Below are 72,089 nucleotides of genomic sequence, written 5' to 3'. Positions count from 1 at the left end.
TTGTGATCAATGACAGTGACAAGGAGCATGCGAATCCTCTTGGGAATTTGCGGACTGAAGTTAATGATATTGAAGTTGTTAATGGTTTTGGCAATATTGATGGGGAACCCAGTGGTTAAGATGTCGTGCTGGGTAATTGGAAAGACGCTTCATCTCTTGGCTAGCTGGAGAGGAGTCTTGGTGGTTTATTTTGTTGTCATTTTTGTTGTCCGGGTTATTTTCAGGGTTGTAATCCGGATATTGTCTTGTGTCAAACCCTCTTATCCTTCCATTTTTGTCATAATGGTTTGTTTAGTATTGTCTAGGTTCGTTTTAGGTTTGTTCCTAGGTTGTACCCCAGTTGTTTTGTTTGTTTTGTTATTCAAACCATTTCACCGTTAGTCTAATGCAAAATCCGGTCTTTTATTATTTCGAGTCATCTTTTTGTTTAGTTCTTTTATCATTTTGTTCATAACCGATTCTAGTGACATGACATGCGCACACAGTTTTGGCCTAATCTTAAAAGTTAATCATAAAACCACTGAGAGGTGATCATAATATTTAAAGGAAATAAGGACGGTTTGAGATTATTCGGAGCTCGAGTCATGTGGAACTGGGGCAAATAAAACACAAAGAAAAACCATAAAATCAAGTGAGAGTATTGCCCAACGGTGCTTTAAAAATGACAAATGAAAAGGCAAATGTATGTATATGGTTATCAAGTCCGGCACAATCAGAAGATGTGGCGAATATTTAATGGTGTTGTTTGTGCTTGGCGTGTTTTGAAGATTGGAATGACGAAGACATTTTATTCTGCTATCTAAACACTTTCTCCTTCGTTAACCCTTTGAGCCTTATTTGTTTTCTTTCATACCCCTCTTTCGGAATCAGTAGCAAAGAGTAGAAATACAAACATAAAAAAAAAGAAAAAGAAAAAGAAAAAAACAAAAACAACAAAAAAAAAAGAGATAAAGAAAAGGAAAAAATGACAACAAAAACAAAAGAAAGTCACAACAAGGAATTGGGAACTACGTTTGACCTGATTCCTCAACAAGGATACATAGGCGCCTCACGGCTCGGTCATAGTGTAACAAAAAATTAAAAAAAAATCCCCAAGCAAGAAACTAGGGCAAGGGTTGCGCTTGTTGTAAACGAATATGGTTCCGAAGGTTGTAATTTTGAACCCCAAATTGATTTGTTTTTTAGCCTTTAATACCCTTTCTTTCTAGCCTATCCAAAACCCCACATTACGGTCCAAAGAAAGACCTTCTGATCAGTCTTCAAAAGATGCCAAGTCAGACAAATGAGAGTCTTACCGGTGAACATAACACTCTGATCCACAGTAGAAATGACTCTAATCCCCAACAGAAAAGAAATAAAAAGAGATTCTTATGGGTAACACCTCAATCCCCAGTTGGAAAGTAATACAAATGAGAGAGTCTTATCGGTGAAGATCTTCGCGGGCACCATAAGGCGATGAAAACTGAGAGAAAAACCAAAATGAGAGAGGCTTATAATGAAAACCCTTCGGGCACTACAAGTCGAATAAGATTGAGAATCAGATGGGGAATCGCCAAATGAAGATCTTGAAAGACGATTGACAGCAGAGGATAGGCCACATGTACATGTCATGACCATTAGAGTCGGTATCTGCATTTGATAGGTTTTTATTTATAGTTTCTCTTGTTAAAAGAGTCATCTTTTTCCTTTGTCTTTTATTCGATTCCTTTTTTGTTTATCTTTCTCCTTTCATAGAAAAATTCCCCAGTAGAGTCTGTTTGGTCAGAACAAGTGAGAAATACTTCAAAATCTGCCATCAGCTATCCAATTATGCAAGACCAGATCCGATTAGAACATCCAAATGGTCTAAGTCAGGAAGGAACAAGCGCGAGGCCAGTGTCAAGAAAGATATCCCCAGTAAAAGGAGATTGACAAAAGGATAGACGAGTGTCAAGAGGGATATCCCCGCCGAAATCAAAGGTTATATACCTCAAGGCCAAGGCCCATGGACAAATCAAGAAAGAACAACGCGGAGAGCAATGGGCATGATTTGGGAAATTCATATGAGACTAAAAGGTAGTGGAAATGCCAGTTTCCGAGCTATGCCACAAAAGAAGAGGGATATCCCCAACAGAAAAGGTTGTTTTCAGTGGCACGAATGAACAAAGAATGTGGTTTACCAGCAAAACATTGTAAAATCCTCAATGGGAATCAACTATCATGGAAAAGATACATGGTCAGATGGAAAACAACGTTGAGAGGTTGGTGAATAAGGAATCGACAATAAGGTCAGAAGTTATCGCCCAAGTTTCAAGATAGCCGAACGACGCAAAGCAAGGCAAGTCGTTCTAAGACCAGCAGGAATATCATCCCCAGCAAATAATATCATCCCAAACAAGTTTTGATAGTGTAATGGAACGTAGAGCAGGGAAGGAGAAAGGGAAAAGCCATCCCCAGTAGGAGTATCACAACCAACCACCACGCTTTAAACTAACAAATTTTGTTTGATTTGAAACAGGTAAAGGAAATGGCATTGATGACGAAAATGCATGCCACAAGGGAGATTATCAAACTGGGGCAGAAAATTTTCCTTTCATTTAGAAAATTTTCTGGAAGTCAGGTACCCATTTGGGGAAGAATAAAGATAGCACCAGTCTCAAAGGAAGTGGTCTTTGAACCAGTGTTACCCCCAGCATAAAAAGTTTTAATGAAGGAAGTTGTTCCCCAGCGGACAGAACAAAAGGAGGAAACTTGTGCTCGGAAAAAGCAAAAGGCCAGTGTCATTCCCAACAGCCTTTAGAAGAGTGAAGCACTAGTTTTGAAAGAATCAAAATCCCCCAGCAGTGTTATCCTCGACAGCGTTATCCCCAGCAATGTTGAGAGAGAAAAGTTTTGAAGGAAGTAGTTTTGGAAAAAAAGGGAAGAAAGGAGATTCCCCCAGTAGTATTATCCCCCAACAGGTAAGTAAATAATTCCCCAGCAGTGTTATCCCCAGCAGTTTCGAGGGAAGACAACACAAGTTTTTAAGGAAAACAGTTCTGTAAGAAGGTAATTCAGGAAGAAGGAAATGGTTCATGCATAGGAGACGCACTCCCTAAATTAAGATTTCATGCATAGGAGACACACTTCCTAGTTTAAAATCATTAAAGTTTTACCCATAGGAGACGCACTTCCTAAGTTATTTTTACCCCTAGGACACGCACTTCCTAAGTTTATTTTTACCCCTAGGAGACGCACTTCCTAAGTTTATTTTCATGCATAGGAGACGCACTTCCTAAATTAAGATATCATTAATAGGAGACGCACTTCCTAGTTTAAAATCATTAAAGTTTTACCCATAGGAGACGCACTTCCTAAGTTATTTTTACCCCTAGGAGACGCACTTCCTAAGTTTATTTTCATGCATAGGAGACGCACTTCTTAAATTAAGATTTCCTTCATATACGCACTTCCTAAGTTTGAATCATTGAAGTTTCACTCATAGGAGACGCATTTCCTCCTAAGTTTATTTTCACCATAAGAGACGCACTTCCTCCTAAGTTTATTTTCACCATAGGAGACGCGCTTCCTAAATCAATAGTTCAGTCATAGGAGACACACTTCCAGGTTGAGTCATTAAAGTTTGAAGTTTTGCAAAAGGTTGTTGTTGAGGTCAGGAGCCCGTCTGGAGAATGGAGGTGTTAATACTTAAGAAAGTTGTTGAGGTCAAGAGCCCCCCTGAAGAACAGAATGGTGATTTATTTTTCGAAGTTGTTGAAATCTCGTCCGCCTGAAGAAAGGAATGGCGATTTATTTTTCAAAGTTGTTGTTGAGGTCAGGTGCCCCCCTGAAGAACAGAATGACGCTTTATTTTCAAAGTTGTTTTGAAGTTGGGAGCCCGCCCATATAACAGAGGAATACATTTCAGTCTTTAAATTTCAAAGTTTTGAAGTTGGGAGCACGCCCATATAACAGAGGAGTACATTTCAGTCTTTAAATTTCAAGTTTTGAAGTTGGGAGCCCGCCCATATAACAGAGGAATACATTTCAGTCTTTACATTTTAAGTTGAAGAAGTTGGGAGCCCGCCCATATAACAGAGGAATACATTCCAGTCGTTACATCTCAAGTTTTGAAGTTGGGAGACCACCCATATAATAGAGGAATACATTTCAAGTCAGTAAAGCAGAAGAATACAGCCGAAATCCCCAGCAGGAAACAACAAGAATCCCCAGCAGAGGAAGGAAGTCCAACACTCGATGGAAAAAATAATGCAAAGCTCCCGAAAAGGAAATAAGCAGTTCGAGGTCGACAGTCAAGGGAGAATACAAGACAAGTCAGAAGTAAAGAAATGCCAGAGGAGTCACCGGGACATCAAACCAACACGAGACACAAGAGCATGGCTGAAGATCTAGATAAGATTTTGTAATTCATAGACTATAGTTTAGTCTAGCTTCTTGTTTTCTTTCAGCATGGTATAATAAGGTGGTCGGCAAGCAGTAATAACAACATGCAACAACAGTAACCTTGCAGTCCCATGGTAGTCCCAGCTACAAAAACTTCCCGAACTACATTAACCTGATTCCCTTCTAGCCAGGGATATGTAGGAAACCTTTGAAGCAAAGGTTCGGTTAAATCTTTTTCAAAAGATACTTCACACGAAGTACTCATATGGGCAAAAATCGCTCACTTTATCTTTGCACGAAAACTCTTCGTGTTTTCGGACAAAGAGGGGCAGGTGTAAGCACGTGATTTTTGCCCTATATGAGAATTACTCCCAAAAAATTCCATAAAATAAAACAATTTTTTGATTGTTTGCAATTGTTGTGAATTTTGTGGTATTTTTCTTGTATTGTTTGCATTTTGTCTGTGCATGTTTATTTGTTAAATTAATAAAAAATACAAAAAATATGTCGAATTTGCATTTAGGATTTTGATTCTACAATTATGAGCAATTAAGTTTGTTTTACAAAAATGAAAAATCACAAAAAATAATGTATGTTTGCATTTTTAGCATTTAATGTCCAAATTGTGTGATTTTTTTCGTAATTGCTATTTAATTGTGTGTTAATTAATATTGAGAATTAATTTGCACTTTTATAAATTAATTTAATTAAGTTCAATCAGATAATTTTGGATTTTTAGAATTTAGTTTTAGTTTAAGAAAAAATAAAAGAAGAAAAAAAAGCAATAAAAGAAGAAGAAAATCGGATTGGGCCTCTTCTTCAATTTTAAACCATAGGCCCAAAGGGCCAAATAACCCCACCGGGTCGACCCGACCCGGTCTGCCCCATAACCAAACCACCCGCCCAACCCCTTTTCTTCATTTTCATTTTTCATTCCCCCCCAAACCCTAAACCTAAAAACTACCCGCCCTGCTCCCGCTTCATCCTCTCCAAACACCCCAAGCTCCCCTCCCCCGTCATCCCCTTCACTTCCCTTCTCGTCGACACACACACATGCATGCACAGTATGAACACCCTCCTCCATCTCCCAACAGCCAAACCATCCATGGTTGCCCCTCAAGCTCGTTCATGGCTCAAGCTCGTCCACAGCGCTGCAGCCCACGACCAGCAGCTCCAGCGACAACCATCAACAGTCCGTCGAGCTCCAGCCATCGACGAACCGGATCCGTGTCCAGCTCCGACACCCAGTCCATCGATCTCCAGCAGCCCCACGACCTGAAACAGTCATCCCCCAGCTTCGTCTCCAAACACTAGCCATCCGAGAATCAGTGTCAAGGTCGTCGAGGTTCCGTTCGAATCCGTGTCTGTTAGTCGAACGTCGAAACAATGTTGTGAACGAAGTTGTGTTTCGCCGGAGGTTCAACATTGTTCGACGTCGGATCGTTAGCATAAAGGTCAGCCATAGCTGGTTCACGAATTTTTGTTGCTTTTTCTTTGGTTTTGATAAAATTTAGCATGATAAAATTTAGCATAGATCGTTAGCATGATATGTGTTTTCCTTTTTTTTTTTGATAAAATTTTCGCAAATATGTGTTTTCATTTTTTGATATGTGTTTTCAAGCAGAGTTCAACAAATGTGTGTGTTTACATTTTTTGATAAAATTTCTGCATGATATCCCTACTGCATATTCGTTGAAATTATGTGTGTGTGTGCGTTTTGACGGCTTTCCTACTGTTTTGAGTTCGATTGGTGATCAAGTTTAGTGATTGAAATCTGCTTGCTTGTTCCATTAAGTTTGTTCTAATATGAATCTGACTCTGTTGTTAATTCATGAATGTTGTCGATTAGGACTTTGTTTAGTGAGTTCGTTCATTCAGAGTTTGATTATTAGTGTGGTTAGAATTGATTAGGTGAATTGGTTATAGCTGATGGGGTGGAATGGTAAATTGCAGTATTTTCAGGGGTAGAATGGTAATTTCAGTAAGTTCGGAGGGGTATTTTTGGAATTGAAAATCTGAACAATTATTTATTTTGAGTGCTCTGTCCACTAAGTATTAAATAATATTAAAATAATACGTAGTGGGGGACAAGATATAATGGTGGGGAATTAATACATTGTTTAATATAGTGGGGGACAAAACATGCGGTTGTGGGGCAATAAGTAATTTAAATAAGGGAAAGATATGTGTTAGTGAGAATTAATACATTGTTTAACATAGTGGGGGACAAAACATTAGGTAGTGGGAAGTTAAAGGGGGATGGGTAGAAGATAGTTGGATGAAATTTAAGTGTTTGAAGTTTGTAAATAAAGAGGGGGGTCTGGATATTGGAAAAGGGATTCCGAAAATATAGAAGGGGAATTAGCTGAAAATAGGGAAAAGGAACTTTGAGAAAAAAACATTCTGGAAATAAAAGGAGAGAGTAGTATACACCCGATATACACTCTGAATACACTGTACATACAGAGTCAGAATTTAAGGGTTAAACATTAACTGGTCTTTCAATCTAAAAAAGATTTACTTTGTTTTTGCCCGTTGATTGTTGTTGGTGTTTCTGGATTTTCATTTGAATTGTTCTTTGAGTTTGGTTGGTTATTTGCTACTCCTTCACTGGTTATTGCTGGATTGTTGTTTGATCTTAAAATCTGTCACTGGTTTCTCGTTGCTGGTTGTTACTGGTTGCGGGGTGTTGTTGTTGTTATATGCTACTGCATTTCTGCTGATCTTCCCCTTCTTTTGCTTCCAATATCAGGTACACAACTGACACTCTGGTTACTGTAAGCTGAAACATGAAGCATGAATATGAAATGAAGAGTTGAAGTTCTGAATTTATTTTAGTTATATTCTGAATTTTAGTTGTATATATACATTATTTAGCTTCCTCTAATCAGAATCATGTAGTTGTTTAATATATATAATGGAACATCTGACCGCAGCTTAGTGGACAAACTGTCTATGTATTGCTAAAAAATAAATAAATGGTGTAGTAGCTCTGTTCAGTTAGTTCGTTATTGTTTGATGATTATCATGTCTCAAAAAGCATGTTAGCTGATTTAGACTATTCTTAAACATTCAACAGTTAGCTCATTAAACGAATAGACCATTTCAGAACTTGTAGGAATATGGTTTAGCTAGATACTATTGATTAATTTCAGCATATAAATGGTTTAGGATTAAAATTAGATTGCCAAGTTTTTTTTTAATTTGACAAACTGTGAGCATGCCTAGTATAATGTAACTAGGTAGTAACATGTGAATGAGATGGCCTAGGTCTAGTTTTGTGCCATACATGTTGGGCCTGGGTCCACGTTGGCTAATGGGCTGTCCATATTATGTTTACATTCTGATTTAACAAATTGCGTTCGGAACCCGACTATAACAACTCGTAAGCATGTACATAAATTAGGACCTTTTCTCTTTCATTTTTTAGAGAAAAATTTAATAAAAAAAATGTAGGCACTTTAGGATTATCCTTTTAAAATAAATGAGATGAGCCTCGCCCAATAAAACGCACAAATTGCGGGGCCCTCGATAAATGTTTAATTGAATACTTAGACTTCGGGATGGGCCGTTTAGCCAATTTCACGGCCTTCCCCAAAAATAATAAAGTGTTAGACTCTTTAGGCACGATTTTAATAATATTACATCCCTAAACTCGGGTGCGCATTTATGCGACCCAAATCCAAATCTCAACGGAGTCAAAATGTGTCAACAACCACGGGTGCATTGATTGCGACGTGGTTCGAAACGCATTTTCACGACGTTGCAATTCTGTTAAAAATAATAATAAAAACCGGTTAAAAGTTAAAATTGCACTATAGTTTTTGAACATGTATTAAAATCAGATATTTTAGCCATTACAACAGTTTAAGCGACCGTGCTAGAACCACGGGATTCGGGGGTGCCTAACACCTTCCCTCGGGTCAACAGAATTCCTTACTTAGAATTTCTGGTTCGCAGACTTCATTTGGAAAGTCGAATATTTTCCTCGATTCGGGATTCAACCGGTGACTTGGGACACCATAAATCTCTCAAGTGGCGACTCTGAAATAAATAAATAAATCACGTTTCGATTGTCCTTTAATTGGAAAAAACTCTCTTCCGTGCCCCTTTGCGGGCGGCGCGGGCGAAAAAGGAGGTGTGACACCAGGAATGGGTAAAAGGGCATCCACCACCATCCTACCCCGCCAACCCTACTTTCGTCCCACTGTTGGCTCAATCCCAGAAACCTCCCACTGTTGATTCATCTCCAGGCTTTCTCATTTACCACCACTACCAAGGCACCACTTCCCAAACACCACAAGCTCCACTACCCAAACTAGTTTCATACCCTCATCCACCAGCCACCCCTGTTTTCGTGGCACCCCTACCCGCTACACTCCACCGATCCTCAAGTGAGCCTTTATTCCAGACCCAATATAACCAATACTATCCCCCGAAGCCTACTTTCAAGGCCCCAGAACCTTACTCCTACACTCCCCGTTTCGACATCCCTGTTGAGACTGAGAAACCACCTAAAAATCCAGAACATGAGGAGATGTTTAGGAAGGTTAAAAGCCTGGAACTGTCATTCAGAAACATGCAGGTATTGGGAGGCCAGTTGAGCGTGGCCTACAAAGATTTGTGTCTACTTCCCGATGTTCAACTGCTAGTGGGATTCAAGATGCCCAAATTCGATCTATATGACGGGCAAGGAGACCCGGTGGCCCATTTGAGGGGATTCTGCAGTAAAATAAGAGGAGCCGGTAGGAAAGAAGAGTTGTTGATGGCATACTTTAGCCTGAGTCTGAGCGGCGCGACATTGGGGCGGTACACTCGTCAGGATCAGAGTAGATGGTATACGTGGGATGATTTGGCCCAAGCATTCGCCTGCCATTTCCAATACAACCTTGAGATTATTCCAGATCGTTTGACTCTGACTAAGATTGAGAAGAAGCCTAGTGAAAGTGTCAGGGAGTACAGTTTTTGTTGGAGAGAACAAGCGGTAAGGGTTGACCTTTCGATGAAAGAGAGTGAAATGGTGGATTATTTGTTGCAGGCCCTAGAGCCCACTTACTACGGCCATCTGGTATCGGCCATAGTCAAGTCCTTTAATGAGGTAGTGAAGATGGGTGGCATGGTGGAAGAAGGGCTTAAATCAAACAAAATCATGAGTTACTCGGCTATTAAGGCAACTACCCAAGCCATCCATAACGGTACTTGGGGAGTAATCGGAAAGAAGAAGAAAGAAGATGTAGCAACAATTGATTCAGGATCATGGTTTGGACCCAGGGGCCCGTCACACCATTATACTCAGCCTCGACCCCACCACCAAACCTACACTCAAATACCGTATAATCCACCCTAGCATTACTTCTTATCACCAGACCCTCATTTTTCCGTCCACCACGCCCAAACATACACTCAACCTCCTGCCCACGCATAATGGCGTGCGCCAGCCCTACAAAACACCTACCCAGCTCCACAAAATGCTTACCCACCCCCATAAGCCTACCAAAACCCTGCCGGCCCAGGTTTCCGGCCCAATCAAGCCTTTAAAAATGAGAGGTTGCAGCGGAAGAAAACCTTCACCCCGTTGGGAGAGTCCTATACTAGTTTGTTCCGGAGATTGAGGCAATTAGATATGCTGAGGCTGATTGAGTCGAAATTGCCAAACCCTCCTCCAAAGAATCTTAATTACTTTGTAAGCTGTGAATATTGTTCTGGTACTCTAGGGCATGATACGGAGAAGTGCTGGCACTTAAGAAATGCCATCCAGGAGCTCATCAACACAAACCGGATTGAAGTCCAAACTCCAGAGGCACCCAACATGAACCAGAACCCGCTGCCAACCTATCAGGAAATGAACATGATTGAGATAGTACATAAGGGAGGGGAGCCCAAGAAGCCTTCACAGACTGTCATGATGATTCGGTCTAGTGAGGTCAAGCCAGTAAAAAAAACCACGATTGAAGGATTAGTGAACAAGTTGAGTGGGACAAAAGGTGAACCATCTGCGGTAGTCAAGAAAGGGTCCCCAACTGATGTTGCAGAAAAATAAGAAAAGTCAAAAGTGGTTGTGCTAGGAGTGGCAAGCAGGCCTATCATAATTGTAGAGGGTTCCCGTACGGATCCTGTCATCATCAAGCTTGTAACCCACCTGTCGATAGTCAACAACAAGGCTATCCTATGGAACTATGAACGGGTGATAGTGACATACAAGGAAAAGGAAGTGAAAGAAGAAGTGAATGAGGCCCATGGATTAACTCGTTCGGGAAGATGCTTTGCCTCGGAAGAGTTAAGGAAAGCTAAAACGTCCAGAGATAACCCAGTTCTAGTAAAGAAAGCAATGACTGAAGAAGAGGCGGAGGAGTTTCTGAGAAAAATGAAGGTACAAGACTATTCCATCGCGGAGCAATTAAGAAAGATGCCTGCTCAGATTTCACTATTATCATTGTTAATCAACTCAGACGAGCATCGTCGGGCCATGATGAAAATTCTGAACGAGGCTCATGTTCCCGACAAGATTTCAGTAAACCATTTGGAAAAGAACGCCAACAAAATATTTGAGGTGAACAGGGTCACCTTCTCTAATGATGAGTTGCCCGTGGAAGGTACTGAACATAACAGAGCTCTCTATCTTACAGTAAAATGTGAAGATTCTGTGGTTACCAGGGTATTGGTTGACAATGGTTCCAGTGCAAACATTTGCTCTCTCTCTACTCTAAACAAGTTGAAGGTGGATGATGAGAGGATTCACAAGAACAGTATCTGTGTTCGGGGATTTGATGGTGGAGGGAAAGATTCAGTTGGTGATATAGTGCTTGAGTTAACAATAGGACCGGTGGAATTCACTATAGAGTTCTAGGTGCTGGACGTAGCCATCTCCTACAATTTGTTGTTAGGACGACCTTGGATTCATGCCGCCAAAGCAGTCTCGTCTACTCTACACCAGATGGTCAAGTTCGAATGGGATAGACAGGAGATCGTCGTGCATGGCGAGGATAATTTGTGTTCTCACAGTGGTGTCGTTGTCCCGTTCATTGAGGTTGAAGATGACAAAGGACCCTGGGTCTATCAGGTTTTTGAAACAGTGTCGGTCGAGAAAATTCCAGAAGGGAAATGCATTCCAATTCCAAAGGTAACTGCTGCATCAGTCATGGTGGCCTTCGAAATGCTGAAAAATGGCTTTGTGCCTGGTAAGGGTTTGGGTACGTCCCTGTAGGGTATCATACAGTCGGTGTCCCTCCCTAAAAACTTGGGTACATTTGGTCTAGGATTCCATCCCACAGACGCAAACGTGAAAAGAGCTATAAAGTTGAAACAGAGGGCGTGGGCCCTTCCAAAGCCTCTCCCACATCTCTCCAGGTCGTTTGTCAAGCCCGGTGCCGGGAAATCCCCAGTGACAATAGTTCCCAGTTCTGTGGCTGACATCGATGAAGAGTTAATTGAAAGGTTCTAGAGGTTGTTCGATGAGGTGAATATGGTGGAAGTTGGAGAAGGTTCTAGCAAAGCAGATGTACAGTTTGTTGGGCCGAATGCAAAGCTTAAAAATTGGAAGGCTACTCCTCTCCCTACCCGGAAGGAGTTTTGGTAGTTTGCTTTGATTTTCTTTCAGTTTATCTGGATTATTCCAGGATTGTAATTCAGATTCTATGTTTCGTTCATTTGGATGTATAAACCATGTTATCTTTTAATTTCAATGAAATGTAATTTCCTTTTTTTTTCATCATTCCCGATAGGTTTATTTTTGTTTTTCTTTTCTTCCATGTACAGTTCTTTTTATGCTGGTTTCAATGACATGATATGCATGAGGAATCTTTGGCCCAGTCTTAAAAGTCAATCTAATTCTAAAATAATAATTCAAGAAATAACGTGTGATGATGAATCAAAATATTATGAGGATGAGGCCTTTGAAGAGATTAGTAAAGAACTAAGTCATTTTGAGGAAAAATCCAAGCCTAACCTGAATGATATAAAAACAATCAATTTAAGGGACCCAGATAATGTCAGGGAAACTAAGATAAGTGTCCATCTTGAACTGCAAATCAGGGAAGAGATAATTAAAGCATTGTTTGAATACAAAGATATTTTCTCATGGTCATATGACAATATGCCGGGTCTAAGTACTGACTTGGTGGTTCACAAATTGCCCACTAACCCGACATTTCCTCCCGTCAAGCAGAAGTTGAGAAAGTTCAAAACCGACATGAGTGTGAAGATCAAAGAAGAGGTCACAAAGTAGTTTGATGCAAAGGTCACGCAGTATCCCACTTAGTTAGCTAATGTTGTGCATGTGCCAAAGAAGGATGGCAAGACCAGAGTGTGTGTTGATTACCGTGATCTCAACAAGGCTAGTCCAAAAGACAACTTCCCACTGCCAAATATCCACATTTTGATTGATAATTGTGCCAAGCATGAGATTGAGTCTTTTGTGGATTGATATGCGAGTTTTCATCAGATCTTAATGGATGAGGAAGATGCGGAAAAGACGGCATTCATCACGCCATGGGGAACATATTGTTACGGGGTCATGCCTTTTGGTTTGAAAAATGCTGGGGCAACTTACATGAGGGCAATGACAACCATATTCCATGACATGATACACAAGGAGATCGGGGTCTACGTGGATGATGTGATCATAAAGTCCAGGAAGCGGTCTGACCACGTCAGAGATTTGAGGAAATTTTTTCAGAGGCTCCGCAGGTACAATCTTAAGCTCAATCCTGCAAAGTGCACATTTAATGTTCCATATGGGAAATTGTTAGGATTCATAGTCAGTCGGCGGGGCATTGAATTGGATCTGTCAAAGATCAAGGCTATCTAGGAATTACCGCCGCCAAGGAACAAGACCGAAGTGATGAGTCTGTTAGGGAGGCTAAACTACATCAGCAGGTTTATTGCTCAGCTCACGACAACTTGTGAGCCTATCTTTAGGTTGCTGAAGAAGGATGTTGCGGTCAAGTGGACTGATGAGTGTTAGGAAGCATTCGATAAGATAAAGGGTTACTTGTCAAACCCACTTGTGTTGGTCCCGCCGGAACCCGGAAGACCTTTGATTCTGTATTTGACGGTCTTGGGTAATTCATTTGGTTATGTGTTGGATCAGCATGACATCACCAGCAGGAAGGAGCAATCCATCTATTATCTTAGCAAGAAGTTCACATCTTATAAGGTTAAGTACACTCACCTTGAAAGGACATGTTGCGCCCTAACTTGGGTAGCACAGAAGTTGAAGCATTATTTGTCATCTTACACTACTTACCTTATCTCTCACTTAGATCCGTTAAAGTATATCTTTCAGAAGCCTATGCCCACAGGGAGACTTGCGAAGTGGTAGATTTTACTCACGGAGTGTGACATTATCTATGTGACTCGGACTGCGATGAAAGCCGAAGCATTGGCTGATCATTTGGCCAAGAACCTGGTTGATGAAGAATATGAATCGTTGAGAACTTATTTTCCCGATGAAGAGGTGATGCATATTGACGAGCTAGAGCAGACTGAAAAACCAGGTTGGAAACTTTTCTTTGATGGGGCTGCTAACATGAAAGGAGTCAGAATAGAGGCTGTGCTTATTTCTGAAACAGGGCATCACTACCCTGTTACGGCTCAGCTTCGTTTCTATTGTACCAACAACATGGCTGAGTACGAGGTATGAATTTTGGGTTTGAGGTTAGCTGTAGACATGGGTGTCCAGGAAGTCTTGATCTTGGGATACTCGGACCTTCTGGTGCACCAGATTCAAGGAGAATGGGAAACACAGGATCTAAAGCTCATACCGTAGCGACAATGTTTACATGATCTTTGTCAACGGTTTCGATCAGTAGAGTTCAAGCATATTCCAAGGATCCATAATGAGGTTGCCGATGCTTTAGCTACCTTGGCATCAATGTTGCACCATCCGAACAAAGCTTATGTTGACCCTCTGCATATTCAAGTTCGCGATCAGCATGCTTACTATAACATGGTGGAAAAAGAACTTGATGGTGAGTCGTGGTTCCATGACATCAGGGAGTACATCAGAATGAGGGTATATCCGGTGCAAGCCACGGGGATCAAAAGAGAAAAATTCGACGGTTGGCAAGTGGATTTTTCTTCAGTGGAGGGATTTTTTACAAAAGAACTCCAGATCTCGAATTCTTAAGATGCATAGATACTAGACAGGTCACGTCGATCATGACCGAAGTACATTCCAGAGTCTGCGGACCGCCTATGAGTGGGTATGTTCTTGCAAAGAAAATTCTTCGAGCTGGTTATTATTGGCTCACCATGGAGTGAGATTGTATCAGTTTTGTGCGCAAGTGTCATCAAAGCCAAGTACATGGAGAGTTGATTCATTCTCCGCCATCCGAATTGCACATAATGTCTGCACCATGGCCCTTCGTTGCCTGGGGTATGGATGTCATTGGACCAATTGAGCCAGCAGCATCCAATGGGCACAGGTTCATTCTGGTAGCCATTGATTATTTCACCAAGTGGGTTGAAGCTAAAACTTTTATGTCTGTGACCAAGAAAGTAGTGGGCGATTTTGTTCACTCAAATATCATTTGTCGGTTTGGGATCCCAAAGGTGATCATCACATATAATGGTGCTAATCTCAACAATCATTTGATGAAAGAGGTATGTCAACATTTTAAGATTACACATCGTAATTCCACCCCATACCGCCCCAAGGCAAATGGAGAAGTCGAGGCAGCCAATAAGAACATAAAAAAGATACTTCGGAAAATAGTGGAAGGTTCCAGACAATGGCATGAAAAGTTGCCCTTTGTGTTGTTGGGTTATCGCACTACTGTTCTCACTTCAGTATGTGTGACTCCTTATTTGTTGGTATATGGCACAGAAGCAGTGATACCCGCGAAAGTTGAAATTTCATCCCTTCGGATTGTTGCTGAGGCCGAAATTGATGATGATGAATGGGTCAAAACCCGCCTGGAGCAATTGAGTTTGATCGATAAGAAGAGATTGGCAGCGGTGTGTCATGGCCAATTGTATTAAAAGAGAATGGCAAGAGCATACAACAAGAAGGTGCGTCCCCGGAAATTTGAAGTGGGTCAGCAAGTATTAAAACGCATCCTTCCATATCAGGCCGAAGCAAAAGGCAAGTTTGCCCCAAATTAACAGGGTCGTTCATTGTAACAAGAGTGTTGTCCAATGGTGCATTGTATTTAACAGATATAAAAGGCAAATGTGTAGATATGGCTATCAATTCTGATGCAATCAAAAGATATTATGTATGATTTCTATTATTTAAATTGTGTTTGTTTGTACTTGGCATGTTTTGAAGATTGGAATGACGAAGGCATTTTGTTCTATTATCTAAACACTTTATCCGTTGTTACCCCTTTGAGCCTTATTTATTTATTTCCTTTTATACCCATCCTTTGGAATCAGTATGCAAAATTCAGAAATGCGAGCGCAAAAGATAAGTAAAGGGAAAGAGAGAAAAAATGAAAAGAAAGAAAAAAGAAAAAGATAGAAAAAAACAAAAAGAAAAAAAGAAAAATGAGAAAGAAAAAGAAAAGGAAAATCAAAGTAATTTCTTTGACATGAACTACGTTCGACCTGATTCCTTTTAAGAATACGTAGGAAGCCTCACGGTTCGGTCCCATCAAAATAAAATTCAAAAGTCCCCCAGGCAAAGAAACTGGGGCAGAAAGTTGTGGTTGTTGTAAGAAATCTGATTCCAAAAGTTGTATTTTGAACCCTTTCAAATTGTTTTGAGCCTTTTGATATCCTTTCTTTCTAAACCCTATCCAAAAGCTCACATTACGGTTCAAAGAAAGACCTTCCGATCAGTCTTCAAGAGATGCCAAGTCAAGCAAGTAAAGGTGATTCATATCAGGGGCAACACTCCGCTTTTAGCAAGAAAAATTAAAAATGAGAGAGTCTTATTGGTGAAAACCCTCATGAGCACCGTAAGGCGACGAAAGCTGAGAGAAATCAAAATAAGAGCGTCTTATTGGTGAAAACCTTCACGGGCACTGTAAGACAAAAGTGAGTTGAGAGATGAACAAATGAGAGAGGTTTGTTGGTGAAAACCCTTCAGGGCACTGCAAGCCGAACAAGGTCTGTGACTTGGCAAAAAAAATTGGGTTATGGAGATCCTGGGGCACAAAGTATGATAATTGAAAGTTGATTGGTGGAATAGACTGGACTGATTAATCCGAAACACATGTCATGATCATTGGTACCAGCTGCTCCACTCAAATAAGTTTTTTTTCCTTTTCTCCCTCAAACAGTCATCCAGTTTCGGATTTTCTTCTTTATTCTTAACTCTCAAAGTCATTGCATTTCATTTCTTTTGGTTTTATTTATCTAAGGCTTTTTCAAATACCATCCTTGTTTAACAAGTAAGAAGGAATTTCAAAGCTTACTACCAACTTCCAAATTTCACAAAGCAAAGAGCGGCTAGAACATGCCAGAGATAGTATGATGTAAAGTGGGACATAAAGCGTCCATGAAAATTTCGTTGGTCGAAGGGTTTATTAATTTCATGGGAGATGCAGAGGTTTAGATAGAAGGGCCAGAAATGTAAAACAACAGTTTGGGTATAAAGCACTCGGGTCATCCAGGGTCCTGCGGTTGAGGATCAGTCAGAAAGTCAAACAATTCTTGGCTAGTTCAAGGCAGCCAGTCAAAGAAAAGCACGACAGCAAAGAGGCCACCCTCAACAAGAATGCCACAAACTAACCACCACATTTTAAACTGACAAGAGTTTTCTTTGATTTGAAACAGGGGCAGAAAATTTTGTTTATTTCGGAGAAACCCTCCGTAAGGAAAAACAATCAACAAACAGGTTTGACCATAAATTCTCAGGACCCTCCTGGATAATGGGACCTAGTTTAAAATTCAAAACATTCATGTGTAAGAAGATCCAGCATAAGCTTTACCTTGAGGAAATAGAAGTCGGCTGCGAAGTTTTCATTCTTAGGATAGGATTTAATTTTTAATTTTTAGGACCCTCCCGAATAATGGGATCTAGATTTAAGACCTCCATTAGATAACAGGGTTTAGTGTAAGTTTTGCCGTAGGGAAATATAATTTAGCCTTAAAGCTGTCACTCTTAAGATGAGGTTTGATTTTTAATTTTCAGGACCCTTATAGATAATGGAATTTAGTTTTAAGACCTTCATAGATAACGAGATTTAGCGAAAGTCATACCTTTAGGGAACATAATTCACCTTTAGAACTGTCATTTAACTAGGAGTTTTCAGGACTCTCCTGGATAATAGGATTTAGCTTTCAAATTCTTAGAGATATTTGGTAACATGATTCAACTAACAATCACAAATGTGCCCAACTATCAAACTGGGACAGAAAATTCTCTTTGTTTTGTCTATTTGTTAAAATTAGGCACCCACCTGGAGAGCAAGGGAGAACAACACGAGTTTTAAGGATAGAAAGCAGTTCAGGGTCAAGCAATCAGGCACTTAGGGAAACAAGGAAAGATAATTCAAAGGAAAAGTAGTTGCAAGAGGAAGCAATTCAAGTGTTGGTAATCAAGAGCCCACCTGAAGAACGAAGGGAAGCAGTTCAAGTGTTGGTAATCGGGAGCCTACCTGGAGAATAAAGTGAAGCAACAGTTCAGGAGCCCACCTGAAGAACGAAGGTTAGTAATCAGGAGCCCACCTGGAGAAGGAAGGGAAGCAATTCAAGTATTGGTAATCAGAAGCCCACCTGAAGAACGAAGGGAAGCAGCAATTCAAGTGTTGGTAATCAGGAGCCCGCCTGAAGAACGAAGGGAAGCAGCAATTCAAGTGTTGGTAATCAGGAGCCCGCCTGGAGAACGAATGGAAGCAGCAATTTAAGTGTTGGTAATCAGGAGCCCACCTAGAGAACGAATGGATGCAGTTCAAGTGTTGGTAATCAGGAGCCCGCCTGGAGAACGAAGGGAAGAAGCAGTTCAAGTGTTGGTAATTAGGAGCCCACCTAGAGAACGAAGGGAAGCAATTCAAGTGTTGGTAATCAGGAGCCCACCTAGAGAATGAAAGGGAGCAGCAATTCAAGTGTTGGTAATCAGGAGCCTGCCTGGAGAACGAAGGGAAGCAACAATTTAAATGTTGGTAATCAGGAGCCCACCTAGAGAATGAAAGGGAGCAGCAATTCAAGTGTTGGTAATCAAGAGCCCACCTGAAGAACGAAAGGAAGCAACAATTTAAGTGTTGGTAATCAAGAGCCCACCTGGAGAACAAAGGGAAGCAGTTCAAGTGTTGGTAATCAGGAGCCTACCTGGAAGAACAAAGGGAAAGCAGCAATATTCGAAGGAAGACGATTCAAGTTCAGCAATTAGGTGCCCGCCTGAAAAACAAAGGGAAAGCACTTCAGAATTCAATTCAAGACAGCAACAAAGGAATCTCACCTGGAGAGTACAAGTCAATAGAGCAACGGAAATTGGAAGATCAAGTTTGAAGAAGTATAGATAGGATTCTTGTAATTCATAGATCATAGTTTAGTCTAGCTTCTTTTATTTTGCCTTAGTGTAATAAGGAGTTCAGCAAGCAGTAGCAGCATCAGCAACAGTGAAATCACAGCTTCCTGGTAGTCTCAGCTACCGAAACTTTCCAAACTATACTGACCTGATTCCTTTATAGCCAAGGATATGCAGGCAACCTCGGAAGCAGCGTGTGGTCAAATATTTCAAAAATGCTTCCCACAGAGTATTCAAACGGGCAAAAATCGCTCGTATCCGCTCACTTTATCTTTGCACAAAAACTTTTCATGTTTCCGAGTAAAGAGGGCCAGCTGTGAGCACGTGATTTTTGCCCTATATGAATTACTCCCATAAAATACAAGAAAAATAATTTTTCCCATTTTTTTATAATTTTATAGGATTTTGTGGGAATTTGTGCTAATTATTTGCATTTTTTGTGCATGTTAATTTTCATTAAAAATCATGAAAAAGGCCAAAAATACCATGCATTGAATTTAGGTCATTTTTTATATTTTTTAAGGATAATTAATCAATTATTTGCTTTATTAAAATTGAAAATCAAAAATTGGTTCATTTTTACATTTTTAGCCTTTTTTATTGCTAATTTTTCTTTTAATCTAGGAGTAACTAATTTTTATAAATACTATAGTTAGACAATTAGTTTAATGTTACAATTTAAATTAATTTGGGAACTTAATTTAGGATTTTTAATTAATAAAAAGAAAGGAAACAGAAAAGAAATTGCGGAGGGAAAGGAGCCTATTATTAAAAACGAAATTGGGCCAATTTCATTTTTTCTGAATCCCAAATCCCACAATGCCCCACCCCTCTCTTCACTTAAACCCGCCAGCCCAAATCCCATGCCCCAACCCGCCTGGCTGACCTGACCCATTCCCAAATATACACACGCGAATACAGATTCATAGAGCCCTAATCTCCTAAGACTCAGAAATGGCATACTGTTTATCATCTTCTTCACCTTAGATCCGCGTCCAAACTAGCCAAATCTCATGGCGAGTGAATCCAAACTCACAACCACGCATTCCCTCCTTCCCTCCTCTTGCATTTCTAACGGTTTCTGACACCAAAGATTCCCTCTCCTCTCACTTGCCCGATTTTGAAATATAGCACGTGATTGGAAGGTTCTAGAGAACGATTCATTGGCTGAGTGTGAGGCGTTGTATTGATTTCACTCAATCCAAGCCCCATATTCATCATAGGTTCATTTTCAAAAGGGCCGATTCCGATTTTGTAAGGGAGAGAATTTTTGGGGTAAAAATTGGAGAGGGAAGGTTTAAGGATTTTCGGGAGCTTCTCATTTTCTACTCTCTAAAAATTTCTTTTAAAAGTTTCTCTTAAAGGTTCAGAGTGAGATACATACATATTTTTTATTTCTAAATCTGGCTTTTGAGCCCGAAGAGATAAAAATGAATTGAGGTCATTCGATTGGTGGTGAGATTCAAGTTCGTCGACTTCAATTTTCTACTGTTGTCTTACTGATTTGCTGCTGAACCTCGCTAGGATCTTGGAATCCAAAAGTGTATTTGTTGCTTCTTCTGTAATTATTATAAATGGAACTTGCAATTTCACGTTCGATTTCCTCTCCTATGTGACTTTGTTCTTTAAGTGTTCTTGAGCTATAAGATTCCGTCTAGAATGGTTTGTTTTGTTCTGTGATTGAACTTCATGAAAGAGTCGAGCTTGGGTTTATCATTTAGTCCCGATTCGTCGTCGAAAGTGATTTTTGATGCGTTATTCTTGCTGATGAATCTCTTCTCAATGGTTTGACGCGCTGAGCATATTCAGCCAATAAGAGCTGATTTGAGTGGTCGTCTTCTATTTTCTATATGTTGTGACTATTATTACGGGGTCGAAGTATATTTTGAGTCAAGATTTCATCGCTTTCAAATGAACGATGTGTTCAGTTTCTTTTTTTTGTGATTTTCAAGTGAGCATGAATCTATGACGCTTATTCTCGTGATGTTTTTTTTGAACTCTAAATGATTTGTTCTTGTGAAATCTTCCTCGTCTACTAGAAGCTTTAAACTAGAACCACCCTCTTTGCTTGAACAGTTGGTTTTTCAAAGTGTTGTTGGTCAGAATTTTTGGTCATGTTGTTAAGGAATGATCGCTTCATAAGATGAGCTTTTCTTGTGCTTCTTCTGTTGCATATGACATGTTTGATGCTCAAGGTATTCTGTTCATACCTACTATTCGGTCTCGACATGTTCGACATGAATCATGAATAGTTTCATTTTTCCCTGATTCCATGACCACTTTCGTATGTTCTGCTGGTTTGAAGTTGCTGAAGTTGTCCTTGATAATATTGGCTCTTTCTTTGTGGCTCACCATGTTTGAGAGGATCAGGAAGTGTTCATGTTTCCAGCATGCCTATTCTGTCAATGGACTTCTTGAGCATGATTCAATATGAATCTTGTGTAGTAGCATGATTTTGTTTCTTTCGAAATTAGTTGGTATTTACTAGTCGAGCTATGTGCCTTATTTTCCTAGCAAGTCCCTGTTGTTTGGCTGATTCCAAGCTTAAAATGTGGTTGTAGGGTAACAATAAGTAATATGATCATCTAATGTTGAAAGAGGATCCCATGTAAGTTTTGATGCATCAGCTAGTTAGTCCTAGGTAGAATTTGAACTTAATAGGTCTAACCAACAAATCGAAAGCTGGTTCGCAAAGGGAATTTACCAAGTTCAGATTGTTTTTCTTCTAAGAAGACAAAAGGGAAGTCTTGTGATTATTCATGAAAGTTCAAGGTTTTAACTATTAGAATATAGTCCATGCTCATATTAACAATGTACTGTAATTCTGATTTGTTGGTCTAGAATAAAGTTGTTATTTAGTATTTTATTCCTGGTGTCGTGTTCAGATCATACCATATTGGACATTACAGACTTATAGCTAGACTAACGACTATCTGGGCTGATTATACCAACTGATTATGTGAATTGCAATTAGTCATTTCTATCATTTTAAGATTTCATGTGACCTCTATGTTCATGGATTGTTCTCATGTCGAAGGAATGTCCGTATATTCTCGAGTCATATCATTTTCCTCCTTCTGTTATGATACTAGAACATGAAGATTTGAACTGATGCTTGTTTCTGAATTGAGTTGTTCCTCTGGTTGGTTTATTGCAATGGTTGATATCCTGTTTCGACTTGCTCGTTTTCATTGACAACCAATTAGATGAAGGCTTGATTGAATAAGTGTGAAGATACCATGTGTGGTAATGGAAAGATATTATTCTGTTATGGTGTTTTGAGATTAGAATGGTGGTAAGTTCGAATTTTTCCATCAGTTTTACATCGTCCAAATGAATATCCATAGTTTGCTTCAGGCACGTAATTAAATTATCACAACTACTGGTACGGTTCCCTTGACGTGGTTATGATACTTAGTTTTTTTAATTAGAAATAAGTAGGAGTATTTTTGGTTTGCCTTAGCAAAATACAAATTCTTTTCCTAAAATAGATTGAGGTACGCCATACGCAAATAAAATCCATAATGTATGGTCCTCACATAAATACAAAATCAGTATAGAAAATGCCTTGAACTCTCGTAGTTTGCTTTAGGTGCGTTTAATTAAATAATTATCATAGCTATGGGTACGGTTCCCGTGACGTGGTCGTGACACCTAATTTCTAAAAATCTGGGGATACATTTAAGTACCCGGCCACAATTTAATCTTGTTAATAAAATAAATATGTTGTGGATCGTGGGTAAGATTCCCGTGACATGATTCGCAATGTGTAATCAAATAATAGTTGTATAACAATTGGTTTAATAAAAGCGGTTTAAAAAGGAATAAAATGCACATATGTTTCAAAAATATTTTAAAATCAGATCAAAAAGGTCAATAATAACAGTTGAGCGACCGTGCTAAAACCACAGAATCCGGGAATGCCTAACACCTTCTCCCGGATTAACAGAATTCCTTACTTGGATTTCTGTATTCGTGGACTGTAAAACAGAGTCAATCTTTCCTCTATTCGGGATTTGAACCGGTGACTTGGGACATCATAAATTATCCCAAGTGGCGACTCTGAATTTTAAATAAAATAATCCTGTTTTGATTGTCTCTTAAATTGGAAAAAACTCCCTTATACCCTTGCGGGATGGTAAAAAGGAGGTGTGACAACAAGTCGTACTGTGTTGACGTTCCATGATGGAGATTTTCTTGTTGGTGATGACTCCCCGATGGACCACCGTGATCCAACACGCTAGAACTACGCATATTCCAACTAGGAGTGAGGTCATAACTTATAAAATTCATATCCGGACGGTACCCCCTATGAAAAATATGAGTGTTAATACAAATCAAATTCAAACATAAAATAAACATCGCTAAAGCGTAGAAAAATTGAAGTTTATCAGTCGTCTTGTGGATTATATAAAGTCGAAAAATTATTTTGTGGTTGCTCATTCGCCGGTGGTGACAAGTTTAAATCAAGTCAAGCTCTTTCATCAGGAATCTGTCCGGCAAAAACTGCTCCAGAATAACCACCCGATGACTGGGGGTTATCCCTACTATGCACACCCTCATTATTGGGAACGTCTTCAACCTTGACGTACATTTCCAATAATTTTATTACAATAAATTCCCTGTATTCATCCGGAATCCGCAAAAAATTTCTAAGAGTTTCATCATCTTCGATGTTAAACTCAGAATAATAAGCAAACCCCTGCGGAGTCACAGAATACGAAAATCTATAGGTTACTTTAAGGTTCACCGAACGTTTCCTCACACTCATTTTTTTACATAACAACGATACCAATTTATCGTACTCCATTGTAAGCGGCAATTTAACATGACACTGTGGAGGTGAACTATACCTCACAGAGTTATTCTCCATTACACCCTCACCCCCCCCTCCCAATATAATGAAACCCTTATTTTTGACTCTTCAGACATTATAAAAAAAATGCTCGATAAGAAGAAGAGAAGTAAGAACGGAAGTTTGAAGGAAAGTTTTGAATGGATTTTCATAAAATTCTAACGCCTTTAAATAAGGCAATTCCTAGCTTGGGGTGCAGAATTTTTTTTTTATGTAAAATGCAGTATAATACCACATTTTATGTATTTGAATTATTGTTATGTCAGTTATCCGCATAACACTTATTGGTGGGCCCAAAAATTAGTGTAAAACGCAATATAATACTACGCTTCAGTAAAACGTAGTATTATAATACGTTTTATACTAAAAACAAATTATGTATGTCAGTCCTGCAGAACACTTTATTGGTGGGCCCAAATTGAAGGAAAACGTAGTATTATACTATGTTTTCCTATAAAAAAAATATTTTTTTAGTAAAACGCAGTATTATACTGCGTTTTAGTTAGAAATGTAATTTTTTTTAACTGTATAAACGTATTTTATGTCCAAAACCCCATTATTTCAGTTTCAGACTCGAATTTTATTCAGCTATTCAAAAATAAATTGGTATATTCCTATATTTTCTGATTGAGAAGCTTTTATAGTGACACACATGGTATGACTTATTTAAGAGCACAAGTTTCAATATTTTGTAGCCACATAAATATTTAAAATCATAAATTTTAAAAATTATTTTTTAATTAAATTTATTTATTTGCAAAGTTTTAGTAAAAAACAACAAAGAAGTAAACTTTTTTAAGCTCAGTATTTGAGTTTGTGCCTTGGTAAAGAAAAAACTAGTATTATTCATACAAGAGTACTGCGAAAACTAGAAACCCAGTGTTGGATTTCTTTTTCAACCAAAAGCATAAGCAACCGGTAAATTTCGGTTACTGGAGCAAAAAGAATATACAACAAACCCAATAGTTTCCTTATAAGTGGGATTTGAGAAAAATAAGATGTATGTAATCTTACCCCTACCCCTGGAAGGGCAGAGAGATTGTTTTCGAAAGAACCAGCCCTACCCCTACCCAGTATTTACACCTTATAAATATTAGTTGAGAAAGAACGAGGGAAATTTCAAGGAAATTACTAAGCGTTGCCCCAACAATCCAATGAATACTTCAGAAGCTACATTAAGCCAAGACACTAATGGATTCCATAATGGTTATTTATACTCCCAAAAGTCGTAATCATTTGGACTACTTTATATTTATTTCAAATTATATTACTATCTGTTAATTTGTTCAAATTATTGCTCATAATCTCGTATAGTGATAATTTACTGGTGATTATATATAGATCAAGCAGCAATATAGTGCACCAATCATCATCATGTATTTTTCACGTTTCGAGATTCAAACTATATAAACTTTCACCGATATTTTAAAATATATTTTTCATCTTTCACCGATATTTTAAAATATATTTTTCATCATATTGACATGAGAATATTGACATGAGAAGCAGCTTATATTATTTATTTTTTTGTATAGGGGTTGCGGAGTGGAGCAGTTAACGAACACAAAGCGTTTGAAGCAGCTTGATTTGCATAACCAACTATAAAATAAAAATAAAAAGCAAAATTCATCTATCCCCAATTGTGCTTAGCAGATGCACTGCGAATGTGCAAATGTTGCAAGTGGATACACACAGAATGCAACAGTTAAAGAGGCTTGGAACTACATCTGGACTACGGAAGAATTCTATAACTACACACGGGGATAAATACAGAATGGCGTGCGTCGGTGCATGCATGCACACAATATTGTAGAAATTTCCAACAAAGCAGAATAAGATTTGAACTTGTTAAATTTTGATCTTTTATGACTTGAGGAAAGCAAATCGTGAAATAAGACGTTCCTCCAAGCCATCCAATGCTTCTGCTTTACATATAAAGATTGACATTTATTTTGTCAATATGTGCCAAAAACCCTCAATGGGTAAAAGAATACGAGCCTCATTGTTCACCTCTGATTTTATCTGACAATTATTTATTTTTCCTCCTATAAGATTTAAATCAATCATAATACATGACCTCGGAGCTCTGAACACATCATAAATAAAAAAAGAAAAGAAAATCTGTGACAACAACCATATACACCAGGGGATTCTATGCTTTAATCTTCCATCCTCTTTCAGCAAGAGCTTCATTGACACGACTAGCTGCTGTAGCAGTATCATTAAGCGGAGGGTAACTCCAACTTTCTGACATCTGGTTTTTTTGGGAAAGAAAAAGAGAAAAAAGACAGGAAAATGTCAGGGCTTAACGGGAAAACAGAATTGCCAAGTAGTCTTCCACAGACAAGAAGCTTCCTCTCAACTCCATAATCAACGCATGGGAAGTAAAGCACCTTAGGCATATTTCCGCAAGTAAATAAACTTCTTTATGGGGAAGTAGTAAAGCAGTTTAGGCATATTTCCACAAGCTAATACTCAGAAACAAGCAATTCATGATAATAAATTTCCACAAGCAAATACTCAAACAACAACAACATACCCAATATAATCCCACATAGTAGGGTTTGGGGAGGGTAGTATATACACAAACCTTACTGCTACCTTGTGGAAATAGAGAAGTTTCCAATAGACCCCCGGTTCAGTAAAACATAAGCACAACAGTAATAAAAAGAAAAACGGCCCGAAACAACAGTGAGAAGCCATGAAAAAAAAGCATTAGTAACCACAAGATAGCAAGATAACCGAAATGAAAGAAGAAACAAGTAATAATAGAAACCTAAGACCAATAAAATACGAGAGTACGTACTAATACTACTAGTATGAACAAGGAAATCACTTGTCTACCTAACAGTCTATCTTAATCCTTGGCCTTCACACCTTCCAATCAAGGGTCATGTCTTCGGTAAGCTGGAGCATCGCCATGTCTTGTCTAATCACCTCATCTCAAATACTCCTTCAGCCTACCCCTACTTCTCCCTAGGCCCTCCAAAGCCAACCTCTCACACCTCCTCATTGGTGCATTTGTGCCTCTCCTCTCACATGTCCGAACCATCTAAATCTTGCTTCCCGCATCTTGTCCTCCACGGGGGCTATGTCCACCTTATCCCGAATAACTTCATTCCTAATTTTATCAATCCTAGTATGCATGCACATCCATCTTAACATACTCATTTCTGCCACATTCATCTTCTGGACATGTGAGCTCTTGATCGGTCTAACCACCGCTCTGTAGAACTTACCTTTAAGTTTTGGTGACATCTTATTACACAAAATACCGGAAGCAGGCATCCATTTCATCCACCCCGCGCCAATATGATATGTGACATCCTCGTCAATCTCCCCATCCTCTTGTATAACTGACCTAAGGTACTTGAAACTTCCTCTCTTAGGGATGACATGTGAATCCAGCCTCACATCCCCGTCCGCTTCAGGAGTCGTACCACTGAACTTGCACTCCAAGTATTCGGTGTTGGTCTTGCTCAACTTGAAACCTCTGGACTCCAAGGCCTGCCTACAAACCTCTAACCTCGCATTAAAACTGCCTCGTGTCTCGTCAATCAGTACAATGTCATCTGCAAATAACATGCACCACGGCACCTTCCCTTGAATGTGGCACATCAGTGCATCCATCACGAAGGCAAATAAAAAAGGGTTGAGGGTTGACCCCCGGTGCAATCCCATCACAACTATAAAGTGGTTTGAGTCCCCTCCCACTGTCCTCACCCGGGTCTTAGCTCCATCATACATATCCTAATCGCCCTAACATACGCAACACGTACACCCCTATCCTCCAAACATCTCCAAAGAATCTCCCGCGAAACTTTATTGTAAGTCTTTTCTAAGTCGATGAATACCATATATAAGTCCATCTTCCTCTCCCTATACTGCTCCATCAATCTCTTAACAAGGTAAAGGGCTTCCGGAGTCAAACGCCTTGGTATAAATTCGAACTGGTTCTCGGAAATAGACACACTCTTTCTCACCCTCAGCTCCACCACCCTCTCCATGACTTTCATAGTATGGCTTAGCAGCTTGATACCTCGATAGTTAATACAAATGTTGGATATCACCCTTGTTCTTGTACAAAGGGATCATCATACTCCACCTCCACTCCTCGGGCATCTTCTTCATCCAATGACATTAAATAACCCAGTGAGCCACTTCAAGAGCACCCTGCCCGCGCTTTTCCAAAATTCCACCGGAATTTCGTCTGGCCTAGTCGCTCTACCCCTGCTCATGGTACGCATAGCCCTTTCAACCTACTCAACTTTAATACGCCTACAATACCCAAAGTCTCAATGACTCTCGAAGTGTTCTGAATCCCCCAGCACAATATTCTTGTCCCCCTCTTTGTTCAAGAGTCTATGGAAGTAAATTTGCTATTGTTAGTTTGGTAGTTAAATAGTTACATGTAAATAATCCTAATCCTATATGTAGTAGGAGTAGAACATGATAGGACTCATTGTATCATTGTCAACACATCAATAATATAATTTTCCCGTGTCATATTTCTCACATGGTAACAGAGCGGCAGTGAGAAAACATCCGGGAAAGAAAACTCACCCAAAACAATCGTCGTGCTTCAATTCTGGCGACCTTTTAGGGATGTTTTTCGAAAAAAACTAATTTCCATCGGTGTTGTGCAAAAACCAACACCACCACAAGGTCCCCCAACCCTCGGCGACCAAACCCCAACAAACAGCAGACAACCTCTCACGCGCCGCCTGGAGAAAACAAAATTCCGGCGAGATCTGGTCCACGTGCCCTTTCCGGCCATTTTCTGAAATTCCTTCTTCAGAACAATCGGACCTACTTGTAATTCCGAGCCTACCCGTGCTTCTATTTTTTGATTCCGAGCACTTTGAAAATTCCTGGCAACTATAGTAATTTTCCGACAGCTACAATATATTTTCCGGCAAAGTATCCAGATTTCTTCTGTTATTTGCTGATAATTTTGCTAGCCCTCTCTTTAATCCAAACATATCTCTCGGACTTGATGCTTTTAGCTCCAAAAATAGTGGAGTTGGAAATTCAGTCTTGATGATTACTTCTAAACTCCTACTTGGGAGTTCCAATTATTTATCTTGGGCCTCGTCTGTTGAGTTGTGGTGTAAAGGTCAAGGTGTTCAAGATCACTTAACCAAACATGCTAGTGAGGGAGATGACAAGACCAAAGCACAATGGGAAAAGATCGATGTTCAGTTATGTAGTATCTTGTGGCGATCTATTGCTTTCAAATTGATGCCTTTGTTTTGCCTATTCCAAGCATGTTATTTAATTTGGGAAAAGGCTCGTACTTTATACACTAATGACATATCTCGTTTCTATGATGTGATATCGCAAATGACAAACTTGAAGAAACAGGAATTGGATATGTCTACTTACTTGGGACAAGTACAAGCAGTCATGGAAGAATTTGAGAAGCTGATGCCAGTTTCGGCTAGTATTGAAAAGCAACAAGAGCAATGATAGAAGATGTTTCTAGTTCTTACACTCGCTGGACTTCCTAATGACTTTGATTCAGAACATGACCAGATTTTGGCTAGTTCGACTGTTCTCGATTACTTTGCCTTGCTGCAGCACCAAGTCACTCAGTGATCTCATCACAGACACTTGACTCCTCTGTTCTCGCATCCCGGACATTGAAAAATCGGGTATCTCAAGCTATGGAGAATAGACGAGAAGGAGGTCGTTTTGGAAGATCTAGACCCAAGTATTCTTATTGTCATAAACTTGGACACACTCTTGAAGTGTGTTATTCTTTACATGGTCGACCACCCGAAAATGCTAATGTTGCTCAGACCGAGATCACATGTAACCAGGGATTTTCTTTATCTGAAGGGGAATACAATGAGTTCCTCCAGTACCGAGCAAGTAAGCAAACATCTCCACAAGTAACCTCTGTTGCTTAGACTGATACTTCTGTTGATGGTAATTCTTTTGCTTGTGTTTCCCAGTCTAGTACTATTGGACAATAGGTCATGGTCTCAGGTGGTTCTGATCATATCTCTGGTAATAAATCACTTTTGTCAAATATTGTGTATTCACAGACTCTTCCCACTGTTACTTTAGCCAATGGATTTCAAACTAAAGCAAAAGGAGTTGGACAAGCTAATCCCCTACCCGCTGTCACTCTAGATTCTGTTCTTTATGTCCCTGACTGTCCTTTTAGTCTTAAATCTGTTAGTCGTTTGACTCGTGCCCTCCTTTGTGGTATATACTTTATTGATGATTCTTTTATTATGCAGGACCGCAATACGGGACAAACGATTGGCACAGGACTTGAATCAGAAGGCCATTACTTCCTTTAACTCACTCAATCCCTCCAAGGCATGTCTAGTTACAGATCCTCCGGACCTAATTCACAGACGTTTAGGACATCCAAGTTTGTCCAAGCTTCAGAAGATGGTGCCTAGTTTATCTACAGTAGATTGTGAGTCGTGTCAGCTCCGAAAACATACCCGAGCCTCCTTTCCTCGTAGTATTGAGTTTTTTTTTTGGTTCATTCTGATATATGGGGTCCTAGTAGAGTCAGTTCAACCTTGGGATTTCGTTATTTTGTTAGTTTCATTGATGATTATTCAAGATGTACTTGGCTTTTCTTAATGAAAAATCGCTCTGAGTTGTTTTCTATATTCCAGAATTTTTGTGATGAAATCAAAAATTAATTTGGTATTTCTATTCGCACTTTTCGTAGTGATAATGTTAGAATATTTATCCTCTCAATTTCGGTAGTTTATGACTTCTCAAGTCATCAGACCTCTTGTCCTTGTACCCTTCGGCAAAATGGGGTTGTAGAGAAAAAGAATAGGCACCTCATTGAGACTGCTCGCATACTTCTCATTGAATCTCATGTTCTGTTGCGTTTTTGGGGCGATGCAGTTCTCACAGCTTGTTATTTGATTAATCGGATGCCTTCATATCCAATCCAGAATCAGGTTCCGTATTCAATATTGTTTCCCAGTCACCCTTATACTCTCTTTCCCTTCGGGTTTTTGGGAGCACTTTTTCGTTCATAACTTAGCTCCTAGGAAAGATAAGTTAGCTCTTTGTGCTCTCAAGTGTGTCTTCCTTGGTTATTCTCGTGTTCAGAAGGAATATTGTTGTTACTCACCTAATCTTCGTAGGTACCTTATGTCAGCTGACGTCACATTTTTTGAGTCTAAACCTTTCTTTACCTCTTCTGACCACCTTGATATATCTGAGGTCTTACCTATACCGACCTTTGAGAAGTTTACTATAGCTCCTCCTTCACCTTCCGCCACAGAAGTCTTACCCAGTCCAACCGTTGAGGAGTCTAGTGTGGCTCCTCTTAGATCCCCAGAAACAGGAACACCACTCTTGACTTATCATCATCGTCCGCGCCCAGCATCAGACCCAGCTGACTCACGTCCTGCACTTGACCTTGCTCCTACTGCAGACTTGTCTCTTCCTAGTACACCGATTGCACTTTAGAAAGGTATACAGACCACACTTAATCCTAATCCCCATTATGTCGGTTTAAGTTATCATCGCCTGTCATCGCCCCATTATGCTTTTATATCTTCTTTGTCCTCTGTTTCCATCCTTAAGTCTACAGGTGAAGCATTGTCTCATCCAGGATGACAACATGCTATGATTGACGAGATGTCTGCTTTACATACGAGTGGTACTTGGGAGCTCATTCCTCTTCCTTCAGGTAAATCTATTGTTGGTTGTCGTTGGGTGTATGCAGTCAAGGTTGGTCCGCATGGCAAGGTTGATCGACTTAATGCCCGTCTTGTTGCCAAGGGATATACTCAGATATTTGGGTTCGATTATAGTGATACCTTCTCTCCCGTGGCTAAGATAGCATCAGTCTGTCTTTTTCTATCCATGGTGGTTGTTTGCCATTGGCCTCTCTATCAGCTAGAAATTAAGAATGCTTTTCTACACGGTGACCTTGAGGATGGAGTTTATATGGAGCAACCACCTGGGTTTATTGCTCAGGGGGAGTCTCGTGGCCTTGTATGTCGCTTGCGCCGGTCACTTTATGGTCTAAAGCAATCTCCTCGAGCCTGGTTTGGTAAGTTCAACACAGTTATCCAGGAGTTTGGCATGACTCGTAGTGAAGCCGATCACTCTGTGTTTTATCGGCATTCTGCTTCAAGTCTCTGTATTTATATTGTTATTACTGGCAACGATCATGATGGTATTACTAAATTGAAGCAACATCTCTTTCAATACTTTCAGACTAAGGATCTGGGTAGACTAAAGTATTTTCTAGGTATTGAGGTTGCTCAGTCTAGCTCAAGTATTGTGATCTCACAACGAAAGTATGCCTTAGACATTCTTGAGGAGACAAGAATGACAGGTTGTAGACCAATTGACACTCCGATGGATCCAAATTCTAAACTTCTGCCATGACAGGGGGAGCCACTTAGCGATCCTGCAAGATATAGGCGGTTAGTTGGTAAATTAAATTATCTCACGGTAACTAGGCCTGACATTTCCTTTCTTGTGAGCGTTGTAAGTCAATTTATGGATTCTCCCTGTGATAGTCATTGGGATGCAGTTGTTCGCATTCTTCGGTATATAAAATCGGCTCCAGGCAAAGGGTTATTGTTTGAGGATCGAGGCCATGAGCAGATCGTTGGATACTCAGATGCTGATTGGGCAGGATCACCTTTTGATAGACGTTCTACGTCTGGTTATTGTGTTTTAGTAAGAGGCAATTTATTGTCCTGGAAGAGTAAGAAACAGAATGTAGTTGCTCGATCTAGTGCAGAAGCAGAATATCGAGTAATGACTATGGCAACATGTGAGCTAATTTGGATAAAACAATTGCTCAAGGAGTTGAAATCTGGTGAAATCAGTCAGATGGAACTTGTATACGATAATCAAACTGCCCTTCATTTTGCATCAAATCCAATGTTCCATGAGAGGACTAAACACATTGAGATTGATTGTCACTTCGTCAGAGAAAAGATACTCTTAGGAGATATTGCTACAAAATTTGTGAAGCTGAATGATCAGGTTGCTGATATTTTCACCAAGTCCCTCACTAGTCCTCTTATTAGTTATATATGTAACAAGCTCGGTACATATGATTTATATGCACCGGCTTGAGTTTTAGTTTGATAGTTAAATAGTTACATGTAAATAACCCTAATCCTATATATAGTAGGAGTAGAGCACGTATTATTTATATAGGATTCATTGTATCATTGCCAACACATCAATAATATAATTTTCTCGTGTCATATTTCTCACAGTTATCTCCGACGAATATGTGCCCCATCCAACAAAACTTTGTTATCTTCGTCCTTAATGCACTTTACTTGGTCCGGGTCACGAGCCTCCTTCCTCTAACCTTAGCTAACCAGAACAGCTTCTCCCCCCCCCCCTGCTCTGAAGTTCTTCATACAAACAACGAATGTTGCGGTCTTAGCCATCGTAACCACTTCGCCTCCTTCTTAGCCATCATATACCACTCTTTATTCGTAGCTTCAAATACACCGTTTTCTTGGTTTTCAATTTTCCTTGGACCTCTCCATTCCACCACCGGTCCCTTTTGTGACCACCAGAATAACCTTTCGAAACCCCTGATACCTCTCTACCAGCTGCCCTAATGCAATTCGAGGTCATGTTCCACATACCACTCGCTTCCCCACTACTCCTCCAAGCCCCATAGCCAGCAACTTAACCCCTAACTACTGAGCTTTGTCCTCAGCCAAGGCTCCCCACTTGATCTTAGGTTGACCATACATAGCCCTTTTCCTCCTCTTCTTCGTGATCTCAAGGTCCATGACCAAGAGCCTATGTTGGGTCATGAGGTTCTCAGTCGGGATGATAGGTATTTGGCAGGTCCCTGGATGTGACCTAACCATTCTCGACTAAGAGAAGTCATCAGGGAGCAAATTTTGGAAACTGGAACCTCCTCATTGAACTACAAGGCCCAGCACTCTTTCAAACTACCAACTGATTGCAGCACAACGGACAGCAGTATATCTACCAACCATCGTGCAACTTACGAAGAAAGAATGTCTAAACACCCTAAAGTATCCATTATTATTGCATAATAAAACCAGAGGACAGAAAATCCTTTGTCAAATTTAGGAGCCATTATCTGTTGAGGACTGAATAATTCAGCAAGGATGCCAAAAAGTGAAAAACTGAGTCACATCTCATATCTTCCTGCACTAATTTTCATGTCTCGTTTTCAGAGTAGAACTTCCAGGTCTCTGGACATCCCAAAAACAACTCAAGGATTTCCCCTTCTCAACTCTTTGCATTCATGAATAGTAGCAACCTTCTGATAAGAGAAATTAATTTTCACACCAACAACCACCTCCAACCAATATTCCTTTCCTTTTCCCTCACCTGGCCCACACCAGCAATCACCTCACACTCCAAGTTCCCGGGGCCTGTTCATGTTTCTTTTCTTCTTAGCAGCATTTACACATGTTCTCTTTTTCCGACTTAAGCTTTAAATAAACAAAAATAAAAAGACGGTGAAGTTGTTAAGTCACTTTTTATTCATTGAGCCATTTAAAATTAAAAAAGGTACTTAATATGATCTCTTGTCTCACTAAATGATTGCTTTTATCCTAATTATATTTGATGTAGTTTTATATTTTATTATAGATTAGTGTTATTCCTGTACAATTCTTAACACTCAACGGTTTTAACTATTGGATCAATTACTTAACGCCGCCCTCTAGTTTAAAAACTGAATATGCCTTCTGATTTGATAAATATCAATGAGCTCCCCACCAGTATAATGTTTCATTAGATTAACCTCCTCCTCCCTACCCCATTATTCCGACTGCTTCCTTACAGTTCTAATATTATAAAACCACAAAGCTCAATAAATAAATAACAAAAAGGAGGGAAAGTTCCAAGCACCTCCTTCATGCAAACTTCACCCAGCCACTCCCCACCTAGCCCTGTTTCTCCATCCTCATCCCCCCACTCACCCCTAAATCTCTCTCTCTCTTTAATGCCACAAGAGAGAGATCAGATATTTCTTAAACCAAAGAGGATATCTATTGAGTTTTATTATAAAAGAGAGGTCTAAATAATTTCTATGGCTCTATGCTGAATTCTATAGGAGATTAAGGCCTCATTTGTTTGCATTTAATGGAGGTTTCAATCTTAATCACTCAGATCTCAGTTATTAAGTGCGTTTATTTTTTAGATCCGAATCTTAATTATACAGATCTTAACCATGAAGTCGGTTTGTTTTTTAATTTTACAACCACTTAATAGGTCTGAATAGATCTTAACCATTAAGATATATAACGTAGTCTTAATATCATTAAGATGTTATACATTCAAGAATTTATATAAAAATGATATATATTACTCCTACACTTCCACCACTAATCATCATCACCACTGTTATTGCTTCCCCCACCATTATAGACTACCATCAACCATTACCCACCACCCATTACCACCATCCTCAACCATAACTACCACCAGTGCGAAGCACAAACACCAGTTGTCACTACCACCAACCACCATTACCACAACAATCACCAATCACCACAACCACCACTATAATCACTCATCATTGTTATCAGTCACAACCACCGATAATTATTACTATCATCCACCATTTGCCCATAATCACGACTATCAACCAACACCACCACCAATCACTACCCACTCCACACCCACAATTATCATTGCTAGCTATCATCACCATCAACCACCATATAATTTTAAAAAATATTTTATTAATATAATATTAGATTAATTAGTACTATTTAATTTGAATTTATACTTATTAATTTTAAAATCAAGACAAGTTTTACACAAACAGATGTAGAGAAAACAAACAGTCTTAATTATTTAGTATTCAGATCTTAATATAACATCTTAATATTCAGATGTGTATTCAGATTCAGACATTTTAATCTTAATACGCATATTAATATTCAGATATGTATTCAGAATCAGATGTCTTAATCTTAATAAAAACAAATGAGGCCTAACTCTCCTTGTCCAACCAACCAAGGTCCTGAATTAATTTACTTTCTTTTGTTCACTCAAAATAATTATAATCATGAAGCTGACTTTTAAAATTATTTGTTTAAATGAATGGAAATTTTTTGAAACACATTTATTACCAATTTTATTAGTGCTTATTCATAGTTAACTTTTTTTAAAAGAATGTAAGTAGCTTGTAAATTGAAAAGGAGAATTACCTAGCACAAGCTCGTGCTAAGTCTCTACAAGTATTAGGAGACCTTCCACACAAAAAAAGGAAGGAATTATGCAGTGTCAAACCTATGCTTGCCAAACACCAGTTGTCACTACCACCAACCATCATTTTCAACCATCACAACCAACCGTCATTACCACAACAATCACCAATCACCACAACCACCACTATAATCACTCAGATTCAGATGTTTTAATCTTAATACACACATTAATATTCAGATATGTATTCAGATTCAGACATCTTAATCTTAATAAAAACAAATGAGGCCTAACTCTCCTTGTCCAACCAACCAAGGCTTTGAATTAATTTACTGTCTACTGTTCACTCAAAATAATTATAATTATGAAGCTGACTTTTTTAATTATTTGTTTAAATGAATGGAAATTTTTTGAAACACATTTATTACCAATTTTATTAGTGCCTATTCAAAGTTAACTTTTTTTTTAAAAGAATGTAAGTAGCTTGCAAATTGAAAAGGAGAATTGCCAAGCACCAAGCTCGTGCTAAGTCTCTACAAGTGTCAGGAGACCTTGCACACACAAAAAGGAAGGAATTATGCAGTGTCAAACCTATGCTTGCAGGGAATCAATGAAATCTAACATACTACATGTTCTATTCATAGCTAACTTTTTATTGCTTATACAATGATTAGTTCAGCTGATGCTTAAAAAGATTGCATGTACATCATTTGTTACATTCAACACTTTACATTGGTTACAACAACTACGCTTGAGTTTCAAACAAGGGCTATATAAATCTGCACTGGATATGATTCTCCGTTTAAACATTTTACAATGGTACCAATTTAATTTTAGAGCTACTTTGATGTCTACAATATATTAGTACTTCAACTTAATTTTCATTTGCTTTCACAACTTGGTGTTTTTTTCTTTTCAAATAGACAAGTTTTTTTAAAAAACAATTTCTCAGCAATTAAATTGCTTTTATTTACATTATCTAGTCATATATAACAATACCATGCCTAATGATTAACGCTATTTTACTCAATTAGTTATATATCATCAGTGTTTTAAAAGGCGTGGGCGTAAGGCGAGACATTTTACACATGCCTCATTGAGGGGTAAGCCCCATGGGTATTTAATTTTTAATATTTTATAAATAATATAATTACAGTAAATATTTATAAACATGTAAAATTGCATAAAAATTGAAGAAAACTATAAATATGTAAAATAAAAAAATTATATATATATATATATATATTTGCTTCATCCCCACAAAAAACTAGTCTATTATACGCTACTTAAAAGCACAAGTAACTTGAGTCGAAAAGAATAAAATTTTCTGCATGGAGGAACAAAAAGGAGGACTAATCTGCAATTTGAACTTTGAACTTGCTGCTATGAAGGAAAATGAAGTTCTCTTTGTATTTGTAAAAAAAAATGAATATTCGTTGCTTTTGGGAGATATTAGCAGACTAGCGGACAAGATTAAAATTGGGAAAGACCATAAATTAGAGCTTCGATCAATAAAAAAGGTCTTGACTTTTAAATTTAATACATTTCAGTTCCTTTTTAAAACTTTTGAGTAATTACAAGCTCACTTTTGAGAATTTGGGTATTATATGAAGGACTTATTCAACAAATTTTATTTTAATTTGAAAAAGTCTATGGGGCTTACGCCTCACTATAAAAACGCGCCTCAAACGCCAGCGAATACCTGGGCGTACGCCCCGAATTGTTGGGCATACGCCCCGAATTGTTGGGCATACGCCTCTTGAGAATTTCGCCCCACACCATCGCCTCGGGGCATTTTTGATGCGTCTCACCCCGAAAACGCCTTTTACAACAACAACAACAACAACAGAAACAATAAACCCAATGTAATTCCACATGTGGGGTCTGGGAGGATAGTGTATACGCAAACCTTACTCCTACCTTGAGAAGGTAGAGAGTAGTTGCATCCAATTATTAATAATTTCACTATTTCGTTTTTTTCCTAATCATTTCATACCAAATTCTAGATGAAGAAAATAAACAAAGAAGACAACTGGGATCCATATAAAGAACAGTTCCAGCATAAGCAATCAAGATGTCTTCCAGTAAAGTTCACTTTCAAAACACACTATTCAGGCGGCTTATCATTATTTCTCACTCAAAGAAACAATGTCACGTAAGCACAGAAGAATAAACACAGCAATCATGTCCTAAATTAACCACCAACTGGTGAAGCCGAAATTATTGTACTGACAAGAACAGAAAAGTTTGGACGCCCAAGGACCTAGAATCGTCTAGGCATGCTTGTTTTGAAGAACAATCTTCCCTTTCTGCATGACAGAATCTCATCACAGTAATCAACTACTCTATGTGAGAACCACCAGGTTAGATCGTAATGACATACACAACGAATTTCATAAGCTATAGCTTACCAATTTTAGCTATAAAGAAGGAAAAGGAGTAAGGGATTCTTACATCCTCAAGTCCTGTGAATGGCCTAGTCAGTCCCCTCTCTCTGAGTGTCTTGTGGAAATCTGTGAGCTTCCATGTACAGCGTTCAGCTCCAACTACATACACAGGCTTCCTGGGAAATAAAGTATGAATCACAATAAATTTTTAAGGAAAAACATGTACAGAAATACTAGATCGTAAACAACTGCTGAGCTGATTCAGGCATACCCAGTACTGCAAGCCTCACTCAACATGCTAACTGAATCTGCTGTGATGACAAAAGCATCCGCCCAAGCCAGATGCCCCATGTGTGGATTTGGCTCTGAAGATATAAGAAAATATGTCCATTAGATTATCCTTCAAATAAACCTATAATTACACAAACTAATCAGAAATATTCTGTCTTGAATCACCTTCACCATTCCAAATGTATACTTTTGGATCCACACCAAGCTCTTTGACCACGATATAGGAATGCTACAAGAAGTCAACAAGGCTCAGAGCATCAGACGCAGTAAACATGTTGCCACTTGGTATAATTTGAAATACAATCTGTAAAAAATACCTTCGCTGGTGTCCTTCTGGAGAACGATATTCTTATGGTCCCGCAGCTCGCAAGAACATTGTGAAGGGAGGCTGTTAATTGCTTAACAAGGTCTGACCCATACCTGCAGTATCCTAATAATAATCCAGGAAGGATATAAGTTGTATACACAGGAACGTAGCGGTGAAATTTCATGAATTCCCATACATGTCTTAGTTTTCCGAGGCATTTAATAACTGAAGGTACAAAAGCAAGATTTTTTTGCGGGAGGTCGACGAATAACATGCAACACATGAAATAAAGATGATTAATCTATACAGATATTAGCCAATTGAAAAGGAACGACAATCATTTAGTAAAGATTGGAACAGACAATAGCGAACCAAGCAATATGAAACCCAGTTATAGTTATGAAGATAAAGAACAGTCCACTCTAGCAGATGTTGAGCAGCAACAATATAAAAGCACAAAACTTGGTTACAAGTATCCTAAAACTAGGAACCAAGCAATATCCATGCATAAAGATTAAAAGTCCACTCAAGCAGATGTTGAGCAGCAAGAATTAAAAAGCACTAAATCTACATTAGAAAACTTGGATCCTTGACATAGAAGAAGTTTTCTTTTCAATGATCTCATTCAGTTGTTCTTACCCACTCAAGTTAGATGATTGACTCCACTACAACTAATGCTGTAGCCTAAGATTCATATGGAACTACACACAATAGCAGAGGGACCAGTTTCAACTAAATTCTTTCTACATTACAAATTTCGCGTCCATCAGCTCCATTAAATACTTCAAAATTCTACATCATACATTCCTATCCACATCTCATGCAATTTTTCATATGCTGTAATACCATATCTCATGTGATCTCAGCCTTGTCTTTTCATACTTTCCCTTCTTTAACACAAAGAAGTTACGAAATTTAATTTTGCAATGGATGGAAATAAGTGATTTGGACTGAAGAAATATCGTACTTGTAGGGCCTCCAATGTTGACCACCAGTAACGGCTTTGGCAAAGGTGCAAACTCTTCATGCCAGGCGATAGCTGCAGCTCTAAGTGCACTAAAATCAACTTGATGTAGAGCTCCTACTGTAAGTACCTTTACAGAAAACACAGGCACAGCCCAGAAATGAACCAGTTTAGATACAACAGCTCTCAGCTCAGAAATATACTACATATTACATGCTAAAACTTTATATAAATGTTGAGGATACCTACAACATGCTTATCAGGTGGTTCATGGGGTGTTATCCACTTGTGCAGAAAACGAGGAACTTGTTCCTTTCCTTGAGGAGTTAAAGGATAATAGTCATGCTTGGGCGTGATTACCAAGTCGAATCTATCCAAACGGGACCTTGGATGCTGAATCTGAAGTTGAAATGCAGCAGAGGCAAATAAATGAGATTTTCTTCTCCAAACCCAAAATTATTCAAGACTTTACAAAAGAATAAATGATTTATTGGCCAAATATGTATTAACAGCTTTCTTTGCAAGCTAAACAGGAAGACAGCAGCTATCATTAGCAGATCCTAAAATTGAGGAATCCTTCATGAGTCAACCAGTACTTTGTTGAAAAGATCTGGACACAAATGCTTCAGAAGTCTCTAGTCAGTGACTTGTGCACATTCAGTAAGAGGAGTTTTAATGGACTTGCAGCCTAATTTCTTCTTCGCCATTTTGGTTCCTCTATAGTCTATAGCTAACATCAACTACGGTTATCCTTATCAGGAGAATATCTATCACTCCTAAAGTATCAGTCACTTGAAAAGAAACAAGGCAGCTATATAAATTTACTTAATAAGCCAAAAGGATTTCTCAAAAATTTAGTCTCTAATAGGCAACCAGTAAGAAACTACAGGACTAAACAAACTTATCAAATAAAAAAATAAAAAGAACTCGCAAGACTAAATCGCATATTTCTCATCTGAATATATGCATACTAAAAGAAATGGATGTTGTTATAGAGCATGAAGCATGATCTACTTGTCATCAAATTCTTCACCCCACAACCCCCCGGTAGATGAAAGTTCATAGATAAATAAGTTGTCCAAAAGCAAGAATTAAACAACTTTTAGGGAAGAAGGGTGGCGCGATAGAAACTATTTTTATATTAGACAGCAAAAAGAGGATTTCAGTGGGCACTAAAATCAAACAAGTAAAGAAATAAACAGGCAATTACAAAGAAAGAGATCATGGGTTTCAATTGTGTTAAGAAACATAAATTTGTTTCTTGTAACCTTGTCTTTTAACCATCCAGGGTTACACTGCAGATCTTCAAGATAATTTAGACCTAGTTCGGTAAACCTTTAAGTCATTCATAGTTAGGCTATTAATTAAGATGCTTCAACCAACCCTATTTGAACAAAACTGATATGTCCTTAGTCCCTCTAGATACAAGCAGTTCATAGGATTCCAGCTGTCAGTTGTTAAAACAAATGCCTTCTTCCCAAAAATGCTGGTCACCTCCATAACAGGGACTTAGAATTATTGCAGGTGTGTTACCAAATATCTCTAGTGGTACTAAAAACTCTCCAGTTATTTCATCATTGCCACTGAAATGTCATTTGAGATATTGTCCAGCCACCAATCTCACCACCAAAAAATATATTTTTTAAAAAAAAACATGGGGAAAAGATAAAAATGTGAAGAGGTGAAATGGACTTTCAACTACAACGATCTGCAGAAGAAAAAACATGTTCCACAGCGGGAGCATCAGGTTTCATACCTGGACAACGAAAACATTATCAGATGCCAATCTTTTAATGGAGCTAGTTATTGAGATCGTATCTCTTCCAGATGCAACCACCAGCAATGGACCATCCCTGAAAAGGAGCAATATGTAAGCTCATCATTACTTCACCGAGTAGAAAGGGCACAAAAATTATTTTTCGGGTTACAAAAAGTGAAGGTCATTTTCAAAAAAAAAAAAAAAGAGTATCAAAATGACATCATAACCAAAAATAAATTGCTTTAGAGAAAGAAACCCTACTCTAGGTCGTCTGCTTATCCTATTGGAAAGCATTCCGAAAGGCTTTGAGCAATTATGACAAAGCTGAAGCAAGCTAATTAAGAATGAAAGTTCTGGTTTGGCAATTTGCCTTCTGACTCAATTCCTACAGTTGTTATTGCCTTCACCTCCTCTTCTCTTCATGAGAGAAAACCACAGGATTAGAAACAGCAATTAATTTGGCAGCTCTTCAACTTTTGATAAGTCTGACATACCTTCAATTAGTTTTAGACTCAACTAAACCTTTTAACTACCAAAATGGTCCCACGTGAGCCCTTTGTTGGAATTCGGCATATCCAACAAAATCTGGAACATCTACAAAGTTTTTAATGTTTTAAGGTCTTATATAAATAGCATAAAATATCACAAGTGTAAAAATAGCGGAAAGAGATAGACAGAAGCTTCCCATTACTGTGAGGATATCCCTTTAACCCTAGTGCACCCTAATTATAGATGAGCTAACCAAATACATGCCATATAAGGTTTCACTGTGCATGCTATTGGTAGATGATATTGTGTTAATTGATCAAACTAGCAAGGGAGATAACCAAAGCTGGAACTATGGAGAAACACTTTTAAAATTAACAGATTTAATATAAGAAGTAAGACAGAGATGGTTACCCGAAATGATTCAACATACCTTGAATTGGACCAGTTAGCGGGTGAAATATTATGGTGATTTTTTTTGATAATGGTAACAAAAATATTACGGTGATTGAAGGTGCTAAAAAGAACAGGGTAGATTTAAACTCACGCGAAGGCTTAATTGTTGTTACACTTACACTAAGTCTGGTAGGTATGAGTGTATTCTTTTAGAACGTCCAATTTGCCCTGAATGACAAATTACTTACCAATGTTGGAATAAAATTAGCCCATCTAGAGCATATAATATATAGAGGATTCATACTGTTGACCCTAACTTGTTTGTGTTTGAGGCATAGTTCATTGACTGATTTAACTAGTGGGTAAACCATAATAAAAGAACTTCAACTATATAGCCATCTCTTTGCGCAGTTCAAAATCAAAAGTATTATCCTTTTTTATAAGACTATCATTTGATGATATTTTAGATGCAATAGCTGATTTGCACAACCTGTAATTAGGCCTGTTGCACTGGCTTAGTGCAAATATTTATAAAATGTATTATTTAACCATAAAAAAAGACTATCATTATCACAAAATTGTCCCGAAATTGCCTTCATATTGCAGTTCAAGAATGGCTGAACTATGAGTACCTTAGTCGTTTTTATTTGGTTATGCCCAAGTTTTTATTTAAACAATAAGTTAAGACTAAAACCTGTTAGGAGTTCTCAACTTTTTCTAACAGCAGTTATTCGCTCCTCAACAATGAAATAATTATATGCGTAAGGTAGTGGCAGGAGATATTTAAAGAAAATGTAGTAAAATGCTTGCAGAAGAATCCTATTACATATATTAACGAATATTAAGGAATAATGTCATAAAGGATATGTATGAATGAGCATGATTACAAGTGTGAGAACAATGGAAGGAAATACAGAGAAGCTTCCCATAACTGTTAATTTACACCAGAGATCTATTTCTAGCCCATATTTGTTAATCCAAGTTATGAATAAGAAGATGATGCTTGTGTTAATTGATGAAACTAGCATGAGAGTTAATAGAAATCAGAGGCAATGGGAAAACACTCCAGAAAAAAAAGGGTTCAAGAATAAGTAGAAATTAGACAAAATACATGCACCGCAACTTTAACCCAGTAAGAAGAATAAAGTAGAAGTGATGTTAGATGGAATCATGGATGCAGACAACTCACATATCGAAGTCTTTTAGGAGAATCACATGATAAATGAACATGTAACACATTAAATGGAAAAGGAAGCTGGTTGAAAATGGAAGACTGCTATGGGACTGCTATGTGATAGTAAGATACAACAACATAATATTCCCGTAGTGTGGGGTCTGGGGAGGGTAATATGTACGCAGACTTTACTTACCCTACCATGTGGAGGTAGAGAGCAGACGTAGAAGTCTGTTTCCGATAGACTATGTGATAGTAAGATATTTACCCAAAAAGAGGACATGTTCTATAAAATGGTACGAAACCAACAATGTTATATGGGAGTTGTTGAAAGACAAGACATTTTTTTTCTTTTAATAAGGGTGATGTCTGAGCCATCTTGCGCGTATCTCGACTATTCCACCGGATACTTGCAATCTCCCACCATCACATGTATCGGGTAAATTTGCACACCAAGGCTTAGGCAAATAGGAAGAAATTACCTAATGTGTTTGTTTTTACTAGGATTGAACCCTAGTCTCCAAGGTTTCCACCCACTTCATTAACGGCAAAGCCACACCTTTGGATGCGTAAGTCAAGAGATTTATGCATTTAGATATTTTCGTTTTTACGTTAATAGTACATAATATTCTCCCTAAATTTGTTATTCGAAAAACTCAATATATAGGTAACTTCTCTGATTTCATGCAGTCTAGATTTACCTTATACATAATGTCACACCTTGAATTTTTTGGGAGTAATTCTCATATAGGGTAAAAAACACGTGCTTACACATAATACCTTAAACTACTATACAAGGAGTCGTTTTGTATATTCAACATTAAAAAAAATGGAGTCGTCTTGTATATTGGCTACAATCATTCAACAAAAGCTCTTTTTCCTTTTTTGAAAAACATGGTATCAAAACCTCTAAAATCTTGGTAAAGTAGCTTAGTCTACCCACATGTGCCAGCGTGCCTGGCCAGAGTTTTCCTTCTTTTCATAAACTTATAAGTCTTGTTTTATTTTTATTTCTTCAAGAGACTCTTTTTCTCCTTTTTTTTTCTTTATGGTACAGAAGTCGGGTATTGTGTTCCAACTCTGAAAGTAAAGTTTCCGATCACTTTCCTGAAAAGATCGTCTCCTCCTCTTTTTCTTTATAGGATGCGATTTCATGTATTGAGTTCCTCCTTCAATTATTTAATTTCTACCCAATGTTCCCACAAAAGAAAAGGTCTTCTCCTCTTCCTCGTGGATTCACGTCATCCAACAACACATCTTTATGTCGTCAGTAGTATGTCGTTGTCCAAAGACATGTTAATGTCATATTAGCAAGCAGCCACCACATTACCTAGTAAGCGGTCAAATCATTGTTCAATTATCAGTGACATATCATCAAACAGTAGCATTTTCGGATACTTGACTTGGCTTTCCAATTTTTAAGTACAAACTCAAGTCGCTTCACCACTTGAGTTTGAGGGGTGTGTTGAAAGACAAGAAAGTTAATGTAGCTATATATTAAACAATTCCAGATTCATTCCATATGTTTAGGTTAAATGTAATTAGAATATGCTCCCTAATAGTATCATAATTAAGAATCTAAGGGGTCGTTTGGTAGGGTGCATAAGAATAATGCTGAATAGGGTGTATTAGTAATGTTGGTATTAGTTATGCTTGCATTAGTTATGCTGGTATTAGTTATGCTGACATGTTTCTTATCCATTGTTTGGTTTGATGTATTAAAGCATTGTACAATTTCTAAAAGAATTGTTTGTTCACAAGAATGCCCTCAAAACTAGCCCACACTCTAACTTTTTAAAGAAACATATGTTGAGAAATGTTTTATATGAAAAAGTTTTAAAAAAATTATTTTATTTGTCTACCTATATTGTAAAATAAAATTAAATATTTATTTATAAAAAAGGAAATATGCTAAGTATTTATTTATTTACTAGGGAATTTCTCACTATTTGGATTATTTTGAACTTGCATTAATATACTAACTAGCATATTTTAATCAAGCATAAATTTTGAAGGACAATTTTGTCTTTAACTAAGCTAATGCATGCATTAAAACCCATTGCATTGCTAATACCATTGTTTTCTATGCATTAGTTATGCATAGGATAATAACTAAAGCATAGGTTCAAAATGTCTACCAAACACTGTATTATTAATACACAAAGTTAATGCATGCATTAGCTTATCTAATGCATCCTACCAAACGACCCCTAATTACTTAAGCAATTTCCTTATTTAATAACTTCTCTTATTTCACATAATCTAAATTTACCTTACATATAGCAGACTAAACTCAAAAAATTGCAGAAATATGACACTTTTATGGGTGGTCTTTAACTTTTGACCCCTGCTTGCCTCATGGGCAGCTTAAAAGTTTTGCCCGTGGGGAAAGTGAGGGGCAACTCTAGTTAAACTTGAAGTTCTGCACATAGTGCAGGCGGGGACAAAAATTCAAGACCATCCACTTTGAGGGCTATTTGTGTACTTCACCCGACTAGACTCCTATATAAGAAAATGTTGGAAAGCTATGTCCCAACATGTCATAAAATTAGTGTCCGAAAATGTGATGTTAAGATGTATGTACAGTAATACAAAATTAGCTAAGCCTAGTACTACTGGCAGGCTGGCAGCGGATGTAAGTAGGACACATAACGAAAGAAAACCGCATTAGATAACTTCCTCATATTCCACATAGACCTTCACATGGCACCAACCAGTAAGTGTGACACTACAATAATTGAAAGTGCCAAAAGGGGACTAGGTATCATCTAGATCACATAGAAAGAAGGAAATTGTCCCAACAAGCTAACTCCCAGCATCCGTGTGGACATAACTAACAACAGAATGCAATGGAAATGAAGGATCCATAGAAGACACCAAATAATTGAAACTAAACTTTAGTTGTTGTTATTTACAAGGTCCAATGTTTGCCAAGAGACTTTTTAGTCTGACAAGAAATTGTGTCGTCATAAGAATTAAGTCTGAGATTGACAGAATCTCTAATTTCAGAAAACTTCTAATTCTCTTAACTCTTAAGAGACAGATTATGTTAGAATGAAATGGTCCCGAATAGAGCTGAACAAAAATAGAGGATTCATACAGCCATCAGAACGAGCTTAAGCTAGGGAATTAGTTGATCAATTGATTTTTTGGTAAATTCCAACCCCGTGACAGCCCCTCGCACCCTCCTCAATTGCCAATAGTATTTTTTCCTCCATTTTTCTCCCTAAGTAACTTAAACTCCAACCTCTTGGTTGAAAGAGGAAAGCTTTATCACTAAACAGCTGAAAAACTTAATTAACTTTTATTGACTAAAACTCAAATAATTCATGAGATTCTTTACTAATAAAGAATCAGCTGCACCTTATGATATTATACATGCTCAAGAACGTGACCAATCAACTGTGCATAACAATTCAATAACTAGAAATTACCTATTTTTGTACAAATGTACTAGCTCCAACAAACAAAACCAATACTACAAGCATGCTTTGTTGTGCATATCTATTATGAGTTCGAACAAAGAAATTTACTACCACAATTAAACAATTATCATAAGATGCAACAGGAACCAAACGAATCACATGAATCATCAAAGACTGATGAAGTCTGGAATTGAATAGGTACTTACTTCTCAAATGTCTCGCGAGCCATTCTAACTATACTCTTCACATCAGCTTCCAAAATAGATGATAAGCCTGCATTGCCACCATTTTCCCAAGGGAAAGGTCCAAGTTTTCTAGCCCTACTTCTCAATAAAAGCCTACATATCTGGCTTATGATGTAATACAACCTTTTGTGAAGAGATACAGGAAGCCAGTGTAGCCACTCATTGACTCCTCCTCTTGGTCTTGTAACCCGCTGCATGTAGGGATAGCATCAACAATGATTTCGAGAAACAAGGTTTGATCGATAATTACAATTTCCCCAAATAAATACAGGTCTTTCAAGCTTATCACCCACTCCTTACCTTTTTGTATCACTTTGTAAGTTAATAATTAAAAAAGCTGTTTGAATAAAAAATCATAAGAAATTTCTAATATCAGCCAGTTCACTAGAAACTTCAACAGTTTCATTCACCCTTTTCATGCAAATTTTTTAACCAAGATAGGCCTCTGGTTCAGTAGAAACTTTTACCAATCAATTAAGATCAGGTTGAAAGCAATACACTGAAAAAGGGCATTAAAAAGCCCCCCACCCCACTCCACCCCCACCCCTCATTTGGTGGGCATGTGAACACCAGAGAAAAAAAAAACGTTACATACAAGCATCCTTCAGAGTAATATAGATTCCAAAACAGCACTAGTCAAATTCCTGACATCATTTGTCAGAGCAACATGAACACCAAAAATCTTTGAGCTTTGATTTGATTTAAAAAAAACACAAACATATTTATGCAACTACTAAATGGTTGATAAGGTTCTGTGTGCTTTCTTGTTTTAACATCTTGTGCCTAAGCTTATAGATTGTGCACTGTTTACATGAATTGCATCGAAAGCATTACTTGCCAAAAGCATGGAAACTTCCTTCTTTTTTCTTTATCCTTTTCTTTTTTGGTTAACCATGAAGGATCTTATCTCATCTGAGTTACTATGAAACTCATAAAATACAATATCTAGAACCTCATGGACACATTCTTGTATACGAATTTATTATGGTTATATTTGACAAAGCTATCCGTTCAAAACTAACAGTTAACCACTTAAGTTTTTGGAAGAGAAAGGGGGCCCATAAAGTTAGTTTTCCTGGTATGTTGCTAAATTCGTGTCCTTTGAATTGATTTTTTGACAACAATGTTGTCAAAGGCTCGCTTAAGCCCTGAAGCCACGCACAAAACATGTTGAGAGTTTCGCCTCGCTTAGCGGGCTCTTCAGTGTCGTCATCAAGGCTCTAAGTCAGTGTTATCAAAGGCGAAAAGCGCAAAAAAGCTCTAAGGTCCGTGGGGCTTTAAGCGCAAATAAAGCGTGGGCTTTAATGAAAAAAGGCGCAACTGGAAAAAAAGTAAAAATATGTATATGTAGACCAAGACTAATAATTATAAGCATGAATAACAAATATATGGACAAAGAAATTGGAAAAATATACGATAAAGTGAAATATTAATTGTTTAGTGTCGCCTTTTCATAATTACAATCATTGGCAAGGAATAGTATGTGTTAGACCTTGATGCGATACTAAAGCACCCACAAAGCGAGGCAAAGCGCCCAACATGTTTTGAACCTCGCTTCAAGGCTTAAGCGCACCTTTGATAACATTGCTCTAAGGCATATTTTTCCTTGCCAATGGAAACACTAAACAATTGCTATTACACTTTATCGTAATTTGATTCTAATAAAAATCCATTTTTTGGTGCAACAAGAGTTTGTAGTCTCACATGATATCAGAGGAATTTGCAGTTATTTTGGAAATTTCATATATTTGTCCATATAGTTGTTATTCATGCTTGTAATTATTAGTCTTGGACTATACATACATATTTGTATTTTTGCTCTATTTGCACCTTTCTTCATAAAGCCCACGCTTTATTTATGCTTTGCGCTTAAAGCCCAACAAATCTTAGAGCTTTTTTGCGCTTTTCGCCTTTAATAACACTGTTTGACAAGAAAATGAGGCAAATACTACAAATCGTTACCTAATGCACGAGCTTCTAGACTTCGTAGAAGGATCAAATATATGGCTAAGTAACCAAGAAGCAAATCAGGTAGGAAAAATAAAAACGCATGTTGGGGAGCTGGTCAATACTTCCGCTTTGTTTTCCTTTTCTTAAAAAAAAGGGTAAGCAAAAAAGGTTACAAGTGAACAGGCCTTTAGTCCTAGTTCTATGTGCTAGGATTGGAAAGAAAATGGTAACTTAAAAACAAAGGCAATAAGATCCTAAGCCCCAAACAAAGTCTATAGGCAAAGCAGTAAAAAGTTATCAACCTTTTTACCAGTTAAGGAAATATTAACCACGGTCAGTACAATCTCACTCTCCGAAGTCTCAAGATGCAATATTTCAATTCCATGCCCGCTATCTTTTCATAATTTGACTTTTACCCTATAAATTCTGAAAGAAACCTTTCAGAATATACCTTTGCCAACCCTAAACTTTAAATTTCCCTAAGACACCTATTTCTATGCACTGGATACCATCCAAACATTTCATAATTTTGTCCATTACCACTTTTAATCCCCTAGTGCTACAACATATCCATGTCTAAAATAATTGCCAGATATCAGCAAGCACATAACATAATAGTCCAGCAACTCTAAATCATTCTCTTTTTAACATCCGAGAAATCCACGAGGCTAGCGGCGCACGGTTCATAACTTAGCAGATAATGAGTCCGCCACTCCACCCTTTTCCACTTAAAGACGAGGCTTTGTCTGCGACAGGGTTCGAAACCGTGACATGCGCCTACCCACACACTACGGACTGCACTCTTAATTCAATTTCATTAGGTCCATGTAAGAGTCAGGAAGACACTCGTTACATCACTCACGCACATTTCCATCTATGACACAAGTATTTTCCTATTTAACACAGTTTGAGTTTCCTGCAATTTTATCGATCCACTATGTAAACAACCACTACTGATCCACAATGACAGCATCTTCACCATCTAGAGTAACCATGAATACTTTCCGCCAACTGAACCCAAATATGACGGCAAAAAAACTTACAAAATTAAAAATTCTATTAGAAAAAGGGGGAAAAGAACTCACATATAAAGTGTGTTTGTCGGAGAGGCCGAGAGCTTGAACCAAGCCAATACTTTGGTTCTCAGAAGCAGGAAAACCAGTACCGATGATAACAGCTCGTCTAATCACGCCATGTACTCCGCCTTCGAATATATCCGGCACACCGCCCATTCTTCGTGGACTTGCCGGAGGTTCGGGAAGCCGTATTGGCTTCATTTGTACTGAAACTTTGTAGCTAGATATAAACAAAAACCCTAGAACTGTGTGAAATATATGTGCGGCACGTAGGTGTGTAATTATGTGTGAATTGAATGGCGGCTTCAGTGAAAGAGCTGAGGATCGGAAGGGAAATAGGAGTTGTCTATAAACCTGTGATGGATGGCTTTGGACAACCACAAAGCCAAAGCGGTTGATTTTTTCTCCTTCCTTTCTGTCTTTCTTCTTCTTTCGTCTTTTCTCTTTTTGATGATTGTTTATTTAGGACTGCGTGGGGAGGAAGACAAGGTTTTCCTCTTCTTCTTTTTTTTTTTCTTTTTGTGCTCAATTGCGGAATTTCTAACAACATGCTTTTTCTTTTCTTTGGGAAAATATATATTATCAGTGACATCAATACCCAAAATGTAATTTGCAATTTCCATTCTTATACATGTTTTTTTTTTGTGATTTATACTTTTTTTAAGGGCAAATATTTATCTATACCTATCTATATCTATATCTATCTGTTTATCTATCTATCTATATTCTATTATTATAAAAGTACGAATAATTTATGCTAAATATTGAACGACTAAAATATTCATAAAACATTGATTGACTTTTATGCCCTTAAATATTTGTATAATTTAAGGATATAATGGTAAATTATCTAATCATGAAATTCTTTTTCGATTAAACTATCAATATGTCCGACCTTGCAATATTGATCCTACTTTAATTAGAAAAGTGTGTCCATAATTTTCATTCAAAGAATTGTTATTCTTAATTGCACTTATTTTATAGGTGAAATGGCTTCCTGACCACTTAAACTTGCATCAGTTTGTAAAACCGATATATGAACTCTTGGGTTTCCCATTTGAACACCTTTACTTGAAAAAATGACTACTAATAAACACTTGTAATGGTGCGTGTTGTTCAGTTGCTGCTGACATGGATTTAATTCAATATTTTGTATAGCCATATCATCCATTCATTCACTTTTTTTTTGACACCTGTATTAATCAATCACCCACAATTATAGCAAAGATGAACATATACAACTACTGACACTTGCATTTTCGGATTAAAAACCATCCTAGCGTCCCTTCGCCGGCGACCGGCCAAACGAGCAGCTGCTAATAGGGAAGATGAACACAAACATAACAGCATCGACAAAGCCGGAATACCTAGTTGTAGATCGAAACCCACCTTTTACTAAGACTGTTGCCAATTTCAACAACCTCGATTACCTTCGTCTCACCACCATCTCCGGCATCTCTATCACTGTTGGCTACCTCTCCTGTAAACTCTTTTCTCTGCTTTACTTTTAAGCAGTCAAATCTTATTAATCAACTCTTAAATCAACCAAAACCCTAAGAAAAAACCCGTTAACAAATCAACTAACCCAGATCAAATAAATCCCAAGAAACTAAAAAAAATAAAAAGAAATAACTCCAGCACTAGACATGCAAATGAGCATAAAAATAGAATCTTGAACTGAATCTTAAACCAAAAAAAAAAAGTGGGACAAAGTAACACTGTGAAAAAAATAACGTCAGTGGTCAGTGGCGGGTTATAGTTCCGATGAAGATAAATAGAATAGAGATTTATAGATACAATTATACAGGTGCAGATTTACATATATATATATAGAGAGAGAGAGAAAGGAAGTATTGTAGAGAACAAGAGAGCAAAAATGGATGCAACAAAATGCATGGACGATTTTTTTTTGTGGGGAAGACGACAGAAGCTGGGAGGGAGGGGAAAAGATAAGGGAAAAGGGAAAGGTCTCTTTTTTTCTTTTCTTTTTTGGTCTCATTTATATTTTATTTTGATTCTCATATTTTTTTAAATAAAAATAATACAATTCTCGCGCCTTTGTAGCGTGATTTGCACACAATTTAGCCATGTCAGCTGCACCGCTTCCATGTAGGCATAGTCAACGGTCAAACGTGTTTATTAGTATCTATTGCATCAAGTTGGAGTGTTCAAATGGGAAAAGTGTAAGTTCATGTATCGGCTTTTAAAAGCCCTATAAATTTAAGTGGTCAAGAAGCCATTACGCCTATTTTATAACAAGAAACGTACTAAAAGAAACATTCTAAAAACTTCTATAACATTTTACAAAGTTCTTACTATCCTTCAAAGTCTTAATGTTTATTTAGTTCATATAAAGCTAAAAATAAATTAAGTTAGTATCTTTTACCTAAATATTCGGAGCTACTACATAATTCAAATAAATTGAGTTATTTTTTAAAATATTAAATAATAAGAAATAATTAAACGATAATTTTTAAAATATAAAATCTAATTTTAAGGAATAAAAAAAATAGGGGTAAGTTTATATGAATATTTGTTTACGTGATTACAAAGTGGTTCTAACAATATAGATGAGATTGGGTCTTTAATTTATTTATTCTTACTTTAGTATGATTAATTGATCCATTTATAAATTTTTCAAAGAAAATCGATTGATATTAGATTAGTTTTTTTTAGAACAAGTTCGTCCAAGTCTCCTATGTATCGAAGTTTAACAAATTTTTTCGTTGATTAGTTTATTTTCATTAGATGCTCATGTGCCGTGAATTATTTTCAATTCAAGATTTACATCAATTTATACTCAAATAAAAAGCAAAATACTTTATAATAATATTATTTATATATTATGCGTGATGATTGGTTAAAAAAAGTTAGTCATGGACTTTATTTATAAAAACATGTGTAGGATTAATATTTTATTGCTTTGAATATGATAAAGTAGTAATAATTTTCTCGGGTTATCTCCGACATAATTTAAATTCAACATAACTTTATAAAATATGTCAAAGTGCAGTAGTAAAAAAGTAATACTTTTTGGAGGTGATTCAAAGATGAACAACTATATGTTTTACTTTTGAGATAGAGAAACCAAAGTTATAGAAGGAAACATACACCAAAAACGTCATTTTATAAAGAAGCATTAGATATGATACTACCACATGAATATTTGTATACTATAAATAAGATATCGTTTAACTTAACTAATTGATCATCTTTGTAAGTTAAGACGATATCATTTTGAATTCAAGTATTCTATTAATGTAATAACATTAATTTTTAGCATTTAAATAATTGTTGTATTTTTATCACGTTAGGTACTTTACAATGATCATATCGTCTAGTAAATAAATTGTTACTAAATTTAGTTAGTTATTCTTTCACATAAAAGTTCTGACTAATAATTTACGTGCAACGCACGTACATAATAACTAGTATTATTATAAAAGCATGAATAAAATGTTGGATTACAAAAATAACCTTTTAACATTAAACACAATAACTCACAATAAAAGGATATAATCGGAATTTTAAACATTAGCCTTGTAATCCTATTAGGTTTAGGATCTAATACTACACGTTAGGAATACTACACGATTACCTTTAGTAATCCTATTGGTATAATTATTTCTGGCATAAATATATAATACTACATGTTAGCTCTAACACCTTTAGGAATATGTTAGATTTTCTATTAGTAAAATTACTTTCGGGATATGGACATAATTTTAGCCATGTAATCCTATTACTTTGAGGATATACTTCTTAAAAAACTTCTATTACTAATTTAATTTGAAAACGTATTATATTGTCCAAATTTATTTAGAAATAAGAAAACCTATGTTATTATAAAAGCACGACTATAATATTGATAGACCAAAATAGCCCGAAAATATTAAACAGAAGAACTCATAGGAAAATGACATTGTTGTAATAACTTATTTTTTTGGACTATAATAACTTCTATGTTAATTTTTTTTAATATTTAAGATTTTAAAATTAATACAATCTTGTCTATTGAATTCTTATTAAAAATATGTAGGAAGGTTTAATAAAATCAATTTCAGAAGAATCATCCATACTAGTAATACATTACCACTCTATAATATTCAATACCAACAAAAACAAAAGTAATGTTAAATGGACTCTATAAAGCGTTGAAATCGAGAAAAAAAATTCCACGATAATATATTATTATATTATATTTGAACTGCTTCCTACTCAAATAATATTCTTTTATTTTTAATTTTCGTGTAATATAGAAAAATATAGCTAATTATTAAAGAACAACTGAGAATTTTTTTAAGAATATAAATGTGTGAGAAAAGAAAGAAAATGGTTGGTAAGAGCCAATACCACTAATGATTTTGCAAACACAAATATATAAAAGTGAAATATCAGATCGATCTTTTTACTCTTTCAAAATAAAATTTATGTTGGATAAAATTATAATTACAGTTAAATAGTCAAACATGAGATGAACTAATATTAAGAATCCAAATCAACAGAAAATAAATTATATTTTATGTTAAAACCAAATAATCAAATCTTTCAATTAATTATTTAGTAAGAGAATTAATTACTTTTTTAAAAAAAAAAATTCACCATATGAGTAAAATTATTTTTCAAGTTTGTTTTTTAAAAAAAAACTTAGAGTGCATAAATTTATTCCATAAAAAGAGTGTTAGAGATTAAAAAATAGATCACAAAGTAAAAAGATTAATATAATATTAAAAAGGTCATACAAGTGTTTGAGGAAGCACAATCAAAACTAAATCTTGGACAAAAATAAGCTTTTAAGACTATATTATAAAAAGTCAACTCTGGTATAGCGGGATTATCCTTTATAAATGCCTCCGACGGAATCGAAATAATACTCATATGTCATGCATTACTTGTAAATGTCATATCAAGAGGCATGATATTGTTAGCAATAAGAACAAGTGGTGTACCAGTAACAATTTTATTATGAGGTCGTATAACTCACTTTAGATTTGATATACCTTTTCAAATAATTGAAATAACTATCACAAATATATCAAACCAAAGCAATAATGCTAAATTTATATGGAAAGAAAAAGTGATAATATGGGATGAAATGCTTTTGGCTAAGCGTCAAATGATCGAAACAATCGCCTAGAGTTTTAGAGATATATTGGATATCGATGAACTATTTGAAGGAAAAATAATAGTTTGGGAGATGATTTATGTCAATTACGATCAATAGTTCCAAAATTGACCAAAGCAGAAACTGTAAAAGCTAGCTTGCCAAAATTATACTTATGATCTCAAATGAAAAATATTCAGATGACAAAGAATATAAAAGTAAGAACAAATCCAACATTCAGTGACTTCTTTCTTCGTGTCGGAAACAAAGAAGAGCATCCAATAAAAGATGATTTGACTCTTTTAGAACACTTGGTTATCAACCCCAATGGTAATAGTAGTGCATTTAATAAGGAATTTTTTTTATCATTAGACTAAAATGTAATATGTGCAAATTACATGATAGAAATTAAAGAGTTATCTTAGCTAGCATAAATGAATATGTTGATCAACTAAATAAAAGGTTGATTGCTAAGTTTTATGGTAAAACAAAATATTTTTCAGTTTAGACTCAGCAGAAGATGATACCAACAATTACTACCAAGAAGAATACTTAAATACTTTAATACCAAATGTCCTTCTACCGTATATGTTTGTTGTCAAGTTCATTATTTCGTACGTATGTTAATGTCACCATATATAAAATAGATTAAGTTAAATTGATATTCCATTGCATATAGGTTGATGTTGAATAAAAATATGCCTGTTATGCTACTAAAAACTTAGATCACTGAATAACTTATGTAATAGTATACATATGGTATATAGAAGTTTTGGCAATAACGTCATACATGCAGAACTTATGATACTGGTCAATGTCTTTCTAAGTATGTGTTTATCCCCGAATTCAACTTTTGTCTTCCGAAACTAAAGAATATCCTTTTAAATTTGTGCGAAAATAATTCTCAGTATGTTTATGTTTTGTAGTTATAATAAATAAAGCACAAGGACAAACATCCTAAATATTAGACTATATTTACCATAATGTGTTTTCTTACACGAATAACTATATGTTGCACTTTCAAGAGAGATATCAATATCGACAACAAGAGTTCTGGTTATGAAAGAGTCACCAAATCATTAGAAGGAAATATATACAATAAAACATCGTCTATAAAGAAATGTACGGTAAGATACCATCACATTAGATACCTTTAAACTACAACATACAATTATCTACTTAACATGACTAAAATTGATCATTTATGTCTGATGATGTCCTTTCATTTTGAATTCATGTATTATGCTAATGCAACAATATTTTTTGGCATTTAGATGATTATTGTAGTATTATAGCCATTATTAACGTGCAACGCACGTTTATTGATTGATATATATATATATATATATACGGCCCCTTAAACTTGGCTCCAGTTTTCATTTTGATACTTCAACTTAACGATTTTTCTATTTAACACTGTAACTGCATTTTTTATATACATATTAAACACAACGCATAACCGACCAAAGGAGTGTTAGTTCCACACATGGTAAGCACATGAGTGTTATTATTTTATTGCTTAGGTGGATATTCCAACTGTAAAAAATAATCCACCTGTTAGACCCACTTTAAAACACCCAATTTGCCCACAATTTCTCTAAAAAAAACCTAATTCCTCTTTCGTCTTCTTCCCCTTCAAAGTTGTCATTTTCATTCTTCAACTGAAGCTTAGGTGCCCAAGCTTGAATTCTTCCTCATCTTTCTTGTTTTTCAATTTCATGTCGCAAAAATCAACAACTTCTCCCAATGGAATGAATATATGTTACTGTGGGTTTAATGCGCCACTGACTATATCATGGTCACCTACAAATATAGGTCGTTGATTTTATGGGTGTAAATTGGTCAGTTGATCGTATTGCTTTTCTCAGACTTGAATTTCTTAAAATAATATTTTTATTTTTTTGGCCACATTTCTTTTTCAATTTTGTAGGATTGAGGTGGCTGCAAATACTTCAGATGGAATGATGATGAAATGCTCGACCAAGTTAATTGTGACGATCCGGCCGGTCGTCTTAAGAATTTACGCCTCGATCCCCTATTAACTACTTTTTCCCGTGTTTACTTCTGCTATTTTGATTTGCCGGGATGTTCAATTTTGAGTTTCGGAGAGTTTTGGGACACTTAGTCCCTAGATGAGAGCTTAAGTGTTGGAAAATTGACTGTAGTCGAAACAGTGTGAAGACGACCTTGGAATGGAATTTCGATGGTTCCGTTAGCTCCGTTGGGTGATTTCGGGCTTAGGGGCGTAATCGGATTGTATTTTGGAGGTTCGTAGCTAATTTAGGCTTGAAATGCCAAAAAGTCAAATTTTAAAGTTTCCGGTTTGATAGTGAGATTTTGATCCGAGGGTCGGAATGGAATTCCGGAAGTTGGAGTAGCTCCGTAGTGTTGAATGTAACATGTGTGCAAAATTTTAGGTCATTCGGATGAGGTTTGATAGACTTTTTGATTGAAAACGTATTTTTAGAGTTTTGGAGTTCTTAGACTTGAATCCGTGATTGATTCGTCGTTTCGATGTTGTTTTAGGTGTTTCAAGAATTGGTATAAGTTTGGACAGTGGTATTAGACTTGTTTGTGCTTTTGGTTGAGGTCCCAGGGGCTTCGGGATGATTTCGGTTGGTTGACAGAAGGATTTGGAAGTGGTTTGAAGCAGTTGAAGCTGTTGATATCTGTCATAACTGCACTTGTGATTGGGTCTCGCAGGTGCGGAGCCACAGAAGCGGCATTGCCATCACATAAGTGAAAATGGAGAGGAACAATAGGAGTCGCAGAAGAGGTAGAATTTCCATAGGAGCGGTACCACATCTGCGAATGGGGAGTCGCAGGTGCGGAATCAGGCTGAGTTAGTGATTGTCGCAGATGCGACCATTGGTCCACAAAAGAGGGACCGCAGATGCGGTCCCTGGGCTGCAGAAGCGGATTAACTAGGCAGAAACATATAAATACTTGCATTCACGAAATTTAGCCATTTTCACCTCTTTTCAAACGGGAAGAAGCTTGGGAAGTATTTTTCAAGAGGGATTTTCAGAGGAGTTCATTGGGGTAAGGTCTTTGGTCCCTAAACTCGTTATTGGAATGATTTTTATCAATTTAAGCATGAAAAATTAAGGAAAATCAGTGTTACATTGGGGGTTAGGGCTTGACTAATTAGAGACCTTTGAGTGATGATTTGAGGGACCATTTGAGGTCCGATTTTGGTACTTTTGGTATGACTGAACTCGTGAGAGTGTGAAGATTCTGAAAATATAAATTTCATCCGATTCCAAGACGTGGTCCCGAGGGACATTTTGGTCATTTTACCTAAATTCGTATATTAGGTTAGAATTTCTTTGTAGAATCAGTTACTTGAAGTGTTATTTAAATTATGCAATTGAATTGGATAGATTTGGGACATTTGGAGTCGAGTACTCGTGGCAAGAGCGTGGTTTCAGATTGATTTGAGCTAGTTTGAGGTAAGTGGCTTGCCTAACCTTGTGTGGGGGACTTTCCCCTTAGGATTTCGTATATTTGGTAATTGAGACGCCTTGTACGTGAGGTGATGAGTGTGTACTTGTGCTAATTGTTGGAAATTCGGTTTTTCATTAAGTAATTACTAGTATGTTTCCTTTCCTATTTTTATTACTTGCATTATTAAGCCTGTTGTTAGTTTAGGAAAGCATGTCTAAGCGATTTAATTGTTGTATTTGCTCAAACTGCCTTACCTGAATTTTATGCAGCATGCTAGGCTAGAATTACTTGTTTGCCTTAATATGAAATTTGACAATTTTGAATATTTTCTTGCTGCTGCTGTGTATTTACATTGGGACTACTAATGTGGGAGTCCCGTAGCCCCCCTTGTCTGTTTACATTTGGGACTACGGATGTGGGATTCCGGTAGATCCCCCTGCACAGTATATGGAACTACGGGAATGTACCTGGTAGATTCCTCCAGTACTGGGTATTTACATTTGGGACTACGGAATGGGATTTCGGTAGATCCCCGTGCACTATGAGTTGGACTACGGGATGAGATCCCGGGAAATCCATTGGATATGTATAATTGGGACTACAGGACGGTATCCTAGGAGATCCCCGATTGTTATTTTGGTGCTGATCCTTATTTCTTTCTGTGTTTACCTTGCCTCTGTAATAGTTGTTGTTGCCCTTTCATATCTTGTGTTACTTTTATTGTTGTACTTATTTATAATGCTCTGTTCTACACTACCGAACTTTATATTTATTTAACCTCAATAGGGCCCTGACCTTCCTCGTTACTACCCGACCGAGGTTAGGCTTAGCACTTACTGAGTACCGCTGTGGTGTACTCATGCCCTTTTTGTGCATGTTTTTCATGTGCAGATCTAGGTACTTTGACTCAGTCCTATCACCCTTGAGGCGAGGCAACTGCTCCAGAGACTTCGAGGTATATCTGCCACGTCCACAGATCGAGGATTCCTTTTCTATTCTATTTTGTAGTGATAGTCCTTCTATTTTCTTCTGTTGATGTAGACATTCCGGAGTTAGAGCATTTTTATTATATTCGTAGCTTGTGATTCATGGGTTTCCGGGTTTTGGGAAAAATGTATTGGTTATAAGAGTTAATATTGTGTATGCTGAGCGGCACTTTTAAACGCTGTTTTATTAATCCATTCCTGTTTTAAATTGTTTTCTTTCGCAAATTTGGTTTATCTTCCGCATTTTAGGCTTACTTAGTCGTAGAGACTAGGTGCCATCACGATGGTTCACGGAGGGCAAATCGGGGTCATGACAAGTTGGTATCAGTGCTCTAGGTTCATAGGAGTCATGAATCACAAGCCGGTTTGTTAGAGTTTCGCTAATCGGTACGAAGACGTTCTGTACTTATCTGCGAGGCTATGTAACTGTTAGAAAAATTCCACTTCATTTGATTTCCTTGTCGTGCGAGATTTTGATATCACAATTCTAAACTTCTGTCTTCTATTCTCTCATAGATGGTGAGGACATGCGCTACCCGAGATGATCGCCTACCCGTGCCCTCTACTATAGCCGTCAGAGGCTGGGGCTGGGGTAGAGGCCGAGGACGTGCACGTGGTGCAACCAGAGCACCTGCGCGAGCTGCCACCGAGGTAACACCAGCAATTCTAATCGGAGTCCAGGCACCTGATACGCCTACTGCTACTATTACTCCAGCACTTTAGGAGACTCTGGCATAGTCCATGAGCATGTACACCACTTTGGCTCAGGCAGGGTTGCTTCCCCTTTCTGCAGCTACGTCTCAGGCCTGGGGAGGAGCACAGACTCACGCCGCCCGCACTCCTGAGTAGCGAGTGCATGTTGAGTAGGTCCTTGAGATTATTCCTGTACAGCCTACAGTCCGGCATTAGCCCGAGGATAGGGCAGCGGTTTCCGAGGACGAGCAGCTAAGGCTTGAGAGGTTCAAGAAGTACAAGCCTCCTATATTCAGTGGTCTAGCATCGGATGATGCTCTGGGATTTCTAGACGAGTGTTACCATATTCTCTGTACCATGGGTATATCAGGATCGAGCGGGGTTTCCTTCACTACTTTCTAGCTTCAAGGATTCGCCTATGAGTGGTGGCGCACCTTTGAGTTAGAAAGTCCGGATGAGGCTGCTTCACTGACTTGGACTCAGTTTTCAAATCTATTCCTGAGAGAGTATGTTCCTCAGAGCTTCAGAGACGCATGGCGTGTAGAGTTTGAGCATTTGCACCAGGGTGTTATGACTGTCTCAGAGTATGTTGTCCATTACACTAGTTTGGCTAGACATGCACCAGCCTTAGTTTCTATTGTTCACGAGAAGGTTTGCCGGTTTATTTAGGGCCTTATTCCCAACATCAAGTCTAGCATGGCTCGTGAGTTGGAGATAGATATTTCTTATTAGCAGGTGGTGAGCATTGCTAGGAGGATTGAGGGTATGCATGCTAAGGAGAGAGAGGAGAGAGAGCCCAAGAGGTCTCGAGAGTCGGGTCATTATTCTGGTGCCCGTGCCCCAGCTGCAGGTCGTCATGGTAGGGGTTATATGAGTCGCCCTATTCATTCAGCTCTTCCAGCAGCCAGTGGTATTCCAGCTCCTCCTAGGCCTTAGGAGCCTTATTATGCACCTCTGGTATCTAGCGTGCCTCCTGCGCGGGGTGCTTTCAGAGGTCAGTCCAGCAGACCTGGCCCGAGCCAGTCACAACCACCACATCCTCCCAAAGCTTGTTTTGAGTGTGGTGACACATGCCATATGGTGAGGGATTGCCCCAGACTTAGGAGGGGTGCACCTCCACAGACTTCTCAGCCACAACAAGCCCCGTAGAGTTCTCAAGCTATGATTACAACTCCAGTTGCTACCCCACTTGCTCAGCCAGCTAGAGATGGAGGTTGGGGAGGTAGAGGTCGCCCTAGAGGGGGAGGCCAGTCCAGATACTATGTCCTTCCTACCCATACCAAGGTTGTTGCCTCCGATTTTGTCATCACAGGTATTATACTGGTTTGTCACAGAGATGCATTGGTTCTATTCGATCCAGGTTCCACTTACTCTTATGTGTCTTCTTATTTTGCTTCGCATTTGGGTGTACCTCGGGATTCTTTGAGTTCCCCTATTTATGTTTCTACTCCTGTGGGAGATTCTCTTGTTGTGGACCGCATTTATCGGTCGTGTTTGGTTGCTCTTAGTGGTTTTAAGACCAGAGCCGATTTATTGTTGCTCAGCATGGTAGATTTTGATATTATCTTGGGCATGGACTGGTTGTCGCCCCATTATGCTATTCTTGACTGTCACGCCAAAACCGTGACGTTGGCTATGCTTGGTGTACCGCGTGTTGAGTGGAGAGGTACTTTAGATCACACTCCCAGTAGAATTATTTCTTTTCTTAAAGCTCAGCATATGGTTGAGAAGGGGTGTGACGCGTATTTAGCTTATATGAGATATGTCAGTATTGATACCCCTTCAGTTGATTTAGTCCCAGTAGTACGGGATTTTTCCGATATGTTTCCAGGTGATCTTTCGGGCATGCCTCCGGATAGAGATATTGATTTGTTGCCGGGTACTCAGCCCATTTCTATTCCTCCGTATCGTATGGCTCCTCCTAAGTTGAAGGAGTTGAAGGATCAGCTACATGAATTGCTTGATAAGGGTTTTATTCGGCCCAGTATATCACCTTGGGGGTGCTCCTGTCTTGTTTGTGAAGAAAAAAGATGGTTCTATGCGTATGTGTATTGATTATCGCCAGTTGAACAAGGTTATAGTGAAGAACCGTTATCCTTTGCTTTGTATTGATGATCTGTTTGGCCAGCTTCAGGGCGCACGAGTGTTTTCTAAGATTAACTTGCGCTCAAGTTACCATCAATTGAAGATTCGGGAGCCAGATATCCCGAAGACTGCTTTCAGGACTCGGTATGGTCATTACGAGTTCCTTGTTATGTCATTTGGGCTGACCAATGACCCAACAGCTGATGCACAGTGTGTTCCAGCCGTATCTTGACTCGTTCGTCATTGTATTTATTGATGATATTCTTGTGTATTCCCAGAGTCGGGAAGATCATGAACAACACCTGAGGACTGTGCTTCAGACTCTAAGAGAAAAGAAGTTATATGCAAAGTTCTCAAAATATGAGTTTTGGTTGGATTCTGTGGCATTCTTAGGCCACGTGGTATCGAGTGAGGGTATTCAGGTGGATCCGAAGAAAGTAGAGGCCGTGCAGAGTTGGCCCAGACCATCCTTAACTACAAAGATCTGTAATTTTCTCGGCTTGGCGGGTTACTACCGTCGTTTTGTGGAGGGGTTTTCATCGATTGCAGCCCCTATGACCAGACTGACCCAGAAGGGTGCTCCATTCCAGTGGACGGAAGAGTGTGAGGCGAGCTTTCAGAAGCTCAAGACAGCTTTGACTATAACCCCAGTTTTGATATTGCCTACAAGTTCGGGGTCTTACACTGTCTATTATGATGCCTCGAGGATTGGCCTTGGAGCGGTTTTGATGCAGGACAGTAGGGTGATTTCCTACGCGTCCAGACAGTTGAATGTGCATGAGAAGAACTACCCTGTCTATGATCTCGAGCTAGCTGCCATTGTTCACGCCATGAAGATCTGGCATCATTATTTGTACGGGGTTCCTTGTGAGATTTATACTGATCATTGGAGCTTGCAGCACCTGTTCAAGCAAAAAGATCTAAATTTGCACCAGAGGAGATGATTAGAGTTGCTAAAGGACTATGATATCACTATTTTGTATCACCGGAGCAAGGCCAATATGGTGGCCGATGCCTTGAGTCGCCGGGCAGAGAATCTGGGGAGTTTGGCTTATTTACTAGTATCGGAGAGACCTATGGCGATGGATGTTTAGGCCTTAGCCAGCCAGTTTGTGAGATTGGATCTTTCGGAGCCTAGTCGGGTTCTAGCTTGCGTGGTTTCTCGGTCTTCCTTAATTAACTGTATTAGGGAGAATCAGTATGATAACCCTTATTTGCTTATCCTCAAGGACAAGGTCCAGCACGGTGATGCTAGAGATGTGATTATTGGTGATGATGGTGTATTGATGATGCAGGGTCAGATTTGTGTACCCAATGTTGATGGGCTTCGGGAGTTGATTCTGGAGGAGGCCCACAGTTTGCGGTATTCCCTTCATTCAGGTACCGCGAAGATGTATCAGTATTTGAGGCAGCACTATGTAGAGGTGGATAAAGAAGGATATAGTTGGATTTGTAGCTCTGTGCCTCAACTGTCAGCAGGTGAAGTATGAGCACCAGAGACCGGGTAGGTTGCTTCAGCAGATAGAGATTTTGGAGTGAAAGTGGGAGCGGATCACCATGGACTTTGTAGTTGGGCTCCCACGGACTTTGAGAAAATTCGATGCTATTTGGGTGATTGTGGATCGGCTGACCAAGTCCGCGCATTTCATTCTTGTGTGTACTACCTATTCTTCGGAGCGCCTAGAAGAGATTTACATTTGGGAGATTGTCCGTCTGCATGGTATTCCAGTGTCCATCATTTCAGATAGAGGTACCCAGTTCACATCGCGGTTCTGGAGGGCCGTTCAGCATGAGTTGGGTACTCGGGTGGAGTTGAGTACAATATTTCACCCTCAGACAAACGGACAGTCCGGGCACACTATTCAGATTCTTGAGGATATGCGTGTGTGATTGAGTTTGGAGGGTCTTGGGATCAATTCTTGCCATTGGCGGAGTTTGCTTACAATAACAACTATCAGTCCAGCATTCAGATGGCACCGTATGAGGCTTTATATGGTAGGCGCTGTAGATCCCCGGTGGGTTGATTTGAGTTGGGTGAGGCTAGATTATTGGGTACAGACTTGGTTCAGGATGCTTTGGAGAAGGTTAAGGTGATCCGGGATAGACTCCGTACAGCCCAGTCCAGACAGAAAAGTTACGCGGATAGGAAGGTTTGTGATGTTTCCTGTATGGTTGGAGAGCGGGCTCTACTTCGGGTTTCGCCTATGAAGGGCGTTATGAGATTTGGGAAGAAAGGGAAGTTGAGTCCGAGGTTTATTGGCCCTTTTGAGATATTGAGGCGTGTTGGGGAGGTTGCTTATGAGCTTGCCTTAGCTCCCAGCTTGGCAGGAGTTCATTCGGTATTTCATGTTTCGATGCTCCGGAGGTATCACGGTGATCCGTCGCACGTGTTAGATTTCAGTTCAGTCCAGTTGGACAAGGATCTATCTTATGTTGAGGAGCCAGTGGCAATATTGGACAGGCATGTTCGAAAGCTGAGGTCAAAGAATATTGCATCAGTGAAGGTTCAGTGGCGGGGTCAGCCGGTCGAGGAGGTGACCTGGGAGACCGAGCAGGATATGCGCAGCCATTACCCTCATCTTTTCACTACTTCAGGTATGTCTCTATGCTCGTTCGAGGACGAACGAATGTTTAAGTGTAGGAGGATGTGACGACCCGTCCGGTCATCTTAAGAATTTACGCCCCGATCCCCTATTAACTGCTTTCCCCGTGTTTATTTCTGCTATTTTGATTTGCCGGGATGTTCGGTTTTGAGTTTCGGAGAGTTTTGGGACACTTATTCCCTAGATGAGAGCTTAAGTGTTGGAAAATTGACCATAGTCGGAACAACATGAAGACGATCTCGGAATGGAATTCCGATGGTTCCATTAACTTCGTTGGGTGATTTCGGGTGGGGCGTGATCAGATTGTGTTTTGGAGGTCCGTAGCTAATTTAGGCTTGAAATGCCGAAAGGTCGAATTTTGAAGTTTCCGGTTCGATAGTGAAATTTTGATCCGAGGGTCGGAATGGAATTCCGAAAGTTGGAGTAGCTCCGTGGTGTTGAATGTGACGTGTGTGCAAAATTTTAGGTCATTCGGACGAGGTTTGATAGACTTTTTTATCGAAAGCGTATTTTTAGAGTTTTGGAGTTCTTAGGCTTGAATCCATGGTTGATTCGTCGTTTCGATATTGTTTTAGGTGTTTCAAGGATTGGTATAAGTTTGGAAAGTGGTATTAGACTTGTTTGTGCTTTTGGTTGATGTCTCGGGGGCCTCAGGATGATTTCGGATGGTTGACGGAAGGATTTGGAAGTGGTTTGAAGCAGCTGAAGCTGCTGATATCTATCATAACCGCACTTGCGGTTGGGTCCCGCAGGTGCGGAGCCGTAGAAGCGGCATTGCCATCGCAGAAGCGAAAATGGAGAGGAACAACAGGAGCCACAAAAGCGGTAGAATTTCCGCAGGAGCGGTACCGCATCTACGAATGGGGAATCGCAGGTGCAGAATCAGGCTGAGTTAGTGATTGTCGCAGATGCGACCATTGGTCCGTAAAAGCGGTACCAAATGCCGCAGAAGCAGATTAACTGGGCAGAAACATATAAAAACTTACCTTCGCGAAATTTAGCCATTTTTCACCTCTTTTCAAACGGGAAAAAGCTTGGGAAGTATTTTTCAAGAGGGATTTTCAAAGGAGTTCATTAGGGTAAGGTCTTTTGTCCCTAAACTCATTATTGGAATGATATTTATCAATTTAAGCAAGAAAAATGTTACAACCCATATCCACATGTGTTAGTTCATGCCATATATTAGTTAACATAAATCCAAGAAGGAATTATCTTTTAGATGATAAGAAGTCAATCCTATTGGTCTTAAGTGATACAAGAGTGTATAAGGGTGATTAACCAGTATTAGAAGTTAAACGAATCAAGGATGTTGTAACTCATATTTTCAGGTAATCTAGCGGTGCTTAATACACTCAAGAGGTCATTTATTAAGGTATTTTAATCATATAATATCCGTATCATAAGTCTTGAAGTCAAACGAGTTATGAAACAAAAGTCGACAAAAGTTGTCGCAACTTAGGTTCATAATTTTACTTAAACATTAGGTCAAATGTTTCTAATCTTTTCTCATAATTTACAAGGAATTACGGGGTGATCTACCAACCAAATTAAATATCTATGAGTCTAGTTTCCAACGCATTAAACCGTTCATCGATACGATCTCGGAGTAGAGAGATATTCGCGTTTTCGCGAGACTGCGCCAAACACCTCTCTATGGGGCCCACTAAGGCGGTTTAAGATATTTGGACCTATATAGGATGCCTCCAACCCGTTTTAAGTCATTTCTTCTCACTATTTTCAGACCTTAGAACCCTAGGAACATCCTCTCAAGGTTCTCTCAAGATTCAAGACCCAAAAAAAGGGCAAACAACACAAATCAAGTGTCGGGAATTCCGTGGCGCTAGTAAGTCTCTTGTTCTTCTTGTTGTTGCTCATTTTTGTGTCGTTCCAGCTCGTGTGGGAGGTTGTTTTAAAGGGTTTATGTTCTGTAAATACTCCCTCATGTTCTTAATATCAATCCTAGGTGATTTCAAGCCTTCTAAAGTGATTCTAGTGCCGAAAAACACTAATTGATCGCTAGTTTCGCTTTTTTGTTGTTGTGGCAGCATTGGAGGGATATTTCATGGAAATTTAAGGTCAAATTGGAGTTGTTATTTCTGTATAAAGGTAAGGAACCTCTTACTCTATATGTATTTAAGATTATCCAAGTTGCGGCTAAGCCATTGAAGCTAGAACTTGTGAGATATATATCGAAAGGCTTGGTAGTAATGTTATTGTTTTGTGGACTGTTTTGCGTTGTTGTTGGGCTGCGTATTTTACTACTATCTTGTGGAGTTTTGGAGGAGGAAGGGTGTGGATAAACACCATATATATGTAGGGTTATGGGCTGATAGTTATTCGTAACATTTCCAGGTTGTTTGACACGACTACGGTGGTCGTCGTATGTATGAAGTGATTAGGCTGTGTGTGGACTATTTTGGGAGGCTCAATATGTTTATTATTGATGTTGTTTGGGCTGTTTGGTGACTGTTTTGAATGGTGTGAGGTCATATATATAGGGGAGGTGCTGTCCGTTTCATCGTAAAATAGGTTGTGGTCGATACATAATAGTTATGACGCTTAAATGATAACGATAGTATCGTTTCTCTTATTGTAGACTAAGGAGTTTTGACAATTGCATAGCTTGAGATTGGGGCAGTATATACAAGGTATGTGAGGCTATCCCTTTCCTTCTTTTGCACGACTCCGATTGTACATAATGTAATGAACGAGCTTCCAAGATACTCTACTCTTAGAAGCTAGCAGTACTTACATTGTTTTCCCTCTTATGGAACGATTGATGTTAATGTTGCTTCTCTTATTCTTATGTTATCAATGTTGTTCGTACTTCCTAAATCTTATAAGGTTCATAGTGAAGAGTTAGTCCTAATAACGTGTATAGAGGATACCGACCTTACGTCACTTCGAAAGGTTTAGAATGTGATTCTATGAGTCGAGCATGCATTATATATATGTATCTATTTTACTCTACCGAGCCACGCTATAGTTGGCCGGGTACGGCACCTATTGTGCAACCACTGATCAGTTGGATTTTACCGAGCTCCACGTGGCCGGGTACGATTCTACCGAGCCTTATGATTGTCGGGTACGTTTTTTTAACCGAGCCTATTATGGCCGGGTACGATATGATGATGATGATGCCCACAGAGGCGAATGCTTTAAAGGTTTATGTATTTATACATATGTATCATGCATTTCATGTAAGTAGCCCTCAGAGGTACTAAGATGTTACATGTTGTATATTCTCTATCCTTGCTTACATTACTGATCGTATTTATGGTTCCTTGCCTTACATACTCAGTACTTTATTCGTACTGACGTCCTTTTATTTGTGGACGCTGCATGTCGTGCTGCAGGTCCTGATAGACAAGCAGGTGCAGCTCCCCCACCACAGTAGACTGTCCAGTTCAGCGGTGATTGGCGAGATCCCTTCTCCGGACTTGCCTTGGTCTTGGTATGCAATTTTTGTTATAGACATTATGGGTATGTCGGGGCCCTGTTCCGGCTATGTTGCAACACTTATGTTCTTTTAGAGGCTCATAGACAGGTGTCGGCTCATGTATAGTTTGGTATGCCTTGTCGGCTAGTTTTTGTTGTATAGTCTTTCATAGTAGCGTGGTAGCTCATACCTTATATGTAGTTTCTTGATTGTCTGGTCATCCCCTGCTATGTATGTTCATGCCGTCATATTTTATTGCTGGTTGTCCATGATCTAGGTCTACCATTTATATTGATCTCGTCAGCCCTAAAAGATAATAATGAAGGTTAGATGAAATGTACGTTGGTGCTCGGCAAGTGTGGTCGGGTGCTAGTCATGGCCCTTCAGTTTGGGTCGTGACAAACTTGGTATCAGAGCAAGTCTGTCCTAGGGGTTGTCTATGAGCCGTGTCTAGTAGAGTCTTGATTATGGATGTGTAGCGCGCCACATTTATAATCAGGAGGCTACATGACATCTAGGGTTGTTACCTTCTTCCTGAATCTAGATCGTGCGTAGAGTTGAGTCGTAAGTGTTCGTCTCTAATATTCACCTTATTTTTTTCCAGTGATGCCTTCGACTAGGAAGCAAACGATTAGTAGACGGCTTGATACAGCAGCGGGAGAGGGTACCAGTCAGGTGCCCCAAGTTAGAGCAGGACAAAGTGAGGCTCAAAGTGAGATGCCCTCTCATACCTCATCTACTCCATCTCCTCCAGAGGATATTAGAAGGCACCCAGCGCCTCCAGTTCCTCCGTCTGGCACTCCAGACCAGGATATGCGGAGTGCTTTGCAGTTATTGACTAGCTTGGTAGCTGCTCAGGCTCAGAGGCAGAATACAGGTGCTGCTGAGAAACCAGTTAGTACAAGAGTTCGTGATTTTATTAATTTAGACCCTCTAGTGTTTACCGGATCAGACCCCAAGGAGGACCCACAGACTTTTATTGACCAGGTTCATCGTACACTTCGGGTTATGCATGTTAGTGATACAGAGGCAGTAGAGTTGGCTTCTTATCGGCTACGGGATTTAGCGGTTCTCTGGTATGATAGTTGGGAGAGATCCAGGGGTCCGAACCCTCCTCCAGCTGTGTGGAAGGAATTTTCTGAGGCCTTTCTTCGTCACTACTTGCCAGTTGAGATACGACGAGCTAGAGCTGATAAGTTCTTGAACCTTAGACAAGGTAATATGAGTGTGCGAGAGTACAGTATGCAGTTTGATTCTTTGGCAAGGTATGCTCCCCATATGGTGGCCGAGATGAGTGATAGGGTGCATATGTTCGTGAATGGGTTGGGACCACATCTGATAAATGAGTGTACGACAGCCTCCTTGGTGGAGGGCATGGATATTTCCCGTATTCAAGCTTATGCCCAGACCCTAGAGGATCGTAAGCGCCAGCAGAGGGCAGTTAGGGAGCAGGATAGAGGCCAGCATAAGAGGGCGAGATTTGCAGGGTATTCTGATGACTTCAGAGGCCGCATCAGGCCACAGTTTTCGAGGAGTTCGGCGCCACCTGTAGCTAGTGCTCCTCCACAGTTTCAGAGGCCTCGATATGATCGATCCTATTCTGGTCCAGGTTAGAGTTCGCGGGCATCTGGCTCGCAACATCACAGGGATACTAGTCAGATGAGACCACCAACACCACATTGTGATCAGTGCGGCAAGGCCCACTTTGGACTGTGTCGTCGAGGGTCTGATGCATGCTATTCGTGCGGGCAGCCTGGCCATATGATGCGAGATTGTCCTAATAGAGGAGGTGATGGTATGGCTCAGCCGACTGGATCTGTGTCTGGTTCTTCCTCATCAGCTCGACCTCCAGCACGGGGTTTTCAGCAGTCGACAGGTCGTGGTAGGGGTAGAGGTGCAGTGCCGAGTTTGAGTGGTGCTCAAAATCGAACCTATGCTCTAGTAGGTCGACAGGATCTCGAGTCATCTCCAGATGTTGTTACAGGTATTATATCTGTGTTTTCTTATGATGTATATGCGCTGATTGATCCGGGATCTACATTATCATATGTTACACCCTTTGTGGCTAATAAGTTTGGCATTGAACCTGAATTGATAAGTAAACCCCTCGCGGTATCTACTCCGATAGGAGATTCTGTGATTGCTAGAAGGGTATATAGAGGTTGCACTGTGATGATTTGTAGTCGTCAAACCTCGACAAATTTATTTGAGTTAGAAATGGTTGATTTTGATGTGATAATGGGAATGGACTGGTTGGCCTCATGCTATGCAAATGTTGACTGTCGTACGAAGATGGTTAGGTTCCAATTTCCGGGTGAACCCGTCATTGAATGGAAAGGGAACATTGCTACACCGAAAGGTAGGTTTATTTCCTATCTTAAGGCAAGGAAAATGATCTCAAAAGGTTACATTTATCATCTCGTTCGCGTTAGGGATGCGGAGGCGAAACCGCCTACTTTACAATCAATCCCTGTGGTCAACGAATTCCCAGATGTTTTCCCAGATGAACTCCCAGGCCTTCCTCCTGAAAGGGAGATTGAGTTTAGCATTGATGTGTTGCCTGACACTCAACCGATCTCTATTCCTCCATACAGAATGGCCCCGGCAGAGTTGCGAGAGTTGAAGGTGCAGTTGAAGGACTTGCTGGATAAGGGCTTTATTAGGCCTAGCACTTCACCTTGGGGTGCACCAGTCCTATTCGTGCGGAAGAAAGACGGGTCGTTACGGATGTGTATCGACTATCGACAGTTGAATAAGTCTACTATAAAGAACAAGTATCCACTTCCAAGAATTGATGACCTGTTTGACCAACTCCAGGGTGCCAAGTATTTCTCTAAGATTGATTTACGTTCAGGGTATCATCAGGTGAGGGTTAGGGAGAAGGATATTCCAAAGACGGCCTTCCGGACAAGATATGGGCACTTTGAGTTCTTGGTGATGTCGTTCGGGCTAACAAATGCCCCAGCAGCTTTTATGGATCTCATGAATACTATATTCAGGCCCTATCTTGATGTGTTCGTGATTGTATTCATTGATGACATTCTAGTGTATTCTCGTTCGGAGGCGGAACATGCGGGCCACTTGCGGATAGTATTACAGACGCTTCAGGATCGTAAGTTATATGCTAAGCTCTCCAAATGTGAATTCTGGCTGAACTCAGTAGCATTCCTTGGCCATGTGATATCTGATGAGGGTATTAGTGTCGACACTCAGAAGATCGATGCAGTAAAGAATTGGCCGAGACCTACAACACCATCAGAAGTCCGCAGCTTCCTAGGGCTAGCAGGATATTATAGGCGGTTTGTAGAAGGATTTTCCTCTATATCATCACCATTGACTAAGTTAACACAAAAAGCTACCAAATTCCAGTGGTCTGACACTTGTGAACGTAGTTTTCAGGAGTTGAAGAATCGATTGACATCTGCACCAGTGCTCACTCTTCCTGAAGGAACAGAAGGTTATGTGGTATAT

The 72,089-nt window shown here is 38.6% G+C and overlaps 1 protein-coding gene across 1 annotated transcript; it reads right to left on the bottom strand.

Moving 5' to 3' along the window:
* Nucleotides 1-25,446: 25,446 nt before the first annotated feature.
* Nucleotides 25,447-50,755, bottom strand: LOC104241769 (mitochondrial fission protein ELM1). Its single transcript, XM_009796704.2, has 10 exons — nt 50,271-50,755; nt 47,197-47,426; nt 41,507-41,603; nt 40,000-40,149; nt 39,754-39,880; nt 38,797-38,909; nt 38,645-38,708; nt 38,460-38,553; nt 38,256-38,364; nt 25,447-25,884 (listed from the first exon to the last, which is right to left on the bottom strand). The coding sequence occupies exons 1-10, from the start codon at nt 50,460-50,462 to the stop codon at nt 25,783-25,785; spliced, it is 1,278 nt and encodes a 425-aa protein (XP_009795006.1). The 5' UTR covers nt 50,463-50,755; the 3' UTR covers nt 25,447-25,782.
* Nucleotides 50,756-72,089: the final 21,334 nt, after the last annotated feature.

Source organism: Nicotiana sylvestris, chromosome 11 (assembly GCF_000393655.2).
Source record: "Nicotiana sylvestris chromosome 11, ASM39365v2, whole genome shotgun sequence".
NCBI lineage: Eukaryota > Viridiplantae > Streptophyta > Magnoliopsida > Solanales > Solanaceae > Nicotiana > Nicotiana sylvestris.
This window is presented reverse-complemented; position numbering and strand designations above follow the sequence as displayed.

Bases quoted from the DNA above. Each gene is read 5' to 3' on its own strand.
- LOC104241769 (XM_009796704.2), bottom strand. From the start codon at position 50,462: ATGAAGCCAATACGGCTTCCCGAACCTCCGGCAAGTCCACGAAGAATG. The intron at 39,881-39,999 runs GTAGGTATCCTC...TTTTCTGTAAAG, and splicing joins AACCACCTGATAAGCATGTT to GTACTTACAGTAGGAGCTCT. The intron at 38,709-38,796 runs GTATTTTTTACA...GACTTCTTGTAG, and splicing joins CCAGAAGGACACCAGCGAAG to CATTCCTATATCGTGGTCAA.